Source organism: Lycium ferocissimum, chromosome 8 (assembly GCF_029784015.1).
Source record: "Lycium ferocissimum isolate CSIRO_LF1 chromosome 8, AGI_CSIRO_Lferr_CH_V1, whole genome shotgun sequence".
NCBI classification, from domain to species: domain Eukaryota; kingdom Viridiplantae; phylum Streptophyta; class Magnoliopsida; order Solanales; family Solanaceae; genus Lycium; species Lycium ferocissimum.
This window is the reverse complement of record NC_081349.1, coordinates 39,523,388-39,590,124: the sequence shown is the minus strand read 5'-3', so window position 1 is coordinate 39,590,124 and position 66,737 is coordinate 39,523,388. Positions and strand designations below refer to the sequence as shown.

At 34.6% G+C, this 66,737-nt stretch overlaps 3 protein-coding genes across 3 annotated transcripts; 1 reads left to right on the top strand and 2 right to left on the bottom strand.

Annotated features, from left to right (window-relative positions):
- Window positions 1-15,189: 15,189 nt before the first annotated feature.
- Window positions 15,190-16,243, top strand: LOC132066922 (zinc finger CCCH domain-containing protein 66-like). The gene has a single exon (XM_059460111.1). It carries the CDS (start codon window positions 15,387-15,389, stop codon window positions 16,236-16,238), a length of 852 nt encoding a protein of 283 aa, XP_059316094.1. The 5' UTR covers window positions 15,190-15,386; the 3' UTR covers window positions 16,239-16,243.
- Window positions 16,244-23,866: 7,623 nt separating this feature from the next.
- Window positions 23,867-28,554, bottom strand: LOC132068424 (ras-related protein RABD2a-like). The gene is made up of 8 exons (XM_059461999.1): window positions 28,385-28,554; window positions 27,016-27,088; window positions 26,013-26,060; window positions 25,889-25,936; window positions 25,484-25,555; window positions 25,223-25,378; window positions 25,022-25,125; window positions 23,867-24,309 (listed from the first exon to the last, which is right to left on the bottom strand). The coding sequence occupies exons 1-8, from the start codon at window positions 28,396-28,398 to the stop codon at window positions 24,213-24,215; spliced, it is 612 nt and encodes a 203-aa protein (XP_059317982.1). The 5' UTR covers window positions 28,399-28,554; the 3' UTR covers window positions 23,867-24,212.
- A 330-nt stretch (window positions 28,555-28,884) lies between these two features.
- LOC132066921 (uncharacterized) lies at window positions 28,885-30,271 on the bottom strand. The gene has a single exon (XM_059460110.1). The coding sequence runs from the start codon at window positions 29,802-29,804 to the stop codon at window positions 29,001-29,003; it is 804 nt and encodes a 267-aa protein (XP_059316093.1). The 5' UTR covers window positions 29,805-30,271; the 3' UTR covers window positions 28,885-29,000.
- Between the last annotated feature and the right edge of the window lie 36,466 nt (window positions 30,272-66,737).

The window sequence follows — 66,737 nt, the reverse complement described above, 5'->3', positions numbered from 1 at the left end:
ACTTTCTCTTTGAGGAGTGAATTTGGACATTATCATTGGTGCATGTTAACCCTAGATACATAGAAGTATTTATAGAATATGAAATCATTGCTATTTAAAAGGGAATTGTATTCCTAAAAGAAAAAATGAAGAGAGAGAGTTCGCGCTTAGCTGAATTGCAACGATCCGTTTGGTCGTTTATGTATTTTGATCCTTTTACTCCTGTTGACCCTTCCCCTATCTCCATTAGAGCGTGTTTGAGTTGTGGGGATGGGTGGAATGGTTCCCGAGTTAGTCGGGTGAGGTTTCGTCAAAATTCAGGAATTTAGACGCTTAAAGTGAAAAATGATTGACCAAAGGTTGACTTTTGTGTCTATGAACCTTTTTGGAAATTTCGTTGATTCCATGAGGTCCGGAGGGTCGATTATAACTTGGTAGAGGGGTTGGTTCGGTTCTCGAGGCACTCGGGAGCATTTTGGTCCTTTGGTTGGAATCTTATTTTTGGGGCTTAGGGGGTTCATCGGGTCAAGATGGCCTCTGTTGGGAATTTCGAGGGTACGGGTGAGTTCGTTGCGTATTTTTACATTGGTATGCATATTTGGTATATATCCGGGAGGTCTCGGATGAGTGTCGAGTTTTGGGTTGAAGTTAGCGAAAAACCAAATTTTTATTAGTTACGTGTGCCGCACATGCCGACAATTGGTCGCACCGGGATCGCTGAAAATCATGAACTTAAATTTTCCATTTCGAAGCCATTTCTTTCATTCACAAAATGAAACCTAGAGAGAGATTGTGGGTGATTTTGTGGAGCTTTTCAGGAATACTTCTTGGGGGTAAATTCCTTATACTCTCTTTGTGATTTTAATATGTTTAAGTATGGAATCTTTGGCAAATATCATGAACTAGTTGGAAAAATCGGGTCATAAACCCTAAGATGATTTTTATGAATCTTATTCAATCCAAATGAGTTTTGTTGGGAAATTTCTTGATTTCTAACCATCTAATCAATCGGTAATTGGTCTCTAAGCTTGAATCTTCCTTTTATCTCAAGAATCTTGGTTATGGAAATTGAGGGTTTTCTCTTAAGTTGGGAATTTCCGATTAATGATGAAATTATTGCTAAATTGAGACTAGTTTGTGATGATAATTAGTGTTTGTACTTCTTAAGTTTTGGGTTAACCGTTTCCAACTTGAATTTCCAAATTTCGCCCTTGTGGGCCTGGATTCCCTTTTTAAAGGTAGTATTATAGCAATATGGGTATCGTTACTCTGATAGACTTAAACCGTTCGGAGGTGATTCGTAAAGGGAAAGCTCAAGTTGGATAGTTCATGGCATCTGTGACGAGCGCAAAACACAGTATAAATTAAGCGCTTCGCTAGTCAAAGATAGTATAGTTTAAGATCGTCTCCACAGGGATTAGTACAAATAATTACTCCAATGGAACCTTGCTCAGTATTATTCAGGAAATAAAAACTTGAGTTTGTTGTGGTTATAAACCACGATTATCGGCTACAACGTAATTAAACACAATTGACAACGAAAGCAAAGGTTACTATTAATATGAGAAGTAAGGGTAGTAGACAAGACAGATGCAAGATTTTAGCAATTAGCTTCGATTCGTTTTATCATTCTCCTCTAAATTTTATTGAGTCTCTCGAATTCAATAAGTAATTAGTTTACTCAAGAGTCTAATAAACATCTTTCGATTATTCATACAGATTTCACAAATTAAACTAATGCAAGCCCTCAGAATGTTAAAAAGTTATGGATAGAAACAGATCTTCGGACGACTTCTCACGAATAGCGTCAGCTTATAAACCCAAGATAAATTATACAAGAGTCTCTTCCGATTACTCAACAAAATTATTTAATCATGAGCTAAATCAGATTTATATTAAGATAATTTATAGAACACTTCTTCTTCCGATTAAAGCATTCAAAAATATCTCAATAATCAAATAAAACTACTATCCATGAGTTCAAGACTGATGAAAAGCTTGTGAACATATGCAAGAAAACATTAAGGGTTTAGTCTCAAGGAAAACGTCTCTCGAATATTTCCCTCTCTTGGTTCAACCAATAATTCAATAAGCTCTTTCGATTACTTAGAAGAATCACCAATTAAAACCAAACAAAATAATGCAAAGATATTCACCAAACTACTCCTCTTTCGATTAAATAAAATTGTAAATAACTCTGCAATTCAATTCAAAACCCTGTTAACGAATTCAAGCAATAAAACAAGAATCGAATCTAAAACGTCAATCAATACATCATGTCTGTCAAAACCCTATAAGAAACTACTCCATAATAGAATAAAAGAACATAGAAGAAATAGAACTAGAAAACATTACAACCGACAAATGACCCAACCTTCCGTATTAAATCGAATCGTGATGGAAAGTAATGAATTTGGCCGTCAAATCCTCTTCCACGCGCCTCCAATGCCTCCTAGGTCAAAAGTCCCCTCAAAACGTGTTTAGAAACTATTTATCAGTGTAGAAAACTTAACACTGGACTAAAATACCCTTAATGAGACAGCGGGAAAAATTGGCCAAATATGCTCACTGCGGTCTGCATGCCTGTGTTATCAACTTTTCCTTGCTTCTGTTTCTTGCGAGTGTCCACTGTTACGTCCATTTTTGCTCTTTCAATCTTTGCAACTTTCTCCAAAATTCCACCATAATTTCCTAATGATTAAGCCACATCATCATCTAATCAATTCCCCATCATTAGCTAATAATGAACTATTTTGAATAGCCATCTTCAACGTGAAGGCTGTGAAGCCTTTGGTTTATTTAAGTCCTTTTCCCGTTTTGCAACTTCAACACATTTTTCTTAATTGTGCTTTAACTCTTTTCATCTTCACACCGCTTTATTTATTTTTGGCCGAACATCAACTCTTACTCAGACTTCAGAGTATCAAAATGTAGTTTTAGCTCCAAAAATGCTCGTTAGCTCGGAATCAAGTCCTACACAGTAAAACTCATTTCATTAGTATGAAATACTCATATTATAGCTCAAACACGATTAAAATTTAGTAAATAAAAGGTGAAGTATAGCTAAAAATTCGTATTTCTAGACTACCATCAACACCTCGGCACTGAGGTAGGTTACGACTTACCTTTTGGTTAGACTCCGGTTAGCGAAGCGTATGTAAATATTAGTTATTGACGGGGAAAGCATGATAGACCTTGGGGCATGGTGTGGATGTAAAATCCAAGTAGGTTGGTATTGTTAGATGTCATGTGGGCTTGTCATCATGTGTTTGCATTCATCTCTCTCTTGATATCTCATTTATCATCCGGAAGTTAAGGAATATGAAAATGACATGATTTGTGATGTGTACTTATTTTGAAACATGATGTATACACGACTGTATATTGGGGCATATCATGTATATCGCATGCTAGGTGGAGTCGATTAGGAGTTAGTTATAAGCTAGCTTGAGTAGTTAGTGGAGCAAATGATTAGATGCCAGCTGTAGACAGCTGGCCAATGCAGTTCACACTACATATACATACAAAATTGTAATCACAAGTCAGTTGAATCATAATCAAAAGATATTTTGCATTTCTCTTCCAATACGAATGCTCTCTCCTGTTCTTCCTCCATGATTGAGCTTGAAGCTCAGTTCATGATTCCATCTCAATAATTTCACATGGTATCAGAGCAAAGATCCTAAGATCAATATCTGCGTAAACAAACTCGATTAGAGAAAGCAAATTGAAATAAAAAATGAAGAAAAATGACAGAGGAATCATCAGTTTAAACAGTTACAGTTGATCACCATCATCCTTTGTATTTGCAAGCATCAGATGTACCTAGTTTGGTTTTATTTCCAACTAAACTTACAGGTCCAGAAAACTGCACATTGTGGAGCAGATCGATGAGGTTAGCCTTAAGAGGAAAAGGTAAACTCGGCTTCATAAATGGAACTTGTACTAAAGGCAAATATAAGGGAAAGTTAGAAGAATTATGGGAAAAATGTGATGCAATTGTACTTTTAGGGATTGGAAGTACTGTTTCTAGTGATCTAATACTTAGCATTATGTATGCTGCTAGTGCGAAACAAATTTGGGACGAATTCAAGGAGATCAAACCTCACAAGGATCTATCACTTGTGTTCAGAAATTGTAAATCTGAAACAAGAAAATGATTTAGTCACTTGTTACTACTCTAAGATGAAGGTGTTGTGGGATGAGTTGGATGTAATGGTTCGATTACCATCTTGTTGTGCTGAGTCAAAGCAATACACAGATCATCTCAAATCTCAAAGGCTGATACAGTTTCTCATGGGACTTAATGAGAGTTACAACAGCATTAGAAGTAATTTGTTGGCAAAAGGTTCAAGCGTTACAGTTAATGAAGCATATGTAATAACTATACAAGAGGAAAGTCATAGATCTCTAGGAGTTTTTGATGCACAAAGAGAAGCACTGACCATGCTAGCAGGAAAAACGCAAGGATACAGATTCCAAAAACTAGTAATGGGACCAGCTTGTGGAGAATATGGTTACAAAGGACACAGGACTGTAGATTGCTATAGACTTGTAGGGTATCCTGCTGATTTTAAAAGCAAGAAAAAGAGTGGACAAGCTGCAAAACAATCTCAGTCTTTTCCTAACTCAATTACAACAACAGATGAAGGAGAATCAAGTGAGATGAAACACTCTAGTGGAGGACTGTTTACACCTCAGCAGTACCAGGATGTGTTGAACAAGCTGGATGAGTCAGCTCCCACCAAATATATAGCCAATATGGCAGGTATGACCTCTCTATTATCCAAAATTATAGAATGTGAATGGATAGTAGATTCAGGTGCATCACATCACATTACATCTTGCAAAGAACTTTTGCCAACACTTAGAAGTTTAGAAGCACAACAAAGTAGTAAAGTATAGATTTCAAATGGTGAAAGATCACACATAGCACATATAGGAGAAGCCACGGTGTTAGGTGGTCATGCAATTAATAATGTCTTGCATGTGCCAGAATTCAAGTTCAACCTCTTATTAGTCTCTAAACTTACCAAGGAACTGTGTTTTGTAGTGTTCTTTTTACCTGATTTCTGTGTGTTTCAGGGTCTCTTCAATGGCAAGGTAATGGGGATTGGTAGAGAAAGAGATGGATCGTACATTTTGCAGGATACTGGACAAGTCGAATTACCCTCAGTAAGCAACTATTTAGTTATAAGCAATAAAGAAGGCCAACTTTTGCACATGAGGCTAGGCCATCCCTCAGGAGGAGCAATGCATCAGATACTATCTCTCAAACTCAAGGTGGATAATAACATTCAAGAACTCTGTGAAATATGTCCTTTAGCTAAACATCACAGACTGAAATTCCCCATCAGTGAGAGTAAGACTGACACTTGCTTTCAACTGGTGCACATAGACCTGTGGGGACCTTACAAGAGGACTACCTATAATAAGAAGCAATTTTTTTGTTACTATAGTAGATGATTTCAGTAGATATACTTGGATATGCCTTATTCATTCTAAGTCTGATGTATTTCCTGTACTGAATGATTTCTTATGCTTAATAAAGAATCAGTTTGGGTGCAGTGTTAAAGTGATAAGATCTGACAATGGTTCAAATTTTTTTAACTCAAAATGTGTTGATCTACTTGCCTCTCATGGCATCATTCATCAAAGTAGTTGTCCTTATACTCCTCAGCAGAATAGTCTAGTTGAAAGGAAACACAGACACATACTTGAGGTAGCTAGAGCTCTAAGGTTTCAAAGTGCCATTCCTATTTGTTTTTGGGGTGATTGTGTAAGAACAACTGCTTATCTCATTAATAAATTTCCTTCCCAAGTCCTAGGAGGAAAAAGTCGTTATGAGTTTTTGTTTGGAAAGTCTCCAAGCCTAGATAATCTGAGAGTGTTTGGTTGCTTTTGCTATGCTAGCAATTTGCCTAGAAAGGATAAGTTTGCAGAAAGAGCAAGGAAAATTGTCTTGATTGGATACTCAGAGACTCAGAAGGGATATAGGCTCTATGACTTAGTTTCCAAGGTGGTATTTATCAGCAGGGATGTGACCTTTAGAGAAGCTATTTTTTCTTTCAAAAATGATAGCTCAAATCTGCAGGTTGATGATATGTTCCTATGTGTTACTTCTACTCCAGCACTTGGAGAACCAGTTGCTAACTTTGATGCTTCCCTTTCAACTCTTGCTACTGAAGTCTTGCCATGGTGTTTCCAACTGAAGCTGAACCTATTGCACCTGATGGTGCTACATACACTGAAGTTGAGTCACATGAAGTTGATCATGGAGAAGCTGAACCACATGAACCAGATGTTACAGATACTGCTGCAGACATAGATGTTACTGATACTGATGTTGCAGACATGTCTAATGCATCAGATACAGCTGACACACATGCAGCTGCTTCTACAGCTGATCATCACTTGCAGCTGCCTTCACTACATGCTCATGAAGCAGTTGATGAATATATGCCAGTTCTTCTTGAGGAACCACACTCTAGGCCTAGCAGAACAGTCAAGCCACCCATCTGGCATAGTGACTATGTCATGGCTCCTAAACTTGATGGCACCTGTTCATATCCTATATCCAACCAAATATTATAGTCCCACCTGTCATCCACTTATCAGGATTATTTGAAGTGCTTCTCAGCAGCATTTGAGCCTAAATATTTTAAGAAAGCTTTTACTGATGTCCTTTGGATAGAAGCTATGCAGAAAGAAGTTGATGCACTGGAGGAGAACCACACTTGGGACCTGGTTCCTCTTCTACCAGGCAAGCAAACCATTGGTTCCAAATGGGTGTATAAAATTAAATTGAAAGCTAATGGGGATGTGGATAAGTATAAGGCCAGGCTGGTTGCCAAATGGTACACACAAAGAGAGGGACTAGATTATCATAAAACCTTCTCCCGCTTGCAAAGATGGTCACAGTTAGAACTGTGATCAGTCTCGCAGCTGCTCATGATTGGGAGTTGTTTCAAATGGATGTTAACAGTACTTTCCTCCAAGGTGATCTTGATGAGGAGATGTATATGGCTCTTCCACAAGGTTTCCATAAGCAAGGGGAGTCTAGAGTTTGCAAGCTCCTTAAGTCACTATATGGCCTCAAACAAGCATCAAGGCAGTCGGACATCAAGCTGACCACTGCCTTGGTGAATGCAGGCTATTGCAAAGTACTTATGATCATTCCTTGTTCACTAAGAGAGATAAAGGGAAGCTGGTAATTGTCTTAGTCTATGTAGATGACCTCCTAATAACAGGAAACAGTGCAGACCTCATTGATGAGACAAAGAGTTACCTACACAGTCAATTCAAGGTGAAGGACTTAGGGATTCTGAAGTACTTTCTGGGCATAGAGGTGTTGAGATCTAGGGATGGCATACTACTTAACCAAAGGAAATACACTCTTGAACTAATTACTAAGTTGGGTCTTTGTGGTTCTAAACCAAAGATCTACCCCATTAGAGGCAAATGTCAAGCTAACATCTGTGGAGTATGATACAATAGTAGAAAAAACTGATGATCCAATTCTAGAAGATGTAGCAGGCTATCAGAAACTGGTTGGCAAGCTGATATACTTAACCATAACTAGACTAGATATATGCTTTGCTGTTCAGTTGTTGAGTCAATTCATGCAACTTCCTAAGAAGTCACATTGAGAGGCTGCTCTAAGAGTGGTAAAATATGTGAAGAAAGCTCCAGGATTAGGTTGTTATATCCCGTATTTTGAACAACGGGACAATCCGAGTTGATTACGAGAAGTTAGGGACAAGACTATTCCGGGATATGAAGTGGAGATTTTTATTTGTTTGAAAAGCATAAGTTGTGTATGATTTTATTGGCATGGAAATATTAAGGAAACATTGGGGTCAAATTCTATTTTTGGAAAGTGTTTTATTTCATGAAGAACAAAAAAAAAAAAAAAGGGGACCATGTGGCCGGCCACCTTGGTGTGGGCCATGGCCACATGGATGGCCAATATATGAAATTAAAAATATGACTTAGTCATCTTATTCACCATTTACACTTCTAGAAAAATCAAAAAAACTTGGAGAAGAGAAGAGAGGGTTTCGGCCATAGAGCAAGAATTTGAAGACCAAGAATTGATCAAGAAAAAAATTATTTCTTCAAGCAAACCTACTAATTGGAGGGTGCTTATTAACGTGGAGTTGTTGTTGGAAGCGATAGACTACTCGTTTTCATTATTCACCACCTTAGGCAAGTTGTGAAGTTGTGAAGAAATGTGAGTTTTAATCTTGTTTTTATGTGTTATGGATGGTTTATATGTGTTGTAGTATGCTAAAATGGATGAAACTCCTGAAAGAAGTCGTGTTGAAGTTGAGCCGTGGCATGGTGTTTGGCCGTGTGTGTGTGTGTGTGTTGTGTTAAAAGTAATGAGTTAATTCTAGTTAGCATGTTTTGATTGTTGTAGTGTGAAGAAAAGAATGAAAACCATCTATATGTGTGTGTGTATGGTGTGGGCGAATAGAGTTCCCCTTGGGTGGTGGAGAATGAGCAAATTTTAGTTAGTATTTTAGTTGTCGTCGTTATAGATTCTATGATGAAAATGCAAGTTTAATGATTCAAATTGATGTTGTAATGGTTACGGGCTGATTTGGAAGTTAATGTGCTTTTAATGTAATTTTTGCATTTATGAGAATGACATTGTTAAAGTGTGGATTGTTAGTGTAATTCATGAATTTGGGAGAGAAGGATGTGGATTATGTTGTTCTCGGGTTTGGGGAGGAATTCGGGTGAGTTGGAGTGTTGTTTGGGTTGTTTGGAAAGTTGTGTGAATTGTTTAAAGTGTTCTTTAATATTGTTTGAATGGTTTCGAATTAGTAATCGAATGTATGAACGTTGATATTGGTTTGACTGTAAGTAGTTGAAGTGAGTATATTGGAATATTATGAATGTTGTTGAAATTATGTAAAAAGAGCTACTAATGTTAAAATGCATTTTGAATTGATTATTGATGTTGTAGTTTGGTTGTTGGTATGGTTGTTGATGAATTTGGCCGAGTTGAATTCTCGGGGTTGTTGTATTTATAAGGGAAATGCTGCCCAAATTTCTGTAGAGTTTGACGTTCGTTTGGAATTGAATGCCTAAATGCTTATAGCTAATGTTTGATATATTGGCGTTATGTAGACCTTGGAGTGCCCGAGACTTGAGGTTTGACTTAGCTTGAGAGCGGACGAGGTATGTAAAGCCCTATCTTTCTTTCTTTTGGCATGTCCTAGTGTTAAGTAGGCTATGACGCGAGCCTCGGGGTAACTCCGCTCTTGAGATCCGAGCTTATATACGTATCTTATTCGCTTCTAAAGATTTACTCTCTTAATGTAGCCTAACTAAGTCACTTATGGTTTCATTTGGTTGGATTTCAAAAGTTATGTAAAGAATTTTATTCCTAAAAGACTCCGTAACTACGAACTTCCGTAACTTCCGTAGACGAGCTCGGATCGCCCCGAAACGTTCATAGGAGATTCCATAAGGCATAACATTCCCCAACTTCCATAGGCGGGCTCGGATGGGGTTGGTACAGACGCTTAGCTTGGTGATCCACCCGCCTAGGACACCTATTCTGCTATCTGGGAGCGCTCCTTCGTCCGGAGCCTATATTTTGGTATATATACTTTTCCGTTGCATATGTATATATTCATTCATTCACGACGGGCCCCGTCCCGTCATTTGATTGTTGTTCCGTTTAGGTCCGTAGACATGTATATGGGTTATGGTTGTTCTGTACGTATATGTTCGTACGTTTTATGTTTGGACGGTCCCTGTCCGCCGTGGCGACCTCGTCGAGTCGCATATGCGTATTTTGATATGCTATGTACATTACGGCGACCTCGCCGGCTTTTGTGACATATGTTGGCTATTATGCGTTAATCCGAGCCTATACGTGATCATTTATATTTATGCAAGTTTAGTATGCTAATTCCGAGTGTCAGGTGCGTATGAGTGTCCAATTCGGACACTAGTCATGGCCTACGGGGTTGGGTCGTGACATAGGTGTCCTATTAAGAAGGAGTGCAATCACAGAAATGTCTGTGTTTTGTGACTCAGACTAGGCTTCTTGTCCCAATACAAGAAGATCAGTGACAGGCTTTGCTATACAGCTAGGTGGATCATTGATCTCATGCAAATCAAAAAAGCAACATACATTGAGCAAGAGCTCAGCAGAAGTTGAGTACAGATCAATGGCTGCAGCAGTTTCAGAAGTAGTATGGTTGACAAGATTGCTTAAAGACTTGATGGTAGAAGTTAGATTGCCCATTAAGGTCTTTTGTGATAGCAAAGCAGCAATCCAAATAGCTGCTAATCCCATTTTCCATGAACGAACAAAACATATTGAGATAGACTATCATTTTGTAAGGGAAAAGTTCAAGGCAGGACTGATTCATCCTACATACATTAACACTAAATTGCAGCTTGCAGATTTGATAACCAAAGGCTTAGGAGTAGCACAGCATAATTTTCTCTTGTCCAAGCTGGGGGTTCTTGATGTTTTTCACCCACCAGCTTGAGGAGGAGTATTGAAATATGATGTATACGCGACTGTATATTAGGGTATATCATGTATATCGCAAGCTAAGTGGAGTCGGTTAGGAGTTAGTTATAAGCTAGCTTGAGTAGTTAGTGGAGAAAATGATTAGGTGCTAGCTGTAGACAGCTGGCCAATGCAGTTAGCACTACATATACATACAAGATTGTAATCACAAGTCAATTGAATCATAATCAAAAGATATTTTGCATTTTTCTTCCAATACAAATGCTCTCTCCTGCTCTTCCTCCATGACTGAGCTTGAAGCTTAGTTCATGATTCCATCTCAATAATTTCACAACTTATGGCAAGTATCTATGAGTTTTGATATGAATTATTGTTGATGTTGATATCATGCATGGCATGCACTCTTATTTCATATGCTGATTTGATATGAACTGTGATTGGAAATTATGATAAGTGAGAGAGAGTAGCCTCTAAGGTGTTTGTCGGAGAGCGTCAAAGAGAGACGAGAGTATGTGATCCGAGGTTGTTACAGGAGTGGAAATGAGTGCTCGTGATCCGAGGTCATTTACCGAAGCGAGAAAGTGCTCGTGTCCGAGGTTACTTATCGGAACGAGGTGTCCATGGATTTTGTGGGTCCCCCATGGGTCATGGCTATGAGGCATCGCCCTTAGCATGTGTGTACTGATTGGAAAGTTAGTCAGTGCATTGCATACACATTCACTCATTTATCCTTGACTGTGTACATGGCATCTTATACATTTGGCTGGTCTTATACATTGACTGATATTGCACTTTTGAATGAGCTTATACTTGAGACTGTTCACTGACTGTACTTGATTGCTTATTTGTCTACCTGTTAGGTTCATTCCTTTATATATGTGAACTAATTATTGCCGGCTTATGATGCTTACCAGTACTAGTGTTGTACTAATACTACTCTTGCTGCACTTTTTTTCTTGAGTGTAGAATTCGTCGCTGGTTCTACCTCTCAGCCTCGCGAGTGATCCCGAGGCCTACTTGCTAGAGTTTTGAGGGTGAGCCACTTGATGGATCCGCAGCCCGAGACTCCTCTTGCATACTTGTCTTTTCTTTACTCATGAGATAGTAGTTCTAGCCTTTAAGGCTTGTCGTACTCTATTCAGACTATGTTCTATTTTAGCAGCTCTAGTACTAGTATCCAGACTAGATTCCTTGGATTGTAGTATTCTTACTTCCGCACTTACTTATCATTTATTATCTATCAAGACTTAGTTTATTTCCGTGTTTACTTCTGCATTTTATTTAATGGCTTGTTATAAGGGAAGAGTTCGCCCACCAGGAGATTAGTGTGGATGCCCGCACTATTCACGAGTTGGGTCGTGACACGATAAGTCTTAGACTTAACATAGATCTAGTAAGTCGTGACGACGTGTGGAACTAGAAAAAAGAGATTTGGAACCAAACTTTCTATATATTCTTAAATTTTTAGCAGCAATTCACTTACACTATTTGCAAAGCAATAAACGGTCATAAAAAAAAAAAAAACTTCTCGGCCCTCGATGTTCAGGGTTTTTTGTTCTTTTTTTCGTTAAAGATATATTCTCTCCACTCTGCAAAATTAAAATTCCCGAACTCAAAAATCAATATCAAATTCTCTGATATTTAACTTCTTTCTAAATATTCCATGATATTGATTTCTTCGATTTGTTGAATTAGTTAAATTCTCCTTTCTGTAAGTGTGTTTCTTTAGGATTTGAAGATGTGCATAGTTTGACACCGGATCGAGGTGAATTTTAAGGTTGAACATTATATTTAAGGATCAGAAAACAGATGAACAAATTCACATATGTATATGATAGATTTGAAGGTCTTAAGCGCTGGTGGACGGAGATCCAACCTGATAATTCCCTTTGCGAGTCTGCAGGTCTCATGTGCGGAAAATGCCATTGATATAATGCTTACGAGCAACTATCTAGTTATTCCTGAAACTCCATCAATCGAAGGTGAGATTCTGCTTTTTAATCTTATTTTGCTATCTTGGTAAAATATAACTGTATATATTAACTATAGATATAGAAGAAATTGTAAGAACTATTTTTTCTTGGGAATTCAATAATTTTGATTATATTGTTTTAACCTACCGATTCACTTTTTGTTTGCTCTAATTAAGTCCTTGATATATCTCTTAGTTTAGCATTCTATAGCTCATGAGCTAATCACTTTTTCTTGTTGCCATAATAATAATATAATCGATCACACATTTTTTTTTTTTTTTTTTTGTTCACCACAACATATATGACTTTAACTACAAATTAATATTCAAATACCGCCAAACAAATTGGTATAGGAGGAAATGATGACTGCACCAATCTTGATCAATTTACTTCGTTTTGCTTTCTTTATCTTTTTTCTGAAATTAATTATACATTTGTTTTTCTATTCATATATATCATGTTGTGTTTATTAAAGGTATAATATTTATTACTTTAAGAAGGAAACTTGTAGGAAATCAGATAAAATAAGCATCCACCTTCTTTTTATATTTATTTTTTAAAGTTGAGTCTTCCGCAATAAAAAAAATATTTTCTGATAGTATTCAAGTTTTATTTCTCAGATTTTTCAGATGTTCGGTATTCAAAACGCAGTTGCCCGAGTAATACAGATTCAGGCTTGATAGGTCCATTAACAGGGATAAAGTGGACCTATCATGAAGTTCTGTATCCCCATGGTTCAAACTCAAGATCTCTAGTTAATAGTGAAAGAGATTTTAACGATCCCTCCACACCCCTCTTGGTAAGTTTTAGTGTCTCAATTCATTTATGTTTCATCGAGTCGGTATCTATCCTTCCAATTTTTCCTTAAATATTTGTTTAATTAGTTTTCCTGTGATGTTACTTGAAAATAAATAAAGTGGAGATATATTTTTTACAAATTATGCAAATAACTATTTTATCTCTTTTATAAAGAACGAATTGGCTTATTGATTTGGGCCCCTTAAAAAGTCTGGTGTTAAGATTGGGCCAGTTCTAACCCTTTAGTTCTGGCCGTTGTCAAGTTATTTCGCCCCACAAATCCAATTTTCAAACTTATGGATTTCGTTGGAATACAATTATATTCACGATAAAAACTTATAACCAAAAGTTACTCTTATCAAATGAAATTTTGCTATCAAGTGCTTTTGAAAACTACTATTGTATAATTATAATCTTGATTCTTCGGTAAATTTTGATTTTGATTCTTGTGAAATTTCACTAAACATTTTTACCTTAAATTAAATAAAACGCGTGGTTATGATCACTTTATATAGGAAATATGTTATATTTATATTACTATTATTAGAACTATATATTACCCTCAAATAAAGAGTAATAATAAAAACATTAACATAACACGTGCATAATAGAATTATTTAAATAATTAATAGTTCTTTAAATTTGTGAAGATTCACAATCAGTTGAAGGATTAAAAGTGCATATTTCATTAATTAAAACTATGTACTGATCTGGATATCACAAGGACCAAAATTAATATTTTTTATATTTCAGGGACTGAAAACAAATTTCCTTTCGTTTTTCTTTCTCTAAATCTAGAATTGCTTCTACCTAACCAAGACTTTAATACTCGCAATCTCGCATACGATAATCCATGCAGATACATATTTTGATCATAAATTTTAATTATATACACCTCTATGGAAAAAAGTACTTATATTATTAGTGATTTAATTTGCTATAACCAATAATCTATTTATTTGTCTAATTATTGATTCCGCTTATCATGAATACGTTACGACCTATAAGCATCTTTTAGTTAACCCGTGGTATCAAAATTCTTCTACAGTATTAAGTAAACTCTTTGATGTTTGTGTTTCCTCTTCTTCTACTTTTTTTATGGCTTTCTTAATAAAGTGTATAAAAGGAACAAATGTCAAATTTACTTGTTGAGATGCCTTTTGAGTTTTGCTTCCTTCCTTCCTTTACAACATGGCTATTTCCTATTCCCAATCAAAATATGACAGAATTTTGACGTGGTGTTAAAAATTGTCATTTTATAACTCAATTACTTATCCTCATTTAAGGCAATTTGATGACTTCTTTTTGTCATAAACCCAAAACATAACCGATAAAAAATTGTGCTCACCCAAATTGGTTTATATCTTTGTCGGTCTAGGGTCCACATAAGAAGATGTTATCACTCCCGTCTACAGTTCCTTGTGGGCTACCATTTAATTGGGGAAGAAATTTAAGAAAAAGAAGAAGAACACGGAAATATGTGCACGACTAAGAAAAAAGCGAATTTACGACTGAATCTGTCACAAAATTGGCTCATCGGAAACGTTTCCAATAGAAGTCATTAGAAATTGGCTCATTGGGAACGTTTCCGACGAACTTTTCATTGGAAATCTCTTAATGACAAGCCAATTTGTGCCGGGACATCCATTAGAAATTGACATTTTTTAATAGTGTTGTACTAAAACAAGTCATAGTTATTGGTATTACTATAAATCATCTCATTACGGTTAAAAAAAGAATTTTAAAATTAAACAATTTTCAAATATAAAAAAGTGACATTCTCTCTGAGACATAGCTATTTTCAAATATAAAAAAAGTGACATTCTCTCTGAGACATAACTATATCTTGAGTAAATAAATTCGGATGGAGGAAATACTAGTTAAACATAACTTTATCCTTACAGTAAATAACTTCAAGCTATAAATAGCATCCATTCTTCATTTTCCAATTCAACTCACACTCCTATTCCACTAGAATTGCCTACTTTCAGTTTTGGAACAAATTCCAAAGTTTCTGTTTCAGCTTAAAGAGTCTTTTTGCTACTTTCTAGCAGTATCCATTTACAAAAATATTTTTCTTTGTTTGCATTTTCATCCTATATTTCTTCAATTATATTATCCCTAAATACTAATAAATGGCTTACGGAAATGATCGTTATTTCAGCTACTATTCATCATCTTCCCCATTTCGAAATCAACTTGGGGTGCAAGAGGCAAGTCACGGCAATTTGAACGAATTCATCAATCAAGCTCTATACGAGTCGGATGATTTTCACATGTATGCTTTCAAAATACAAAAATGCACAAACGTTTACGGTCATGACTGGACCTCTTGCCCTTTTACACATGAAGGGGAAAAAGCATGTCGACGTGACCCAAGAATATACAACTATTTGCCAATCCCTTGCCCCGGTTACAAATTCTCGTCTTGCATTAAAGGAGATAATTGCGAATTGTGCCACGGAGTTTTTGAGGAGTGGCTACATCCCGTGAAGTACAAGACCCAACTGTGCTATGCTGGCACGTCATGTGACAGACGAGTATGTTTCTTCGCTCATACACTAGAAGAGCTTCGTCCTGAGATGAAGTACAACTGGTGCCAAGTGTACCGATACCCTTCAGACATCCAACCATATCCGGACATTTACATTCAAAACGGACCAAATGGTAATTGGACGGTTATTCCCAGTAATCCCCAGCTGCCGCCGCCTCTGACACCACCATCACAAGATCAGTACTATGGTATTACTGCTCCTAAACATGGAAATTCGTCGACTCCTCATCAAATTCCTCAAAACAACACATCAACTTTTGAGTTTGTTCCTCCTTCTTCTCAATCTCCACCAAGAATTGATCAGAGGACTCAGAGTGAGAGTGATTTTTCGCTTTTTTCGGTTAGCCCTGAAAAATTAGCTAAGGAGCTGAAAAACCTTGACATTGGGAGTACTTCTCATGCTAAGGTGAATAACTTGCATGATGAAAATTAAGGGGATAAGGCCTTTGGAATTTGAGTCACAACCTTTGGAATTTGAGCCACAGGATCAAGAATTTTCAAACATCAATTGGGTTTCTGATTTGTTGGTGGATAAATTTGAGGGTATAAGATTGTAAATATTTTTATATATGATGCATATATGATAGTAATTGATAATTAATTACTCGGAGATCATTTTTCTAACGACTTCTAATCTTTTTTCCTATTTATCATTTCTGCCTTTGTATGTATTTGGCGTTAATCTTGTTGTTTCAACTTTCAATTGTTGTTTATTGGTCATTTCTACCTTTGTGTGTATTCATTGGAAGTTCTATAGAAATGTATGTTTGCGTTATTTCCGTTTCAGTTTTGTGTCACTCATACATACTCTTCCTTCTTTATCCTGGATGTCTAAATAGATCACTCAACTTTTTTTTTTTCCAGAACCATCTGTGTTCGAAATTCAATGGTTTTAGTAATTTAGATTTGAGCCGCATAAAGTCCATAAAAGTTGGAGGGTTCTCATCTATTTCAGTGACGAAGTTAATAATTTACCATTTTCTACCTGAAACTTCTGAAATTAGGGCCAAGGGATTTCATCCATAGATCCCACCACACTCCTTGGTGGTGATCATTAGTTACACCCTTTGAATCTTCTCGAAATTTTAATATTTTATTCTTCTTCTTTACTGTTTTTTTTCATCTTGAAAGACTATATCATATAAACTTTTGATAAAATATGAAGGTAGACTGTTATGTAAATATTGATTATTTTACTATTAAGGTAGTTGAACAGGTGTTATAACTAATAATTTACTCTTTTCCAAGCTGTTAGATCAAATTCCTATAAACATCGACCTATGGTAGCAAATCAACTTAACATAATGATACCAACAACGATTGCGGTGGAGTGGTCTCCTTCATTCTTAACCAGATTTTTCAAGCTTGATCCCTGGCTACGAAATTGCCTTTGTTTGAAAGCGCTTTACTCCCAATGTTAGCTTCCCAGCACGAATTCTGATTTAGTCGGGCGTCAAGACAAATACCGAACACCGGATGAAAAACAAAAAGATAACATTTAATATGATGATGTAGAGAACTGTATAGTGAAAAAACACAGAAGTTTGTCTCTAAATATACAGTTCAGTTATAGGACTCGTGGGGATATTGACTAGATAGAAAATTTCCTTTTCGCTATTAATTAAATCAGGGCTTAATCGACAAACATAAGTTTTACAGGAGAGAAAAATAAATCATTGCCAAAAGCTTCGCGTCAATTCTCTATTCATGATCAGTCACTAGAGACGGACCCAAAATTTAGATTTTATGAGTTCAACTATGGGTTCGGACAGACTATTCATCACAATCTTGGTGAGTATTTACACATAATTTATACTCCGCATCGAAAGTACTTATTTCAGATGAATCCGGTGCTATAAGGCTAAATCCGCCTCTGCCGTCAATCCGTCAAGTTATTCGAATTCGAACTCAGTGTTTATATCAGCCAAAAATAGTGAGAACTTAGTCTCATTTTGAACCATCTCAATTCTTGATTGAGATTGAGAAAAATGAACAAACAACTCAAAGTTGTTGTTGCCTATTTGGTCAAGTTGTCAATATTAGCTTAGTTTGAGAGGTACTCCTTATCAGAAGTGCTTTTCGAAACTAGGACAAGGGGATTAGAAAGTAGTTATGTGTTTGTGGGTCGCGACGACGAGCTTATTCCCCTCGTTTGTGTAAAGGGGCAAGAAGTCCTCATGGCTACGAAGTTTTGGGCATTTTTTGATCTTGCAAGCGTACATATTCTACGAAGTTGGTGTAATCATCACTATTCACTAATGATGGCTTATAGGAATATCGTCATTTCATCAGCTAATATACTCATCATCTTCTCCATTTCGCAAACAATTTGGGGGGCAAGAGGCAAGGTCATGAAAATTTCACGAACTCATCGTTCAAGCTCTTTATGAATCCGATGACTTTCGTATGTTTATTTTTATGACCAAAACAATGTACATATGAAAGTCATCGGATTCATAAAAAAATTATTCGTATTGATGATGATATATAACTGAAACTCTTTCCCTTTAAGATTTTATCGGAGGCAGCCAGTTTTACTTTTTAGAAGTTCATTAAGCTTTTTATTATTAATTGCCTATAGTTATTCTTAAGTAACGTAATTCTTCTATACTGTCGGTACATAAAGGTTTATTAAGCTCTAATCGTAAGGGCAAAGAAAAAGAGGTGTCATGATTATTTACTCCGTCCCAATTTATGTGTTATAGTTCAAATTTCGAGAATTAAAATTTTAAATTTTGATTGTAAATGCGACATAGCATTTTAAAGTTTTTTGAAATAAAATTTGCATAGCTGAAAATTATGTAAGAAAATACTATACGTCATAATAATTAACAATTTATAGTATTTAAAAGACATGCAAAAATTATGGTAGAATAAACTCCATTATTTTTTCTTGTATCTACTTAACTAATGCTTGCATGCAATCCTACAAGTGTTTATATGATATCATATATAAAAAAAAAAAAAAAGGAAGAGAAGAAAATTTTGGTGAGGTGATAACTTTTAATGATCGGTTAAGTTTGGGTTTATATGCCAAATTACATGCAATCCTAAGTGTTTGTATGATATCGGTAAAAACGAAAAAGGAAGAGAAGAAAACTTTCTACTACTTGCACGCAATCCTACAAGTGTTTGTATGATATCAGTAAAAAATAAAAAATAAAAAATTAAAAATTAAAAATTAAAAAAAAAAAAGGACAAAAAAAGAAGAGAAGAAACATTTTATGTGGTGATAACTTTTAATCGGTTAAGTTTGAGTTTATATGGCAAGAAAGTCATCAAAAGCCTTAAATCATGAGGATTAAAAACAATTAGGTCACAAATGACAATTCTTAACAGTGTTATAAGAATTTTCAATATTTACAAAATGGCTTTTTGCATTGAATAGCCACGTTGAAAAAAAAGAAGCGAAACTGAAAGGCATCCCAACAATAAAATTGGCCATTTGTTCCATTTTGTACACTTGATAACAAAGGGGAAGGAAAAAAAAAAAAAAAAAGGCTAAGAAATGCAAATGTGGCTCTTTTTGAAAAAGAGAATAGCAAGAGCTCTCTGTACGTATCATCATTATTTTTTTTTTTTTTTTTAATTTTTTTTTTTTTTTTAATTTAGGCCATCACCATGGTTATGATCCCAATGGTGTGGAGGGTTAGGCTAGACCCCTACCATGTCAATTGATCAGAAAAAAATTACATGTTAGAGGGGGACATGGACCAATACCTCTAACCAATATCATATACATGTTATGTTACAACAAGAGAGGAAGGGTTAAGCCTATACATTATCCTTCTCTAGCAAAAATATATACTCTCAACTAACAAAAAAATTACATTTGTCATATCTCCTTCTCATTGAGGGGAACCTCCATTTGTCTAGTTGATTTAAACCTTTAACTTCCTTTGGCAGAAGTTGAAAGGAGGTATACAAGGTTTCATTTCCACTAGTTGATGCAAGTTTTGCCAAGTAATCTGCAATGGTATTAGCTTCTCTGTACGTATCATCAATTTTTAAATTCTTATATACAATTATATAAAACATTTTTCACATTATCCACCTAACAAATACTTCAAGTAACTATTCGTAGTAAGTGAAATTACGCTTTTTTTTTTTTTTTTTTTTTTTAAAAAAAAAAACAAACAAAACAAGAAAATAATCTATTGCAATGTTTATTACCAGTTGTCTCTATTTTTATCCGTAACAATTTAGTCCTTAGATCAAAGAGTCTTAATTATATACTCCTTCCGTTTTATTTTGTGTCTTATTTTGATTGTGCTTAGAATTTAAGAAAGCAAAGATTTTTTTTTAAAATCTTTTGATCTTGAATTAAAGATGTGTATAGTGAATATGCAATGTGAGATGTGTAACGTCTTTTTTAAATAGACTAAAAAGAAAATCATGACACATAAATTGAAACAAATGGATTACTTATAACAAGTACTACAAGTCATAATAATTAACAATTTACAAAATTTAAAAGACATGAAAAAATTGTAGTACAAGAAAATTTTATTTGACTCTTGAAATCGGAACACCGCCATATAAATTGAGAAAGTTGGAGTATAAATCATTCTTGGTTAAACATAAGACTATTATAGCCAATATTTTTTCACATCATTTGAGTATGTGTCTTGTATTCAAAGGACTTCGTCGCCAAAGGTAGAATAAACTCCATTATTTTTTCTATTAATCTACTTAACTACTACATGCATACAATCCTACAAGTGTTTGTATGATATCAGAAATAACGAAAAAGGAAGAGAAGAAAACTTTAGTGAGGTGATAATTTTTTATCAGTTAAGTTTGGGTTTATATGACAAACAGCTACTTTGCATGCAATCCGACAAGTGTTTGTATGATATGAGAAAAAACAAAAAAGGAAGAGAAGAAAACTTTCTACAACTTGCATGCAATCCAACAAGTGTTTGTATGATATGAGAAAAAACGAAAAGGAAGAGAAGAAAACTTTCTACTACTTGCATGCAATCCTACAAGTGTTTGTATGATATCAGAAAAAACAAAAATGGAAGAGAAGAAAACTTTAGTGAGGTGATAACTTTTAATCGATTTATATGAAAAACTACTACTTTGCATGCAATCCTACAAGTGTTTGTATGATATGAGAGAAAACGAAAAAGGAAGAGAAGAAAACTTTCTACCACTTGCATGCAATCCTACAAGTGTTTGTATGATATGAGAAAAAACAAAAAGGAAGAGAAGAAACCTTTCTACTACTTGCATGCAATCCTACAAGTGTTTGTATGAAATCAGGAAAAAACGAAAAAAGAAGAGAAGAAAACTTTCTACTACTTGCATGCAATCCTACAAGTGTTAGTATGATATGAGAGAACGAAAAGGAAGAGAAGAAAACTTTCTACTACTTGCATGCAATCCTACAAGTGTTTGTATGAAGTCAGGAAAAAAACGAAAAAGGAAGAGAAGAAAACTTTCTACTACTTGCATGCAATCCTACAAGTGTTAGTATGATATGAGAAAAAACGAAAAGGAAGAGAAGAAAACTTTCTACTACTTGCATGCAATCCAACAAGTGTTTGTATGATATGAGAAAAAACAAAAAAGGAAGAGAAGAAAATTTTCTACTACTTGCATGCAATCCTACAAGTGTTAGTATGGTATGAGAATGCAATCCTACAAGTGTTTGTATGAAATCAGGAAAAACGAAAAACGAAGAGAAGAAAACTTTAGTGAGGTGATAACTTTTAATCGGTTAAATTTGAGTTCACATGACAAACTACTACTTTGCATGCATGCAATCCTACAAGTGTTTGTATGATGTGAGAAAAAACAAAAACGGAAGAGAAGAAAACTTTCTACTACTTGCATGCAATCCTACAAGTGTTTGTAAGATATGAGAAAAAATGAAAAAAGGAAGAGAAGAAAACTTTCTACTACTTGCATGCAATCTTACAAGTGTTTGTATGATATCAGAAAAAAATGAAAATGGAAGAGAAGAAAACTTTAGTGAGGTGATAACTTTTAGTCAGCTAATTAGTTTTAAATGAAAAACTACTACTTTGCATGCAATGCTACAAGTGTCTGTATGACATGAGAAAAAACGAAAAAAGAAAGAGACGAAAACTTTCTATTACTTGCATGCAATCCTACATGTGTTTGTATGATATGAGAAAAAACGAAAGAGGAAGAGAAGAAAATTTTCTACCACTTGCATGCAATCCTACAAGTGTTTGTATGATATCAGGAAAAAAATGAAAAAGAGAAGAAAATTTTCGTGAGGTGACCACTTTTAATCAGTTAAGTTTGGATTTATATGACAAGAAGTCATCAAAGAGCTTTAAATGAGGATAAAAAGTTAGCTAATAAAATGACAATTCTTGATGGCGTCAAGAATTTTCAATATTTACAAATTGGCTTTCTGTATGAAAATAGCCACGCTGTAAAGGAAGAATCGAAACTCAAAGCCAAAGGGATCCCAACAACCAAATTGAGCATTTGTTCCATTTTGTACACTTGATAATAAAGAGGGAGAAAAACAAAAAAGACGAAAGAAATGCAAATGTGGCTCTTTTTAAAAAAAGACTAGCAAGAGTATGTATAATAAATTTTTTTAACTTTTATCAAAACGATAATATAAAATAATTTTTTAAATTATCCACCTATCAAATACTGCAAGTAACTATTCATGGTGAGTGAAATGACACTTTCCTTAAAGAAAAATCTATTGCAATGTTAATTACCAATTGTCCCCATTTTTATCTATAACAATTTAGTCCTTAACTCAAATAGTCTTAATTATATACTCATTCCGTTATTTTGTGTCTTAGTTTGATTGTGCATAGAGCACAAGAAAATAAAGATTTTTTTTTTTAATCTTTTGATCTTAAATTAGAGATGATCGTATAAAGTACCAAAATATTCTTTGAATCTTGTGATTTTTCGCAAGCCATGTGAGATGTTGATTTCAAAAGTATGCTAATTATCAAAAAATAACAATTTTTTAGACAGACTAAAAAGGAAATTAAGACACATATATAATTGAAACAAATGAAGTATCTGTAAACAGAGGATGGTAATGTTATAGGCGGAACCCAGAAGAGGTAAAGTCTACTTAACACTTAAATTTATTATTAAAATTTGAGACCCCTCAAATGAAAATTAATTTTTATTAACTCCAAAATTCTTGAGTTAATACCATGTAAATCAGTAAAGAATGAACGGCATTTGCACCCCTCCATCGTTTGATATTAGGAAGAGTAACATCCTTTGATTTGTTAATTTAAGAAGTCATTTAACTATGAATTACAGGTCAAAATGGTTAAGTTATGATATGTAATACTACTAATAATAGCTCTTACATAAAATATTTGTCCTCATTTATCTGTGGCAATTCTTCTGACTTATATCAATTTTGTCAAAAAAAAAAAAAAAAAACTCTGTGCTCCATATATTTGTTTACACGAACATTTTAGATAGTTCACTGAGACCACTTTTTTAGGGGGCCACGACTTGAAAGATTACATTATTGTTATTAGAGAAAGGTTTAAAACTCTAACTACTTTTTTCTAGGTTATGGTCTCTCTGAAAAGCTGAATTCACTAGTCATAAGGAGTGTTGTCGACTACTCAACTAATTAATTTTTTTTTTTTTCTCGTTACTCCAGGGATTCACTTGTTGTCTTCTTATATTGTCTTAGCAAATCCTCGTGTCATAAGCTAACTTTTGAGATGAGTAAAATCCACTTATACATTTTTTTTTTGTATGGTATCATAGTCAGATGGTCAAAGCCATCTCTATTCTTAGTAACAAATGTTTGACCCCCATATTATGTTGTTCATCCTCTAAATGTCCAGTGATATCTGTATTATGTTCACACTCTAAATATCCAGCACTATCACTATAGATTAAAAGTTAGGCGATTTTTGTGTTGATACAAGCTTGCTTAGCTACTTTTTCCTTTGATTCACACTTTTCTGAGGTAAAGAGGCGAACAAAATCTGCAGCTTTTGTATTAGAGAACTTGTAACAATTTGGTCATTATGCAGTTCATATTACCAGAATCAGACCACAAGAAAAAAACATTAGAAATCAATATCAAATGGTTGAGATTTGTTAAGTTAAACATCTCACAAGAACATTTTCGCAGAGCATTTTATTTGATAGTCAGGTACAACAGCATTACAGCTCTATCACTATCCCCATCTGATAAAATCAACTTCTGCAACATATATTGCCTGAAACTGCAGAAACAAACACTGCAAATTTGACATGGAAACCCAATGAAGTGAAAATATCAAAGGGGGGAATTCTGTGATTTGTACAGGGCACTTGAATACCGGTAGATGAAAAGAATGAACTGCCACAGCTTCAAAAACAAGGCATTGTGATTGGAATGGTGAATCTGAAAGCAATTCTAGCTAGCGGAACCCGACATCTAAGAAGAACAGCAGCCACTCTTTTGGTTAACAGGTTGTCCTCGTATCTGAACCGTGGGTGGCTTTGAATTGTTTGATGCTGGCTGGCTTGCCATCCTATATTATGTAAACAAAAGTCAAACCAAAAATATACTGGCTGGATTACCTTGTTTGGCTTGATGGTCAAGTGTATCATCTTGCGTAGCCGAGGTCAGGGGTTCGTTTTAGACATGTTAGGCTCTCACACTATACTGTCGATTTAGGGCACACTAAAAGCTCTAAATTGATACTAGTGTTCATTAATTTTCCAAGTGCCTATTGTTTTCCATACTGTAAGGGACAACTTTGATAACTAGCCATCAGGTACACTGCCTAGCGATATATTAGCTTAAAGAAATATTGGCAAAATATATATGGATTACTTACCTGTTTGCTTTGAACCTTTTTTACCTAATTTAGCCAAAGCTTTAGTTAGAGTCTATCATAACTAAAATGTGTGTTTGCACATTAGTGAAAAATACCACTTTTTAGCAAATCAAAATGTATCATCTTAGTGGGACTAATCAGTTTCAAACAATTACTCCATAAAAGTTTTGAAAATAGTTTCATAGTCAAACTCAACTGCGTGAATGCAAGTTCTAAGTAAAAAATAAGGAGGGTGATATCAACTCAATTCAGCTTTATAGGATGAATATACACTACTCCACGGTGCACAATCCCCAACCCCCCCCCCCCCCCCCCCACACCACACGACACACAAAACCACCCCAAGAAGGAGGTAGCTCTGACAGATAAAAGCAACAAAACCAGAACAATGAATAGAAAATACCTGTTCTTTATGTCAGCTGACATTGCCATGAAAGCTTGCTCAACATTAGTGGCACTCTTTGCACTTGCCTCCATAAATGGAATGCCAATTTCATCAGCAAACGCCTGGTATGTTAATCAAAAACTATTTCAGTCAATCAAGAAGCATTGTACTAGAAGGATAAACCCAAAAAGGAAAATGAACAAAATGCTTGATCTTAACCTTTGCTGTATCATATGACACCGCTCGGTTATCATTCAAGTCGCACTTATTTCCAACCAAAAGCTTGTTTACATTTTCACTTGCATAGCGATCAATTTCACTCAACCATTGCTTAACATTGTTGAAGCTTTCTTGATCAGTTATATCATAAACTATCTGCCAGAATATTTTTAAAAAAAGGTAGAAGAAAAAAGATTTTATCAAGCGAAAAAGAAAACATCAGCTGGTTGATTGCTTTAGAAAGGAATCAGGGAAACATACTATAATGCCATGTGCCCCGCGGTAGTAACTACTTGTGATTGTCCTGAAACGTTCTTGTCCGGCAGTGTCCCACTGGCAAATGTAAAACAGATAAGGACTTTGAAAATACATAATGACAGGAACAATAGCTAGGACATTAATCCAGATCATGTACACTTGTAAAAGAACACAGCTCAATCATAGAACACCTGATCTCTGCATGACAGAATCTTAAAATATATTGCACATAACGTTCATAAATTCATGGTGAACAACAGAGAATATTTTAACAGAAATATTAGAAGTTGTGTTCATCACCTAGCTAATTTTTTACGCTAAAGCTACTTGACCTTTCCAAAACAAAATGACATGAATAAATAATGTCAGCTCTCAAAGATAAAAGAAAGAAGACAAGAAAAACCATACAATTTGAAGTTTAATAGTCTTCCCATCTTGCTCCACTGTACGTATTTTCTGCAACATAAAATAGGAACATCATCGGCTGTAAGTATGTTATATATGAAATTCACTACTATTAAGTTTGCCTTACAAAGTCAACACCAATTGTGCTGATGTAGCTGTCCAAATAAGAATCATCCTGCATCAGAAGATATGAAACAGTTAATTAACTTATAGACCATCAAATTCTGAAAATGCAACATGGTTTGCCGGACACAAAGCAAGAAATGTATTAAACAATTAAATCCAATGCCCATCACCAATGCTAAACTTCAAAAAATGATAATATGTCTGCCTAAACTATCAAAACAATCTAACATTACCATTTAAAGTTAACAACACAGCAGAGGATATCCTTCATTCCTTAGGTTAGGCTGTCTACATCACACCCCTTGGGGTGCGGCCCTTCCCCGGATGCTTTATGCACCGGGCTGCCCATTTTACCATCTTTGTGATGATGTAAGAAATTTCATATAAAACTGCACCAACAAGGTCCCAAAAACTTTCCTCCTCCCTCTCTTTGAACTTGCAGGGAATGTATGAAATCTGTAATAGAGTTGATGTTTTACAACAGGATTTTAACAACTACGGACATCTACATTTGAAACAAAAAATTGGCTGTTTTTTTTTGGATGAAGCAAAAAACTGGCTGTACTTTTATCCTTAAGGCCTCTATCATTTCTTTCTTCCCAGTTCCCACACAGCCCAAGAAATGCAGGTAGGCTCAGTTCTCCATGTTGTTCTCTTGCTTTTCTCTATTCTATGCCCTTGCCAACAATCAATTGCTGCTTTAATTTCACTCAATGCTTATGTATTTGACAGAAATGTCAGACCTTGACATTAAGTAAAAGCTAAATGAACTACAATTGTAGCTAAACACAGTACTAAAACGCTTAGGTAGAATACAGAGTACATTAGGAGCAACATGGGCAACTTTCACATCTGCTGGTAAATACACTACCACTTATCAATGTGTGCAATTTCCAAGTTTCATTGCCTATATCAGTCAATATATGAATCATGCAGGTAAAATTCAGCTCATATGCAAGAATAACTAAAAGTAAGACAAAATTGAGTGAGATGAAAATACTTACGGCAAATCTCAGGAGAAGACATGACTTTCCAACACCTGAATCTCCTATTAACAAAAGTTTGAACAAGTAGTCACTGCAGAAAGCATAAAATGAGACAGCATTAAGTTCCATTTGAGCTGACAATATCAACAAACTTCTAGCCAGATAGATTGAAATCACCGCAACAAAAAAATAGAAGGTCCCATCTAGCAAACCTTCAGGCATTTTGTGTTAACGTGCAAACAAGTAATCAGCAAGAATCAAGTGAAACATTGATAGAATCCAGGAACCTGATCGTTATGAATCAAATCAAGCAAAAGTTCTCTACGAGCACCTCGACTAAGTCAATAAAGTGATCAAGCCAGTTATTTTTTTATAACCGTGGTGTCAGGACCAACTTGCCTGCACCTCGAGTCCTCGACTAATTCCGCGGGGTACCTGCTACCTCCCACCAAAGAAAGGTACCGGGTAAATCAATCCACTTCATTGACCACTACACCACACCATTGGGAAGACAGTTTTTTTATTTTTATCTTTTCATTATGTTAGTGTCGGGCCAACTTGTGTGTACCTAGACTAATCCATGGTGCAGTCTCCTGCAGCCAATTGTTGGATGTTGCATACAGTTTTCTAGAATAATTAGTTTTTTAGTCGTAGGAGGAGTCTAATAGTTCATTTAGTAGAATATTCAGTTACTTTGTTTTAGTAAGAATCTAATATTGTAAGAATCTACTGCTTTGTTTGTGCCCTATATAAACGCTTATGATTAATGGCATTTATATTAGACAATTTTACATTCATATTTTCTACCTTGCTGTTTGCATCTCACGCAAAAAAAAACTCCTAACACCAACAAACACACGTGACGGATAAACCAATGCACATAGAAAGCTTACATTCTTCCCCTTTTCTAGATTGAATTGTATATTAGGACACCCAAAATGGCATCAACCAATCTCGTAAATCATCAAATAAGAATCAAAGTAAATGGTCAATTGTTTGTCTGGTTTTGACTTGGCACGGTATTTAAGAAAGTATAGAACACTTTTGAGTATTGTGTTCTTAAACTAAAGATACATACCAAAATAACATTTAATGTCTTAAACATGCCACGTGAAAAGTTGAAATTAATGAATTGTAAAAAAAAAAAAAAAAAAAAAAAAAAAACAGACTAAAAAAAAAAGTAAGACAAACAAATTGAAACATAGTAAATTTCATGGATCTGAAGGGCACAGCATGAAATACAAAATTCAATTGCACAATCAACAAACTCAGCAACAACATCACCGCAATCCAAACAGAAATCAACATTTCAATCACATTTATACACACAAAACAAATGCTAGAAATGTAATTAAAAAAGAAAAAGTATATATTTAGGAAAACTAACTATTCGGGATTCATGATTTATCCAAAGGCGAAGGGAACCGTTATAATGTTTATGTTCCCTGTCAGCCGGAAAATCGGATCTTCGCCGGCGCGTGTTGACAGCGCGTGAGAGAGAGAGAGATCAAATGTGTGGCAGTATTGGAGTATATATATGCGCACCGACAAATACGATGAACGGTTTTAAGGAAAACTAAACTAAACTAAACTACACTAAACTGCTTTTCTTAATTGAAACAAAATATTTGGACCCCACATCTTACAAACTCATTTTACTTGGAGTAGTTGTTAAGGTTGCTGAGAAAAATAATAAAATTGGTCACTTATATTGGGGTATGTTCAAACAACTCCCTCTGTCCCAAAGTATTTTTCTTTCACGCCCATTAAGAAAAAATAATAAATATAAGGTGTAGTTATTAAGTTGCCTCTATTTGTCACTGTAACAAATTTATCATAATAATTAACCGTTTCACAAGTTTCCGTTGTTAATTCAAAAAAATCATCTTCAATTAATTAATTATCAATTACTATCATACATCATAACTATCTTCTAAAAAATCGTCTTCAATTAATTAATTATCAATTACTATCATACGTCACATACAAAAAAAAATAAAAAATTACAAGCTCGTGCCCTCAAATTCATCGACCAACAAGTCAGAAACCCAATTGATGTTTGGAAATTCTTGATCCTGTGACTCAAACTCCACATGCCTTTTCCCCTTTTCATCATGTATTTTATTCACTTTAGCATGAGAAGTACTCCCAATCCCAAGATTCTTCAGCTCCTCAGCTAACTTTGCATGACTAGCCGGAAAAAGCGAAAAATCACTCTCATTTTGAATCCTCTGATCAATTCTTGGTTGAGATTGAGAAGAAGAAAGAGGAACGAACAACTCAAAAGTTGATGTATTTTCTTGAGGAATTTGCTGAGGAGTCGACGAATTTTCAAATCCAGAAGTATTAGTACCATAGTAGAGATCATGTGGTGGTGACGGTGGCTGAGGATCACAAGAAATAACCATCCAATTACCATTTGGTTCATTTTCAATTAAAACGTCTGGATATGGCTGGATGTGTAAAGGGTATCGGTACACATAACACCAATTGTACTTCGTCTCAGGACGAAGCCCTTCTTGTGCATGCGCGAAGAAACATACTCGTCTGTTACACGACGTGCCAGCATGGCACGGATGTGTCCTGTACTTCGCGGGGTGTAGCCAGTACTCAAAAACTCCATGGCACAATTCACAATTATCTCCTTTAATGCAAGACGCGAATTTGTAACCCGGGCAAGGGATTGGGAAGTAGTTGTATCTTCTCGGGTCACGTCGACGTGCTTTTTCCCCTTGGTGTGTAAAGGGGCAAGAGGTCCAGTCGTGACTACGAAGTTTTGGACATTTTTGTACTTTGTAAGTGTACATACGAAAATCATCCGACTCATATAGAGCTGGATTGATGAATTCTTGGAAATTATCGTGACTTGCCTCTTGCCCCCAAATTGATTACGGAATGGGGAAGGTGATGAATAGTAGTTGAAACGGCGATTATTTCTATAAGCCATTTATTAGTGTATAGGGATAATACAATTGAAGAAATACAGGATGAAAATGTAACAAAGAAAAATATACTCGTAAATGTATGATTTTACCCAAACAGAAAATCAACTGTTAGAAAGAAGGAAAAAACTCTTTAGAACAGCAGAAGTAGAAACTTTAGATTTTTCCCTGAAACAGAAGGAGGCAATTTCTAGTGAAACAGGAAAGTGATTGTGGAGTTAGTGGATGGCAGAGTAGGAAAGTGATTGTGGAGTTGGTGGATGACCAATGGCACACTTTATTTTTTATCAGATCGTCACCGGAAAATGCCGAGCATTGGTTGAAAGTGCGTGTGCGAGAGAGAGAGAGAGAGAGAGAGAGAGTTGGAGTAATCAAGGTTGCAAAGGAAATAAAAAAAAAATTGGTCCCCTTATATAGGGGGTATGCTCAAACTAGTTCTTTAACGGGTTAATAACACTTTTGATTCGACATTTATTGATAATTTTTATTTTAGTCCTTGTAATATATGATTAAGCACATTTAACATTTAATTAATTGAAATGTGTACTTTTGACCTATTTGCGCGTGAATATTAACAAATTTACCATGACTATTAACCATTCCACTACTTAATTACTTATGTAATATGAGTAAGTTTGTGTTGCTATTTCAAATTTGACGGTAGTATAGTTCTAAAATAGTACAAATATAATATATTTCCTGCATAAAAGGGGCCAAAACAAATTAATTAACCATTAAATGTGCATATGGACCAAAATCTGAACCCTTTGATCAATTCTTGGTTGAGATTTAGAAGATGAAGGTGGAACAAATAACTCAAAAGTTGATTTTTTTTTTTTGAGGGATTTGCTGAGGAGTAGACGAATGTCCAAGTCTAGAAGCAGTCGTACCATAGTACTGAACTTGTGGTGGCGCTGTGGCGGCAGCCGGTGACGATTACAAGGAATAACCATCAAATTACCATTTGGTCCATTTTCAATTAAAATGTCCAGATATGGCAGATTGGTCCCCTTATATAGGGGGTATGCTCAAACTAGTTCTTTAAAGGGTTAATAACACTTTTGATTCGACATTTATTGATAATTTTTATTTTAGTCCTTGTAATATATGATTGTGGAATTGGGGGATGAACAACGGGGGTTATCTATAGCTTGAAGAACCAAGTGCTATTTACTTGAGCCATTTGTTAATGTTTAACTAGTGTTTTCTCCGTCCGGATGTACGTGGCATAGCATCCAAGGGTGTGGCCTAGTAGTCAATGATGTGGGTAGAGCAGCATGAGGTCTGAGGTTCAAATTCCAACAAAGACAGAACACTAGTGTCGGTGATTTCTTCCCATCCTAACCTAGCCTTGGTGGACAGAGTTACCTGGTACCTGTTGTTGGTGGTAGGTGGCAAGTATCCCGCGGAATTAGTCGAAATGCGCACGAACTGCGCACAAGCCGGCCCAAACACCACGGTTATAAAAAATTAAAAAAAATGTATGTTTCATTTTTTTTTTTTTTGTCTATCTCAAAGAGAATGGCATGTTTCTATATTTAGAAATAATTTACATGTAAAATACTCGAGGTGCGCATGAAGTGTGCCCGGACACCACGGTTATAAAAAAAATGTAGTTGGCATACTTTTTTTTGTCTATTTCAAAGAGAATGTCATTTTTCTATATTTAGAAACAATTTACATGTAAAATTCTTGAGGTGCCCACGAGGTACGTACAAACTGGCCCAGACACCACGATTATAAAAAAGAAAAGAAAATTGTATTTGTAAATATATAATTTTACACAAACGGAAAATCAACTGCTAGAAAGAAGGAAAAAAAACTCTTTATGACGGCAGAAATAGAAACATTAGATTTTTCCCTCAAACAGAAGGAGGCAATTTCTAGTAGAGTAGGAGTATGATTGTGGAATTGGTGGATGAACAATGGGTTATTTATAGCTTGAAGAACCAAGTGTTATTTACTCTAAGAATATATTTTCATTTAACTATTTTTTCCCATCCGGATGTACATGGCATACTTCATTTTTGATTAGATTGTCACCGGAAAGGGTCGAGCACATGTTGACAGTGCGCGCACGGGAGAGAGAGAGAGAGAGAGAGAGAGAGAGAGAGAGAGAGAGTTTGCGTAATATATATATATATATATATATATATATATATGCGCACCGACGAAGAGGATGAATGGTTTTAGGGAAATGAAACTAAACTAAATTGCTTGTCTTAATTGAACCAAATTATATTCACCACATATCTTCCAAAATCATTTATATCCTTTTAAGCCAAATTTTCAAAATCGGCTTATTTTGAAAAGCATTTTTAAAAAGAAAAAAATTGTTTTCGGTGAGAAAATATCGATGTTTTGCGAATCAATTAAAATCACTTTTGAGCAGCAATTAGTATTTGTTCAACTTTTAAAAAGCGTTTTTAAATGTATTTTTATCAAAAGTGTTTTTAAAAAAGGTGTTTTACGGGAAAAACTCCTCGGTTTAGCTTATAAAAACTAGTTTCTGCTACACTCTAAAAAACACATATTTTCGCCTAAAAATTTAGGGAAACAGGCTATTAAGTTGGAATAGTTGTTAAGGTTGTAGAGGAAATAACAAAATTGGTCCCCTTATATTGGGGGTAAGCTCAAACTAGTTCTTTAAAGGGTTAATAACACTTCTGATTCGACATTTATTGATAATTTTAATTTTAGTCCTTGTAATATCCAATTAAGCACATTTAACCTTTAATTAGTTGACATGTGTACTTTCGAACTATTTGTTGGTAAACATTAACAAAATTACAATAACTATCAACCATTCCACTACTTAATTACTCATTTAATATGTGTAAGTTTGTGTTGGTAATTCAAATTTGACGGTGTTATAGTTCTAAAATAGTGTAAATATAATATATTTCATGCATAAAGGGGCCAAAACAAACTAATTAAAATTAAATGTGCATATGGACAAAAATCTGAACCCTCTGATGAATTCTTTATTGAGAATGAGAAGAAGAAGGAACAAATAACTCAAAAGTTTATATATTTGTTTGAGGAATTTGCTGAGGAGTCGACGAATTTCAAAGTCCAAAAGTAGTGTACCATAGTACTGATCTTGTGGTGGTGGCGGCGGCCGAGGATTACAAGAAATAACCATCCAATTACCATTTGGTCCAGTTTCAATTAAAATGTCCGGATATGTAAAGGTTATTGGTACACATAACACCAATTGTATTTCATCTCAGGACGAAGCTATTCCAGTGTATGCACAAAGAAACATAATTGTCTATTACATGACATTCCAGCATGACAGGAATGGGTTTTATACTTCGCGAGGTGTAGCAAGCAAAATGTCCATGACACAATTCGAAATGATCTACTTTAATGCAAGATGCGAATTTGTAACCAGGGCAAGGGATTGGGAAGTAGTTGTATCTTCTCGGGTCACGACGACGTTCTTTTTCCCCTTGGTGTGTAAAGGGGCAAGAGGTCCAGTCGTGACTACGAATTTTTGGATATTTTTTTACTTTGTAAGTGTACATACGAAAATCATCCGACTCATATAGAGCTGGATTGATGAATTCGTGGAAATTATCGTGACTTGTCTCTTGCCCCCCAAATTGATTGTGGAATGGGGAAGGTGATGAGTAGTAGTTCAAACAAAGATCATTTCTGTAAGCCATTTATTAGTGTATAGGGATAATACAATTGAAGAAATACAGGATGAAAATGTAAACAAAGAAAATTATACTCGTAAATGTATGATTTTACACAAACAAAAAATCAACTGCTAGAAAGAAGGAAAAAAAACACTTTAGAACAGCAGAAGTAAAAACTTTAGATTTTTCCCTGACATAGAAGGAGGCAATTTCTAGTGAAATAGGAAAGTGATTGAGGAGTTAGTGGATAGCGGATTAGGAAAGTGATTGTGGAGTTGGTGGATGACCAATGGCACACTTTATTTTTTATCAGATCGTCACCGGAAAATGCCGAGCACGGGTTGACAATGCGCTCGAGCGAGAGATAGAGATAGATAGATAGATTAGAGAGATAGAGAGATAGAGATAGAGAGAGAGTTGGTGTAATTTTTAAGGTTGCAGAGGAAATAACAAAATTGGTCCCCTTATATTGGGGGTATGCTCAAACTAGTTTTTTAAAGGGTTAATAACAATTTTGATTCGATATTTATTGATAATTTTTATTTTAGTCCTTGTAATATATGATTAAGCACATTTAACCTTTAATTAATTGAAATGTGTACTTTTGACCTATTTGTGCGTGAATATTAACAAATTTACCATGACTATTAACCATTCCACTACTTAATTACTCATGTAATATGAGTAAGTTTGTGTTGTTATTTCAAATTTGACGGTAGTATAGTTATAAAATAGTACAAATAATATATATTTCCTGTATAAAAAGGGTCAAAACAAATTAATTAATCATTAAATGTGCATATGGACCAAAATCTTAACCCTTTGATCAATTCTTGGTTGAGATTTAGAAGAAGAAGGTGGAACAAATAACTCAAAAGTTGATTTTTTTTTTTTTTTTGAGGAATTTGCTAAGGAGTAGATGAATGTCCAAGTCCAGAAGCAGTAGTACCATAGTACTGAACTTGTGGTGGTGGCAGTGGCTGACGCTTACAAGGAATAACTATCAAATTACCATTTGGTCCATTTTCAATTAAAATGTCGGGATATGGCTGGATATGTAAAGGGTACAGGTACACATAACACCAATTGTACTTCCTCTTAGGATGAAGCTCTTCCAGGGTATGCACAAAGAAACATACTCATCAGTTACACAATGTTCCCGCATGACAGGAATGGGTTCTATACATCTCAAGGTGTAACAAGTACTTAAAAACTTCGTGACACAATTATCTCCTTTAATGCAAGATGCGAATTTAAACCCGAGCAAAGGATTGGCAAGTAGTTGTATCTTCTTGGATCACGTCGACATGCTTTTTCCCCTCGGTGTGTAAAGAAGAAAGAGGTCCAGTGGTGACTATGAAGTTTAGGCCATTTTTGTAATTTGTACGTGTACATACGAAAATCGTCCGACTCGTATAGAGCTGGATTGGTGAATTCATGAAAATTGTCGTGATTTGCCTCTTGCCTCCTAAATTGATTGCGAAATGGGGAAGATGATGCATTGTAGCTTAAATGGCGATCATTCCTCTAAGCCATTTATTAATGTATAGGGATGATACAATTGAAGAAATAAAGGATGAAAATGTAAACAAAGAAAAATGTACTTGTAAATGTATTATATTACAGAAATGGAAAATCAAGCACTAGAGAGAAGAGAAAAAACTCTTTAGAACAACAAAAATATAAACTTTCAATTTTTCCCTAAAACAGAAGGAGGCAATTTCTATTTGAGTAGGAGTATGATTGTGGAATTGGGGGAGGAACAATGGGGTTATCTATAGTTTGAAGAACCAAGTGCTATTTAATTGAACCATTTATTAATGTTTAACTATTGTTTTCTCCATCCGGATGTACGTGGCATAGCATCGAAGGGTGTGGCCTAGTAGTCAATGATGTGGGTAGAGCAGCATGAGGTCTCAGGTTCAAATTCCAACAAAGATAGAACACTAGATGATTTCTTTCCATCTGTCCTAACCTTGGTGGACAGAGTTACTTGGAACCTGTTGCTGGTTGGAGATGGCAAATATCCAGCGAAATTAGTCAAGGTACTCATAAGCCGGCCAGGACACCACAATTAATTAAAAAAAATAAAAGAATGTATGTGGCATACTTTTTTTTTTTCTATTTCAAAGAGAATATCATTTTTTTCTATATTTAGAAATAATTTACATGTAAAATTCTCGAGGTGCGCATGAAGTACGCACAAACTGGCTCGGACACCACGGTTATAAAAAAAAATGTAGTTGACTACATTTTTGTCTATTTCAAAGAAAATGTCATTTTTCTATATTTAGAAACAATTTACATGTAAATTTCTCGAGGTGCGCACAAACTAGCCTGGACATCACGATTATAAAAAAGAAAAGAAAAAAGTATCTGTAAATGTATGATTTTACACAAATGGAAAATCAACTGCTAGAAAGAAGGAAAAAAACTCTTTATAACGACAGAAATAGAAACTTTAGATTTTTCCCTCAAACAGAAGGAGGCAATTCTAGTAGAGTAGGAGTATGATTGTGGAATTGGTGGATGAACAATGGGGTTATTTATAGTTTGAAGAACCAAGTGTTCTATACTCTAGGGACAAATTTTCATTTAACTATTGTTTTGGCATCCGGATGTACGTGGCATACTTCATTTTTGATCGGATCGTCACCGAAAAAGGTCGAGCACGTGTTGACAGTGCACGCGAGAGAGAGAGAGAGAGAGAGAGAGAGAGAGAGAGAGAGAGAGAGAGAGAGCAAATGTATGGAAATGTTTGGTGTAATATATATATATATATGCGCACCGACGAAGAGGATGAATGGTTTTGGGGAAATGAAACTGAACTAAACTGCTTGTCTTAATTGAACCAAATTATATTCACCACATATCTTCCAAAATCATTTATATCCTTTTAAGCCAAATTTTTAAAATCGGCTTGTTTTGAAAAGCATTTTTTAAAAAAAAAATGGTTTTTGGGGAGAAAATATCGATGCTTGGTGAATCAATTAAAATCACTTTTGAGCACTAGTTAGTGTTTTGTTCAACTTTTAAAAAGTGTTTTTAAATGTATTTTTGTCAAAAGTATTTTTAAAAAAGGTGTTTTAAGGGAAAAACTACTTGTTTTAACTTATAAAAACTAGTTTCATCTACACTTATTTTCTCCTAAAAGTTTGGTCAAACACCTCATTTTTTAAAAATAAGCACTTTTGGACTCCCAAAAATTTAGGGAAACAGGCTATTAAGTTGGAATAGTTGTTAAGGTTGCAGAGGAAATAACAAAATTGGTCCCCTTACATTGGGGGTGTGCTTAAACTAGTTCTTTAAAGGGTTAATAACACTTTTGATTCGACATTTATTGATAATTTTGATTTTAGTCCTTGTAATATCCAATTAAGCACATTTAACCTTTAATTAGTTGACATGTGTACTTTCGAACTATTTGCTGGTGAACATTAACAAATTTACCATAACTATTAACCATTCCACTACTTAATTACTCATTTAATATGAGTAAGTTTGTATTTTTAATTCAAATTTGACGATAGTATAGTTCTAAAATAGTATAAATATAATATATTTCTTGCATAAAGGGACCAAAAAAAAATTAATTAAAGATTAAATGTGCATATGGACCAAAATCTAAACCCTCTGATCAATTCTTGGTTGAGAATGAGAAGAAGGAGGAAAAAATAACTCAAAAGTTGATATATTGTTTTGAGGAATTTGCTGAGGAGTCGACGAATTTCAAAGTCCAAAAATAGTAGTACCATAGTACTGATCTTGTGGTGGTGGCAACAACCGAGATTACAAGAAATGACCATCCAATTACCATTTGGTCGAGTTTCAATTAAAATGTCCGGATATGGCTGGATATGTAAAGGGTACTTGTACACATAACACCAATTGTATTTCATCTCAGGACGAAGCTCTTCCAGTGTATGCACAAAGAAACATAATTGTCTATTACACGACGTTCCAGCATGACAGGAATGGGTTCTTTACTCCGCGAGGTGTAGCAAGTACTCAAAAAGTCCATGACACAATTCACAATTATCTCCTTTAATGCAAGACGCGAATTTGTATCCGGACAAGGGATTGGCAAGTACTTGTATCTTCTTGGGTCACGTCGATGTGCTTTTTCCCCTCGGTGTGTAAAGGGGCAATAGGTCAAGTGGTGAATATGAAGTTTTGGGCATTTTTGTATTTTGTAAGTGTACATACGAAAATCATCCAACTCGTATAGAGCTAGATTGATGAATTCGTGAAAATTGTCGTGATTTGCTTGTTGCCCCCCAAATTGATTGCGAAATGTGAAAGATGATGAATAGTTGCTGAAATGACGGTCATTCCTGTAAGTCATTTATTAATGTATTGGGATGATACAATTGAAGAAATAAAGGATGAAAATGTAAACAAAGAAAAATGTAATTGTAAATGTATTATATTACGTAAAATGGAAAATCAAGCACTAGAGAGAAGGGAAAAAACTCTTTAGAACAACAGAAATATAAACTTTCGATTTTTCCCTAAAACAGAAGGAGGCAATTTCTATTTGAGTAGGAGTATGATTGTGGAATTGGGGGATGAAAAATGGTGTTATCTATAGCTTGAAGAACCAAGTACTATTTACTTGAGCCATTTGTTAATGTTTAACTATTTTTTTCTCTGTCCGAATGTAAAGGGCATAGCATCCAAGAGTGTGGTCTAGTGGTCAATGATGTGGGTAGAGCACCATGAGGTCTCATGTTCACATTCCAATAGAGACAAAACACTAGGTGATTTCTTCCCATCTGTCCTAGCCTTGGTGGGCAAAGTTACCTGGTACCTATTGCTGGTGGGAGGTGGCAGGTATCTCGTGGAATTAGTCGAGGTGCGCACAAGCTGGACCAGACACCATGTTTATCATAAAAAAATGTACGTGGCATACTTTTTTTTTCTATTTCAAAGAGAATGTCATTTTTCTATATTTAGAAATAATTTTACTTGTAAAATTCTCGATGTGCGCACGAGATGCGCACAAACTGGCCCTGACACCATGGTTATCAAAAAATAATGTAGGTGCCATAACTTTTTTTTGTCTATTTCAAAGAGAATGTCATTTTTCTATATTTAGACACAATTTACATGTAAAATTCTCGAGGTGCGCCTAAACTGGCCTGGACACCATGGTTATAAAAAAATGTATTTGTAAATGTATGATTTTACACAAATGGAAAATCAACTGCTAGAATGAAAAAACTCTTCACAATAACAAAAAAACTTTAGATTTTTCCCTGAAAGGGAAAGAGGCAACTCTAGCAGAGTAGGAGTATGATCGTGGAACAGGTGGATAAACAATGGGGTTATTTATAACTTGAAGAACCAAGTGTTATTTACTCTAAGGATATATTTTTATTTAACTATTGTTTTTCCCGTCCGGATGTACGTGGCGTACGTTGTCTATTCCAAAGTGAATGTGATTTTTCTATATTTAGAAATAAGTAAACTGTAAAATTCTCAATTCATCATTACTGGATGATTTATAATAATATGAATACCTATGACAAACGACAATTTCTGGTGAATGTCCTAAGACAAATTGGCTTGTCGCTAGGGGATTTTCGGCAATAAATCCATTAGAAACTTTTCCGACAAGTCAATTTCTAACGTACTCCGTTGGAAATTTGCTTCTTTTGGTAGTACATAGGTTTCAAAAATCTTTCTTTTTTCTTAAACTCTTTCCCAATCAAATAGTGCCACATAAAATAGGATGGGCGAATTTAGGTTTAAAAAATGGGGCGCGTGAAACCATGGTTATTCCTAGAAGTTAATTATTTTATGTACATATTTTTTGGAATTGATCGAATATTATCGCCTTGCACCCATGATCTAAATGGACTAAATGTTACACTTGGTTGAATGCTGAGTTATTTAGCTAAATGATCTGGGATCAATTCCCATTTAATACTTTATTTTTAATCCCATTTAAATGGTGCACTCATATCCTAGAAATCCTAGATTCACAAAGGAGTATGAGTTACTGACTCCATATCAATAGAGTAGACCCTTTATTATGTAGTAACAAAGTTATGTAGTAATAAATTATTCTACAAAAAAAATTGTACATTTATGTAATCTGAATTCACGCAATTAATACTGATTCTGAGATTTAACTTTCTTTTAATCATGAGTTAATGACTAAAAAAAATTGTACCTTTTGTATCCGTCTGATAATAAAAGGATCAGTGATTCTTTAATGTCAATTTGATTATCCACATTTACTTAAAATTTCAACTATTAAAAGAATTATAATTCTTAGCTACCAAAAAGAAAACCACCCAAAGCAAAAATAAATAGAGATATTTATGTACTAATTCTTTAAGTTTTCAGAAGAAGAGGTGAAATTCATAATTTAGGAAATGACGATATACAGTTAAGAATGCTTTGTAAATATTGATAAGTTTGAAGTAGCTGAATGTGCATTTTTAGATTTGCTGCTTTCAGCAAAAAGTTTCCATATAGTTAGACAAAAAACAAGAACAAATAAAATTGGAGATCAAAATTAACTTAAATGAAACTGTTGGAGTTGAATTTTATACTCAAATATTCACCTTTTTTTTACATACACTTATATGTTTTTGTTTTTATTTATTTCCTTTTCGCCTCTCGTCTAACTTAAATTATGCTTTCATTCTATCAGTGTTTGACATATACATAATTGTAAGGATTTACTTAAATACACTATCAGTGTAATTTAATTTGTTGTAATAGATTATTATTATTTTTTTCAAAAAACTATTTATAGGTTTTATATAGTTAATTTTTAATTATCTTATATTGTGAAATATTTGTATTCTATTTGTATACGGAAGACTCCGAAGTTAAAATCCAATATTAAAGTCAAACAAAAAGATGTAGTATCAATTGCATGGAACTAGAAGTGGTCATGACTACAAAAACATTAGAAGTGGTCATGACTACAAACAGGGGCGGAGGCAGAACATTTAATAAGGGGTTCAAGAAAAAGGGACTGGATGAAAAAGGGTTGTTACAGAGAATTGAACCCACAACCATGGGCTCAATAATAAGCATCTCAGCCGTTAGGCGGAGTTCTCCAATATGTTAAGGGGATGCAACATTAATATTTATACATGAATCAAAAATTGACCCCATATATATAGTGCAATTTTCCGACGAAGGGGGTTCGATTGACACCCCTTGCACCCCTATAATTCCGCCCCTGACTACAAAAACATTCTTGGTTAACGTACGTAAGACTACTATTTTCCGTTTTTCACATTAATATTTGTCTGCTAATTCAAAATGCTTCTGTTGCCAATGGTAGGAAAAAAATAAACTACTCCCTCCGTCTTAATTTATGTTGCATTGTTTACTTCCGGAGAGTGTACCTGACTAATCTCTGAAGCTAAGCGGATTAGAACAACATAATATTTCAATTTAAATATTCAAAACCACATGGAACACATTATATATAAGTTTCAATTATTTGCGTGTCAATACGATGAATTATTACATTTTGAAATATAAACTTTATATAATTTGAATCTCAAAAAGCAAAAAGTGTCATATAAATTGAGACGGAAGGAATACTGAACACTAATAAAATAAATAAACTCCATTAATATTTCTTATAGTCTATTTATAACTACCATCTACATGCAAAACTCCAAGTGTTTGTATTGTATCAGGAAAAAACGAAAAAGAAGAGATAAAAAGCTAACTTCAATTCTTCTGTTAACTTGGACCGACAAGGGTATAAAAACAAATTTGGGTGAGGTTACAACTTTTTATCGGTTAAGTTTGGGTTTATATGAGCAAAAAGTCATCAAAAAGCCTTAATTGAGAATAAGAATTAGGTCATAAAATGACAATTTTTACACTACATCAAAATTTCGTCATATTTTGCATGAAAATAGCCACATTTTAAATGAAGGAAGGAAAATCTAATGTATAGGGATGATACAATTGAAGAAATACAAGATGAAAATGTAAACAAAGAAAAATGTACTCGTAAATGCGTGATTTTATACAAATAGAAAATCAACTGCTAGATAGAAAGAAAAAAACTCTTTAGAACAGCAGAAGTAGAAAGTTCAGATTTTTCCCTGAAACAGGAGGCAATTTCCAGTAGAGTAGAAAAGTGATTGTGGAACTTGTGAATGAACAATGGGGTTATTTATAGCTTGAACAATCAAGTGCTATTTACTCTAAGGATATCTTTTTACTTAACTATTTCCCCGTCCGGATGTACGGGCATACTTTTTTTTATCGGAACGTCAACCCGAAAATTTTCAAGTGCTTAGAATTACTTCCTTATTTGTAGAGTATTTAATTTTAACGAGTTTCATAGCGGAGCGTGTACTAATTATACCCATATAACATGTATGTATAAATTAGCTGTTGAATATTATTTACATGATATAATATTAGTTGGTGAATTGGTTAAGAGTAAATTAGTGGGCCAGGCCCACTACTTCAGCTATTGGTCAGTTTTTAGATGAAAGCGGAGGGACAAAAAAATCATTATTCTATTCCTAGACTAAAAAAAAAAATAAAAAAAATAAAAAGGAAAGGAGAACCGCATAGGGCAGTTGGTGCTACTGCGTTCAAGAACCATTACAGAGAAAGATTTCTCTCGGTTAAGAAAGACAAAAAAATTCCAGGTACATAGTATGTTATTATTTTAGTTTTTAAAAAGAAAAGCATGTTGCAGAGTGATTTTGGATATTAACAAGAATGGTAGGATTTGTAGAGGGGGTTTCAAATTGCAAAAGTTGCCATTCTTTTGCTGCAATTCACGTGCAACTATATAGTACCCATTTTGTTTCTTTTGCCCATTTTTGTTTCTTTCCCTCCCTTCGTCTTTTCTCTGTACACTCTATAATATTAGAATTTATTTTGGGATGTTTATTTTCCTTCTTTCACCCTTTCTCTGTACACTATAAATATTAGTATTCATTTTGGGATGTTGGGGTTATATAAAAATATTGTAGAATTGTTTGGTAAGGGTATATATGGAGATACAAGTCCTACTTTTTAAAAGAATTATGGATGGTATAGAAGGTTGAGATTTAGTTCTAAACCTAAAATTATAGGATTAGTTTTCCTAGACTAATTTAGACCATTTATTTATGTTATTGGATAGATTGAGGCTATTGGAGATTGTTGAAGAGAATTTGGCATTTCAAGAGAGGTTGTGTTCCGGTTATAAGGCAAGTGAGGTTTAAACTCTTAGTTTACTTGCTTTTCATAAAAAACATATGAATTGTATTGTACGTATGCATTTAAACCATTTAGTTCGTATGAGTGGGTAAGCATGATCTAAATTGGATAATTTCCAAGAGTCTGAAGCAACGACCATACGAGTCCTTTAGCGTAAATTCGCTTAAATAGATATTTGCTATACATATATACTCTTGACTTGGTATTGATTGGATGTTTATTTCGATGTATCATATCCTCGAAGGAAACGTACTCCTCGGCAAGCCCTATTGGGTTCGATCGAAGGTGATGCCGCATTATAAGTGATGGGGTAAGATGTGGGTAAATAATCCCGCTCACTCCCAAGACGGGGTAAGACATGGACAAATACGTACCGTGTCCGTGAGAATAGATTCGGATTCGGTGTATTTCATGTATTGCTCGTCGGTAAGATGGGGGTAAACAATGCCTCTCGGAAGACGGGGGGTAAGACATGACAAATACGTACTATGTCCCGTGAGCATAGATTCAGATTCAGTGTATTGCATCTATTGCTTGTTCGGGTAAGATGGGGGTAGATAATGCCCTCTCCGGAAAATGGAGCAAGACATAGATAAATATGTACTATGTCCCGTGAGCATAGATTTAGATTTAGAATATTTCATGTTTTGCTTGTTTATGCTTCATGATTTCAGCTTTAGCTTCAGTGTTTGTATATATTTAATATACTTGTACTGTGTAATTGCTTTTATGCATTATCGTGGATTTCAAAGACTTACCCCCGGGGGTAAGTCGAGAGTGTCGATGATTTCTTTGGTCTTTTAGACTCACGCCGTTAATGTTGTATGTGTGCGAGTGTGGTTAACGGTGACAGTGTGGCAGACACTTGATTCATTCCGCTTCGTCCGGTCCGGTTCGGTCGAGGTGAGCCACCATTAGATCATGGAGGCCTCTTCTTCTTTAGTTGACTTAGTAGTATTCTGAGCTACGTCTCGTACTTTTGTATTCAGACTAGTAGTTCCATGACTTAGTATTTTTATGGGGTTTATGGGCAGACTCAGTATTTGTATTTCGCTTCCGCACTTTTCTTTATATTATGAGACTTTGCGTATTACTCATTTTATTCGTTAATTTTTTGCATGATTAGCTTAGAGGGTTCGCCTTATGGGTAGAAGCTCGACAGGTGCCCGATCACGACCTGAGTGTCAGATTTGGGTCGGGACAACATCACCGGAAAATGCCAAGCACGTGTTGACAACGTGAGTGAGTGCGTGTGTGTGTGTGTGTGAGAGAGAGAGAGAGCAAATGTATGGCAGTGTTTGGTGTAATATATAAGTGCACCGAAGAAGAGGATGAACGGTTTTGGGGAAACTAAACTGCTTTTCTTAATTGAACCAAATTATATTCACTACATATCTTCCAAACTCAGTTATAGCCATTTTAGCCAAATTTTTAAAATCAGCTTTTTTTGAAAAGCATTTTTTTAAAAAGAAAAACAAGTGTTTTGGAGAGAAAATATCTATGTTTGGTGAATCAATTTAAAAGTACTTTTGAGCAGCAAATAGTGTTTTATTTAGCTTTTAAAAAGAGTTTTTAAATGTATCTTTATCAAAAATATTTTTTAAAAAGGTGTTTGACAGGAAAAGCGATTTGTTTTAGCTGATAAAATCCAGTTTCTGCTACACTATAAAAACACAATCTTCTAAGAACAACAAAAATAGAAACTTTAGATTTTTCCCTAAAATAGAATGAGGCAATTTCTAGCAGAGTAGGTCTATAATCGTGGAATTGTTGGAGGAACAATGGAGATATCTATAGCTTGAAGAACAAGTGCTATTTACTTGAGCCATTTATTAATGTTTAACTATTGTTTTCTCCGTCCGGATGTACATGGCATAGCATCCAAGGGTGTGGCCTAATGGTGGTCAATGATGTGTGTGGAGCACTATAAGGTCTCAGGTTCAAATTCTAACAAAGATAAAACACTACGTGATTTCTTCCCATCTATCCTAACTTTGGTGGACAGAGTTACCTGGTACATGTTGTTGGCGGGAGGTAGTAGGTATCTTGTGGAATTAGTCGAGGTGAGCACGAAGTGCGCACAAGCTGGTCCTGACATCGCGGTTATTAAAAAAAAAAAAAATGTAGGTGGCATACATTTTTTGTCTATTTCAAAGAGAATCTCATTTTTCTATATTTAAAAACAATTTACATGTAAAATTCTCGAGGTTCGCACGAGGTTAGCACAAACTGGCCCGAACACCACAGTTATTAAAAAATGTAGGTGGCATACATTTTTTGTCTATTTCAAAGAGAATGTCATTTTTCTGTATTCAGAAACACTTTACACGTAAAATTCTCGAGGTGCACACAAACTGGCCTGGATACTACGGTTATAAAAAAAAATGTATTTGTAAATGTATGATTTTACACAAAAGAAAAATCTACCACTAGAAAGAAGGAAAAAGCCTCTTTACAACAGCAGAAATAGAAACGCTAGATTTTTCCCTTGAAACAGAAGGGGGCAATTTCTAGAAGAGTAGGAATTGGTGGATGATCAACAGGTTATTTATAGCTTGAAGACCCAAGTACAAAACTATTGTTTTATTTGTCCGGATGAACGTGCTCTACTTTTTTTGTCTATTCCAAAAAGAATGTGATTTTTCTATATTTAAAAACAATATAACTGTCAAATTCGCTATCCTTACTGAGATGATTTATAATAATACAAAATACCTATGGTAAAATGACAATTTACGCGAACATCCTAAGACAAACTGGTTTGTCGCTAGGGGATTTCCGATAGTGAATCTGTCAGAAACGTTTTCGACAAGTCAATTTCTAACATATTCCGTCAGAAACTTGCTTCTTTTGGCAGTACATAGGTTTCAAAAATCTTTTTTTTTCTTAAATTCTTGCCCAATCAAATATTGCCACATAAACTTGGATGGAAGAAGGGGCGAATTTAGGTTAAAAAAATGGGGCACGTGAATCAATGATTATTCCTAAAATTAGTTAAGTAGTTTGTGTACATATTTTTTAGAATTGATCAAATATTATCGCCTGACACCCATGCTCCAAAAGGATTGAATGATGCACTTGTTGAATGCTGAGTTATTTAGTTAAAGGATCAGGGATCGATTCTCACTTAACACTTTTTTTTAATCCCATTTTAGTGGTGCACCCATATTTTAGGAAGTCTAGATCCGCGAAGGAGTATGAGTTACCGACTTCATATCTATAGACCCTTTATAATGAAGTAACAGATTTATGTAGTAATAGATTATTCTACTAAAAAAATAAAAATTGTACATTTATCTGTACTGATTCTGTGGTTTAACTTTCTTTTAATCATGAGTTAATGACTAAAACAAATTGTACCTTTTTGTATCCATCTGATAATAAAAGGATTAGTGATTCTTTTATAACAATTTGATTATCCACATTTACTTAAAAGTTCAAATATTAAAAGAATAATAATTCTTAGCTACCAAAAAGAAAAACACAATAACCAAAAACTAAATAGTGGTATATATGTACTCATTCTTTAAGTTTTCAGAAGAAGAGGTGAAATTCATAATTTAGGAAATGACGATATACAATTAAGAATGCTTTGTAAATATTGATGAAGTTTGAAGTAGCTGAGTATGCATTTTTAGATTTGCTGGTTTCAGCAAAAAGTTTCCATATAGTTAGACAAAAGACAAGAACAAATAAAATTGGAGATCAAAATTAACTTAAATGAAACTGTTGGAGTTTAATTTTATCCTCAAATATTCACCTTTTTTATTTACACATATTTTTTTGTTTTTATTTATTTTCTTTTCGCCAGCAAATAAAGGTCTCATCTAACTTTGATAACGTCCAATCCTACACCTCTCTATGAAGTATAGTATGGTCGTAGCAATAATAAACACAACAAAGGTTGGGGTCGATCACATGAGGAGTATGTGTGCTAAGATGTCAAAATGTGTGAGAATTTAGAAATTTCCTAAAGTATTCTTCAAATAAGAGAATGGCTGATCACTTACTTCTAAAACTAGACTATTAGACTAAGCTAGGACTTTTATCAAACACTTGAATGCAAAATATTTTGGTTGTTTTCGAATATTGAGAAGGACCGGGGTTGTGACCTCAATGTGACATAGTTAGTTCATGGACATAAATATCTTGCTTAACTACTTTGAATTAGTGATTATGATCTATTAATTACTACTCCTTAGAATTTCCAACTCTAGCAAGCTTTTTCCCAAGAATTTTTCCAAACCCAAAGGAATATATTAAACCCAATTGCATATGATCCAAGTAGAAATCTCCCTATTCCTAGTTTAATTTCATTAATCAAGCTTCATTAATTCCTTAATAAGCTCAATTTCTTGCTACTTGTTCAATACCCAAATCAATTTTTACCTTTCCAAGTAAGAAATGGACATTTTTCTTTTGGTAACTATGAAATTTTATTTACCAACCAGCAATTACAATCAACAAAGAAAAAAAAAAAAGGAGCAGACAAGGATGAAGCAACAAGCTCATCCTGCAAAGCCTCATGTCAACACAACCTCATCTAGCTACTGCTACAGTGCTACTAACCAAAAAAATCAGCATCTAAAATAAGAGCTAAGGGTAGAAATTTAGGCTTTCCAATTGCTTTGCTAGTCTTGGCCTGATAGTGCCTCTGCATTGCACCTCCAGTTTGATATGTCTTGTGATTCCTGTTGCATCTCTCGTTTTGCTTTGAAAGAGTCTTGCATTCCTTTCCCGCCAGATGAAATAAACAGAGCTGGCCATAGTCATCCTGGAGATCTCTGCCTTAGAGCTATGACCTTTGTAGTGCATCGTGGCCCATCTCAGCTCATTTTGCCAATCCGTTGCACTCCTAACTATGCCTTGACACTGAAGCAACTTGTCCCATATTGAGGCAGAGAAATCACACCTAAAAAATAGATGGTCGATGCTTTCATCTGCATTGTTGCATAGCGGACAGTCTGTGTTATCCACCACACCCCACTTGTTAAGTCTGTCTTTCGTATAAAGTCGACCATGGGCTGCCAATCTTAGTATGAAAATCCATCTAGGTGCCCCCAAGTTATTACAGACCAATTTTCTCCATTGTACCTTCTGGTAGTCTCCTCTCATCGTGTTGTACATCTTCTTGATAGAGTATTCCTCTAGATTCATGAACTCCCTTTCTTCATAGCCAGCATCTTCTACATACTTCTTTGCTTTAAGAAGCCTGCCCTGCCGTAGTTTGCCATATGCCACTGCCCTTTTCATAATACATGTTTATCCATTGGACCCAGAGCTTGTCCTCCTTTTTGCAAAGATTCCACAGGAGATTTGTGATTGCTGCCCTATTCCAGGTCATAATATCAAGGATGTTAAGTCCTCCAGCTGCTTTAGGAAGACAGAGTTTATCCCATGCTATAAGTGCTTTATGTGATAGTTCAATTCCTCCTGTCCAGAGGAATCTCCTGCCAGTTGATTCAATCATCTGCACCCCTTTCTTTGGCAGAACAAATATCTGAGACCAGAAGGTCTGTATTGAAAATAAAGCACTTTTAACAAGTTGTTCCCTGCCTCAATAGGAAAGAAATTTTGAAGTCCATGTAGTTATTCTACCCAACAGCTTATCAATCAAGGGTTTACATTGAATAATAGATAATCTTTTGACACTGAGTGGCACTCCCAAATATCTAAAGGGAAGTTCACCCTTTGAGAAACCTAGAGCTTCCAGAATGTCATAAGATCACAACCCCAGCTATGGAGTTAAACTCCTCATACTAGAAATAGAAAATACAAGATAAAGGGAAATTAAAGACATAATTAAAGAGTAATTAAGTCAGAAAATTCAAACTCTGATGAAATCTCTCTAAACATGCCAAAAGTAGCTATGGAGGCTCTCCTAAGCTCAAAGGTGTCAAGATCCTCTATGAAAATGCCCTAAAATTCTATTTAAAGTCATCCAAAAAATGTGGCACAAATACCCTTCTCGCCTAGCTACGTGAGTGAGATATGTGGGTAAGCTTCCCACCCACATAGCTCACCTGGGTACTTCCAGAAGCAATTTTGTCTTCCCCTTAGCTATGTGGGTGGCTACGTGAGTGAGCTATGTGGCCCACACAATTTTTTCCTTTTGCTCTTTTAGCCATTTTCCTTCAAATTTTGGCTTCCATGTCCAATTTTCTCAAGTATTTGAAGCTATTTCAATCCTCATACTCTTCAAAAGCTCTCCAAACCTAAATCTATTAATCTCGCAAAATGAACGTGAATCTATCATTAAAAGTAGCATAAGTTGGCGAAAATGCCTACTTATCAAACTTAAATTATGCTTTCATTTTATTAGTGTTTGACATATATATAATTGTAAGGATTTACTTATATACACTATCGGTGTAATTTAATTTATTGTAGTAGATTATTTTTTTTTTAAAAAAAACTTTTTATATGTTTTATATAGTTATTTTTTAATGATCTGATATTGTAAAATATTTGTATACAGAAGTTAAACTCCAATATTTAAGTCAAAGAAAAAGATGTAGTATCAATTACACGGAACTAGAAGTGTCATGACTACAAAAATATACTTGGTTAACATAAGTAAGACTAGAGCTGTCAGCATGGGTTTGGCCCTTGAGGCGTGCCAATCCAAATGCATTGGGTAATTTTGGTCTGAGGCATTTGTTGATGATTTTTAAACCCATTTAAAATTGAGGCTTACAAGCCCAACCCAGGGATTAGCCAGCTTGGCCCCGAGGCCTAATCGAGGGCCAAGCCTATACCTTGGGCCAAAATGCTATTTAGATTAATTTAAAATTTAAAAGAAGATTGTGAAAAAAGAAGTAAAAACTAGGAATACTGATTACCAAATATGTCTTAGTATCTTACACAATACTTTACACATTTAACGTTAAATCCTAATCACCAAGTATAGAACTTGTAGTCATGATTGCAATTTAATTTTAACTTGAAATTTAAAAGAAAATTGTGAAAAAAGAAGTAAAAAATAAGAATAGTGATTACCGAATTAGTCTTAGTATCTTCCACAATACTTTTCTCATTTAACGTTAAATCCTTAATATTAAGTTCCTAATCGCCAAGTCCAAGTACGCCCTAGTACTAAAAATTCTAATCACCAAGCATAAAAATTGCATCCATCACGAAATTGTCAAAAACTTGCAGTTACTCGAAATTAATTGCAGAGCTTTACCAAATTCAAAGTGGTAATATATTAAGTGAATTTAAATATTAAGCATTAGTTTCTAAAATTTAGTTATTTGATAATGCTTAACTAATTAAAGTTGCATATGAATGTAGATGAAGATGTTAATTAAGACACCTTTATCACAAACAGATTCAAATATATTTGACGATGTATAGGTGTTTATTCTATATAAGTTGTAAAATTATGTACTTCCATATAATTTTATGTCATAAATATTAGCAAATTGGTACACTTAGAGGCTCAAAATTAGATTGAAAACAAATTTTCTTATAAAAATATAATGAAAAAAATGAAGGGTTGGACCGCCCCAGTCCACGACCGTTGTAGGGCTGGCCATTTTAAGGCCGTTACAAATTAAGGGCCGACCCCAGCCCATCAAAATCCTTGGCCCGCGAGGCATGGGCTGACCCATTTTGACCGCTTATGTAAGACTACTATGTTCCATTTTTCACATTATTTGAATATTTGTCCGCTAATTCAAAATACTTATGTTGCCAATGGTAGGAAAAAAAAAATAATACTCCTTTCGTCTTAATTTATGTTACATTTTTTACTTCCGGAGAGTACCTGACTAATCTTTGAATCTAAGCTGATTAGAACAACTTAATATTTCAAAATTAAATTTTAACATTCAAAAACCATATAAAACACATTATATATAAGTTTCAATTCTTCTCGTGTCAATATCTACGATGAATTATTACATTTTGAAATATAAAGTTTATATAATTTGAATCTCAAAAAGCAAAAAGTGTCATATAAATTCAGACGGAAGCAATACTTAACACTCATAAAATAAATAAACTCCATTAATATTTCTTGTATTCTACTTATAACTACTATCTACATGCAAAACTCTAGATGTTTGTATTGTATCAGGAAAAAAAAGAAAAAGAAGAGATAAAAAGTTTAACTTCTTCTGTGAATCTGGACCGATAAGGGTATAAAAACAAATTTGTGAGAGGTTACAACTTTTTATCGGTTAAGTTTGGGTTTATATGTGCAAAAGTCATCCAAAAGCCTTAAATGAGAATAAGAATTAGGTCATAAAATGACAATTTTTACACTACATCAAAATTTCGTCATATTTTGCATGAGAATAGCCATATCTTACATGAAAGAAGGAAAATCTAAAAGGCATCCTAACTACCAAATTGGCCATGTGTTCTTCAAATCTAAAAGGCATCCTAGCTACCACATTTCGTCATATTTTGCAAGAGAGCAGGAAAGTGATTGTGGAATTGCTGGATGAAAAATGGGGCTACTTAATATAGCTTGAAGAACCAAGTGTTATTGACTCTAAAGATATATTTTTATCTAACTATAGTTTTTCCCCTCCGGATGTATGTGGCATTTTTTAAAATAGGATCGTCACTGATAAATGCCGAGCACGTGTTGATAGCGTGCGGGAAAGTGCGTGTGTGTGTGAGAGAGAGAGAGCAAGAGAGACCACGCAAATGTGTGTCAGTGTTTGGTGTAATATATATGCGCACCGACGAAGAGGATGAATGGTTTTGGGGAAACTAAACTAAACTAAATTGCTTTTCTTAATTGAACAAATTATATTCACCACATATCTTCCAAACTCATTTATAGCCTTTTTACCCAAAATTTTAAAATCGGCTTATTTTGAAAAGCATTTAAAAAAAAAAGTGTTTTTGGTGAGAAAATATCTGTGTTTGGCGAATCAATTTAAAAGCACTTTTGAGCAGCAATTAGTATTTTGTTCAGCTTTTAAAAAGTGTTTTTAAATGTATTTTTTTTAATCAAAAGTGTTGTTTAAAAAGGTGTTTTACGGAAAAGCTGCTTGTTTTAGCTTATAAAAACTAGTTTCTGCTACACTCTAAAAACACTTATTTTCTCCTAAGAACAACAGAAATAGAAACTTTAGATTTTTCTCTGAAACAGAAGGAGGCAATTTCTAGCGGAGTAGGAGTATAATTGTGGAATTGGTGGATGAACAACAGGATTATCTATAGCTTGAAAAACCAAGTGTTATTAACTTGAGCCATTTATTAATGGTTAACTATTGTTTTCTCCGTCCGGATGTATGTGGCATAACATCCAAGGGTGTGGTCAATGATGTGGGCAGAGCACCATGAGATCTCAGGTTCAAATTCCAACAGAAACAAGACACCAGGTGATTTCGTCCCATCTGTCCTAACCTTAGTAGACAGAGTTACCTGGTACTTGTTGCTGGTGGGAGGTGGTATGTATCCCGTGGAATTAGTCGAAATGCGCACGAAGTGCGCACAAGTTGGCCCCGACATCACGGGTATACAAAAAAAAAAAAGAATGTAGGTGGCGTACTCTCTTTTGTCTATTTCAAAGAGAATGTCATTTTTTCTATATTTAGCAACTATTTACATGTAAAATTCTCGAGGTGCGCAAAAACTGGCCCCGGCACCACGGCTATTTAAAAAAATGTAGGTGGCATACATTTTTTGTCTATTTCAAAGAGAATGTCATTTTTCTACTTTTAGAAACAATTTACACGTAAAGTTCTCGAGGTGCGCAATTTCGGCCCGAACACCACGGTTATTAAAAAAGAAAAGGAAAAATTGATTTGTAAATGTATGATTTTGCACAAACGGAATATCAACTGCTTGAAAGAAGGAAAAAAAGTCTTTACAACAACGGAAATATAAACTATTGATTTTTTCCTGAAACGGAAGGAGGTAATTTCTAGCAGAGTAGGAGTATGATTGTGGAATTAGTGGATGAACAATAGGGTTATTTATAGCTTGAAGAACCAAGTTCTATTTACTTTAAAGTTTAGGTTTAGCTATTGTTTTCTCCGTCCGAATATTTACTCAAATAACTCCATTAATATTTTTTGTATAACACTTGCAACTACTACCTACATGCAAAACTCCAGGTGTTTGTATTGGAGTCCGGAGCCTATAGGGTATAAAAATACACGGTTTTTACCAAAAGGGAACGTCTAAAAATTATTATACCAAAAGGGGATATCGTGGGCTGATCCACGATATACCCCAAAATTCTTTGTCAGACGATTGAAGCAAAAACAAAAAACAAAAAAAAATTTACTTGTATAACGTGGGCTGATCCACGTTATACAATTTATATTGTATAACGTGGATCAGCCCACGTTATACAAGTAAAAGAATATTCATTTGACTCATATTAGGTTATATTTTTAATAAAAGAAATTTATTAATTTTTTTAATTTTTAAAGCATGATTAACTCAAAAAAATATTTTAACACATGCAAATAATTAAATGTGTTATATATACGAACGAAATAAAAAATTAAATATAAGTTAAATAAACGTCACACATTAAGCGAGTAATAAATGTTAAATTACATACTAACTATTAAACTGCACAAGACATGTTATATATTCTTGGAAGAGTACATAAGGAAATAACAATTGTACAAGTTAAGAAAAAATATAAAAACCAACAAATAACAACAACTACTGATTTCTATCGGGGCAGCGATTCTTGTTATGACCTGTTTGCTTGCACGTACTACACTTTCTAGCCATGCGAGCAGGAGCTATATCCATTTCATTCCTCCTTCTAGTTGTACTCCGCGTCCGAAGTTCGCTCGTATTCGGTGTTTGCAATTAAGGCGAAGGGCGAAAGGTGGCCAATATGCCTCATCACCCACGGTGAAAAATTTCCTTTGTACGTTTGCTTGTAAAACACGCAATCGTAGTACTTGCTAATATAGTCCTTTGGTTGAATTCCGCGGATATCACAAAATTTTATTGCATGTGAACATGGCATATGGTAGTTTCTCCATTTCCCACACGAACACTTTTTCCTTCGGCAGAGACTTTATGGATATTTCCGCCCTTACCGTCGTGTGCAAATGTCGAATCTCAAAGACCCCTTCGATTCATTGTATTGTTGCATGTCAGTATGCTTTAGGGACCTCTCCCAGTATTCATCAAACTTCTTTTCAACAGCGCGCGGCCAAAACTTTTTATCCGCAATCAACAAATCAGCAAGGGTGCTTCTCTCAACAAACCGATCAACAAAATTTTTAAACGTATAACGGACCATGGCAGTGTGGGCGTCCACGAGCTTTCTTCAATAAACCGTTGTAAGACTCGGAGACATTCGTTGTCATAGCCCCCCACCTATGACCGTTGTCCTTATGCAATGTCCATTTCTCCTCCGGAATAGCTTTTAACCACAGATACTTTGGAGGTGACATTGTTTTGATTTGTTCCATCCTCATTTTATATTTCTTCTTCTGGTGCTCTGTAGCCGCCAACCACATTAGGTTCTCAAGGTCACTGTTGAGGAACTTTTTATTGAAGTTGCTTTTCAAATGCCGAACGCAAAACCTATGGTGTGTGGATGGTGGTTGTAACCAATCATGTGTTTGGACACATTGCAAGATGCCACCCGATGACGGTCAGAAATAAGTCCAATTCCTTGTCTCTCACGAACAATATGTCTCCACAATAACACAAGGAACCACGTCCAAGACTCAAAGCTCTCACGTGCAACAATAGCATATGCAAGTGGAAAAATGTTATTGTTCGCATCAATTCCAACGACAATTAGCGGTTTCATCTCATACTTACAGTACGGATGAGTACGAATATTGAGATGACGGGGCACACAACTTTTGAATCCATCGATGCTTGGTCTATTGATGATGGCCTCTGAATAAGGCTGCCACACAAACTACGATAGAAAGAACATAAAATTACATGATAATAAAATAAATAAATTACACATAAGCGTAGCTATTATATCAAAACGCCATTAACAACCATAATTATGATAAAATACACCGGCCATCTATTAGGTTGTCCAATACATCCCTACATATGGGTAAAACATCACGTGCCTCATTTTCGTGGGATTTACGATGAGTCCACCTTCGTGCAAGAGCCGTGTGTGGCGGAAGGGCCACAGGTGGTGGGTGCATCGGTATAATGCGCTCCCAAGCCCAAACCTATATTAAAAAATTAAAATAAATACATAAAAACCTTATAACTATCAAATAGGACAACCAAATAAAATTATATAATTTTAAAGGTCACGTACACGCAATAAGGAAATGAATCCACACACATCCTTGGCTTTCCTCGACGAAGCGCGGCATAAACAAGTATATAAATATGACGGTGCGACGCTCCCTGCTTGTCCACTCATTGCTCTAAGGTCACGCATGTCACAAATAATCTAAATTAAGTAAGTCACCGGACTTATCCGGAAATATCGTGCCGCCACAAAGCCATAGCAAGTATAACCTAACCGTGTTGCACATCAAATTTACGGGTCGATGCCGTAATGTCATCTAAGCCTCTAATATATTCAATTAATTTATGTACTTCTAACCTACTAACACCATTAAAACAATCCGGACGGTGCCCAACCGCAAAGCTCATGGATCAATTACAAGTTGCCACCCACCAATATCTATATATCTAGCATTAAGATTATTCAAGGGATAACCATCAACAACCAAGCCAAACATGACCTCGATATCTTGTAATGTGATGGTCGCCTCACCTGTACACAGATGAAAGGTGTGCGTCTCAGGACGCCATCTCTCTATAAGTGCAGTGATGATTGCCCAATCATATGATACACATCCTACCTCTATTACTCCCCTAAATCCACACAGGCCAAAGTAGTCAAGGATGCGAGGATGAAAAGGATGACGCCTCACATGCTTCCAAAATTCAGTATCCGCGCGCCGAGGAAACAGGCATCCGGTCGGTTCTCTCAAGGAACCATCCCACATGACCTACGATCGATGCTTCTCTGGGAGTGTTAACACATCGTACACTTAAGCCCCCGGATGTACGCATACCCGTGGAAACTCCATACCTTATATATAAAAAAAAAAAATGAAGTCCAGATCAAGCTATTTGGAGTAACTCACTATTAAAAAAAATATATTATTCCAATTTTAGCAGAACAAATATACTGCACCGGCTAGATAAAGCCAACTTCCATACGCCTTATTTAGAAACCACCGATAGTGGACCACATTAATACCTATAAGGTATAGACAAAATAATTGTCTACCCACTTAGACTTAGGTCCCATATAATAAAGCATTATCATGACATTTTAAGTTTTTTTTTTGGCCTACCGAGGCATCAATTAAGTTTCACTTTTACGGCTATATAAATATCACATTAAAGGTACAATGAAATATATTGTATAACAATCCATAACAAAATATATTGTATAACAATCCATAACAAAATATATTGAATAACGTGGAACATCCACGTTTCACAATTATACCAAACTTAGAGCATAGGGAAGAAATTACGAGTTAATGATTATAAATTACTATGGTAATGCATAAATACATCAAACAAAGCAACATTCACAAAATGGGAGGAGAAAAAAATTCGATCCTTTATGACACATTTCACAATTCTTTTCTCCTGTACCGAAAATGTCATCATCGGTCCATTATTGGCAATATCCACAGTTCCACAATGTTTTAAGATAGTGATCTATACTTGTAAAACGTGGATTGATCCACGTTATACAAAATATATTGTATAACGTGGATCAGTCCACGTTTTACAAACATCCACAAAACTAACAAAAATAACAGCAACATAACAATCCATAGATCTTTTATAAAAGAATCCACAAAAATAACAGCAACATAACAACAAATTTTATTCAGATATTTTATATAACAATTCACAAAAATAACAGGAACATAACAATAAATTTCTTCAAAAGTGCTACTAAACAAATCGGACCTTTTATAATAATGCTTCTAACAATCATATTTTAAGTTCAAATTAAAATAACACAAATAACACAAACATATTAAAATAACACAAATAAAAAATAACAATTAAGATATATAAGACAAACGGATCTACATCTACTATAAATATATAATATTATATGAGTTAGAAAAAATACCTTAATTTAAATAACAATAATAGATAAAGATGAAGAAGTTGCTCCAAAAAATTAGTATGTATTGCGGGGTTTAAAAAAAATAGAGGAGAAGAAAAAGGAGAAGGAGATGGAGGTTCTGCAAAATATTTGCAATGGAGGAGAATGGAAGAGAACGAAAGAGAATGGAATGAAGCGGCGGAAGAAATATTTTAGGGCAGAACGGATCAGTCCAAGTTAACAAATATAAATTGTATAACGTGGACTGATCCACGTTATACAATTTATATTGTATAACGTGGATCAGCCCACGTTATACAAGTAAATTTTTTTTTTTTTTTTTTTTTTTTTTGCTTCAATCGTCGACAAAGAATTTTGGGGTATATCGTGGATCGACGATATACCCCTTTTGGTATAATAATTTTTAGACGTTCCCTTTTGGTAAAAACCGTGTATTTTTATACCCTTTAGGCTCCGGACCCGTTTGTATTGTATCAGGAAAAAACAAAAAAGAAGAGGTAAAAGGTTATCTTCTTCTATGAATCTGGACCGATAAGGATATCAAAACAAATTTGTGTGAGGTTAGAACTTTTTATTGGTTAAGTTTGTGTTTATATGAAGAAAAAGTCATCAAAGAGCTTTAACGAGGATAAGAAATTAGGTGATAAAATGACAATTTTTACACTACATCAAAATTCTGCCATATTTTGCTCGATAATAATAGCCACATTGTAAATGAATGAAGCGAAACTCCAAAAGGCATCCTAACGACCAAATTGGTCATGTGTTCTTTTAATTAACATTTAATAACAAAGGAAAAAAGGAAAAAAGAAAAAGAAGAAATAAAAACATCAAAAAGTTCAGGTAATACCATAGAGAATTTTTAGACTATCAAGTCATTTAATGAAAGTCTGAAGGTCATAAAATTTCATAATAAGTGAAATAGGTAACCAAATAAATAAAATAGACAACATGTTACGACAAATTAAATTTACACTATTAATATATATAAGTTAAATCGATCAAAATATTCATATGTCAATCTGCTTATGTATATGTAGTATGGTATAAGTGTGTATATGGAACTAGGACTTAAGGTGTTAACTATGATAGATGCAATTCTAGATATAGAGAAAGAAAAAAGAAAGGGAATTTTTGCTTTTCATCCCTGAAAATCGACAAGAACTTGCTTTGATCTTTGTGATATATATATATATTTTTTTTGTGAAAATTTGTAATATATGATTAAATGCATTTAACCTATAATTAATTGAAATATGCATTTTTTATTCATCAACTTGTAAATCCTCATAAATTTAATAAAATATTAATTATTAAATCATTTATTTATCCATGTATTAGGTTAAAGTTTTACCGTCACTTTCTAGTTGAGGATATCTCTAATAGTAATAAATCTAAATTTAACACTTCCTATGTATATACGAACCATAAATTTATTGATCAAAGTCAGAATTTACCATAACTAACGGATCATAAGTGTAGTATCCTAAAAAGGAATAATGGTTTTCAAATCATTTGATAGCAAAATTCTGTTCGATAAGAGTAGCTTTTAGTGATAAGTTTATTTTTACTATATTAGAAGAGCCAGTCAATTCTGTGGATCGACACGGCTGCTTCTTGGCACAAACTTTCATATTAAGGACGTAAATGACTTTAATAGCACCTATCGAATGTGTTTGAAAATGAAACAACAACACATTATCGTTTAGTTTTTACCTTCCTTTCTACTTGGTTCTAAATTTTTCTAGATCTTCTTTTCACTATTTTTTCAATAAAAAACCGTGTAAATAAATATTTAAAAAGATTTATATCTATTAATAAAAACACAAATAAATTACATGTTTAAAGTGTAGGAATTATTATTAATAGTCGGTATATTTTATTAAGTTAAATTGTGTTCATTTTTTATTATTAAGTTCCGAAATATACATGTTTCAAAAAATATTTTATCCTCTATTTTAATCAAATGTGTGAATAAAGATATTCAAAAATATATATATATCTTCTTTATTAAATTTCATAAAGATAATTACATAATAGCTTCTTATAATAATTTTAACATGATAGCTGCTTATTATAATTTTAATTTACTTTTTATTAATTAATATTCTAATATACTTAGTTACAGATATACCTCTTAGGAGGTGCAAACTTAGAATTTTCATTGTATAGGGAGTATAATTGTTTGATTTTAAAATATAAAGGGTGTAGCCAAAACTGAGTCATAATGAGTTCATAAAATAGCAAAACTAAACTTAAAGAAAATTAATAGAAGAAATTAAAAGAAGAATGAGGATTTAGATTGAACCAAAAAATACACTAAGGTGTGTAATATAACAAATGCTATTAGAATTATAATTATATATGGTTAAGTAATAATACTTTCATATTTCATTACTAAATGACTCATTTTCTTTGCAGGGCCGTGCTTGCATGGGCTTGACATCATCTAGTTTTTACTATTATAGAAACATGTGTTTGGAGGAGGATCGTCGTCCGTCCTCCAACTCAAAAAATAAATAAATAAATAGACCCCACCATTTTCAAACTCATGTAAAAAAAAAAAAAGGACCACATATTAAAATAACAAGCAATACATAAAAAATAAAAAAAATAAAAAACATGGACCCCATATTAAAAAATCAAAATATATTTATGTAATTTCCAAAGTATCCCCAATAAGTTAATAATGGTTGATTAGATTTCTTGGCATGTGTTAATCGATCAATTAGTGGGACCAAATAAAATCATTATACAACAAAGCGTGGACCATTATTGCTTTTAACCCGGAGAAGGTTAAGTAATGCCAAATCATCCTGATTTTTTTCTTTTCTTAGGCCCCGTTTGGACATGGTTTGAAACCATGTTTGGACATGGTTTGAAACTATGTTTGGACATACAATTTGAATATTTTAAGGAGTATTTTCTCTTATAACGCAAAAAACTCCACAAGTTGTGAAAACTATCAAAGCATTCTCAATTCTTATACAATCTTACCAAATGAGCAAGTTATAGTTCATAACAAAATTAATACGCTAATTCATAACAACCGGCTCAAAATTAATACTAGAAGACCTTTCTAAAAATACAACATCAATTAATCAAATTTTAGTTCAATAAATAAAATTAAAAAATTTGTGGGTCTTTTTTACAAAATTAAAAGGTTGGTAGACATAAATAAAATTTGGTAGAAGTTAATGAGATTGGTAAATGATTGATGGGAATTAATTGTTAAAAATATCTACCAACTTATGGGTCTTTTTTTATAAAATATATTTATGGGTTAAATTTTATATTTTAAAAGTTAATACCATGGTTTCGAACCTTGGTTTCAAACTCGTGTCCAATTTTGGTTTGAAACCATGGTTTGAAAATTCATATTAGCATACTTTATATTAAATTTTGAGATCTAATCTAGATATTTATTCATTGTATTTGTTATTCCGCCATATCATTTATATTTTAAAATAAGATAGAATTTAATTAGTTTTTTATTTTTATTCTTACTCTAATAAAGGTGAAAAGAGATTAATGTCGTAAAAGAAAAAATAATATTAAATGGAGACCATATAATAAATAAGGTAAATTAGTCAAATTCTAATTCTAATTGACGTTTCCTTAAAAAAACATGCAAAAGACAACACGACAAGTAAAATGAGCTAAACCAAGAATATTCACCAAAAATTAAAAAATAGCAGTTCTTCGTTTAAATAGAAAATCAAATTTCTACTTTGTTTCGTTTTAAACATGTAAAATTAATTTAATAATTTGAATTAGAATTATCCAAATAAAAAATTGATAAAAAATAATAAGTATTGTTTAGTTCCAATCTACATACATTAACAATAGAATATTTTACACCTTTAAATTAATCGAATTAAAATTCAAACTATCAACTGATGCTTAAATATTGCTATTGTTTTGTCTCAAAGAGAGGAAAATAGTTTCCTTTTAAATAAGTCTTCTATTTTAAAAAGTATTAATAAATTTTTGCAAACTTTGTATTCGTAGCAAACATTAATATAATAAATTTTTGGATACGGAACACAAATTACAATATTATATTAATCGTGTTTTGAATATAGTATATATATGCATAAAAACAGTGCAAACTTATATATGTTTATTAGCAATATAAAATATATATATTATTACTACCCAAACACAACTATATACATATAGATACACTACAATCTAAAGTATTGGGCGCACGGGCATACGCCATCTAGTTTATAAAGAATTGTGAGTTTTCTCCTTTAAAAGTAAATTTGACAACTGGGTTGGGCCGGAAAAACTCGACAAGAGCCAGGACTAAAGAGTTGTGGGCCTAGGTTTGTGGGTCAAATTCCTCCTAATTAAGGTTAAAATAGAAGTGGTTCAATCTGAGCTCTGCACTTCAATCCGACCATAAGCCAATCAATTTTTCACAAAAGAGAAGTAAAAAAAAAAATCCATAATACGCCGTTTAATTTTTTTTACCTCAATTTTTTTCTGGTAAATTAAATAATTACTCATTTCTATGCAACACATTGGGTACTTTTAGTTATTCTTTTTATTTTTTTTGATAAATATATAATAGCTGACTTAATTCAACGTCATTTTTGACGTTTTAACGATTCAACTCAATTTTGACCGTTGATTTTTTATCAAAGGGGTTTATTAGCCATTTAACAAGGATATTTGTAACCAACAAATTTCCGAGTCTTTAAAAAAATAAATAATCAAGACAGGAAAATTGAGTAACAAAATGTAGTGTTTGATTTCAAGTATGTTGAGTGTTACAATCTCTATATAATCCTCTGATTCTCCAACAATAATGTAAACTATGTTGAAACTTGAGTATGATTTAGATTCAAGGGCTTCAGCAGCTTGATCTTGAATCTTCGTATTTGAATTTGGATTTGGTATTTGCCACGAACAAGTTATTTGATCTTGAACGCCTTGATATTTGCCTTCGCTCTTAATCTTGAACTTGAACTTGAGCTTGAGCTTGAACTTGATGGCTTGGATGCTTGAACTTGTAGCTTGTAGAGAAATATGTAGACTTTGATTCACGAGCTCTCTTCTTGCTTCTTGTTCTTAATTCCTCTCCTTTTGAGTTATGAGGACCCCTATTTATAGTTTTTAGGGGAGGTGTAGCCTTGTCATTTGATTGGTCAGAGCATATCATCCGTACACTTGGCATGATTTCATTGGCCCATTAATTTGACTTGGATTGCCACTTCATTTGACACGTGGCGCGGGCTTGCATTTCAAGATGGGCTTGGACCTTGGGCTATTAAGTGAACTCATCATTTGGAGCCCAATCAAATGGAGCCCAGCCCAATATCTTTAAGATTAGATGATTAATCCAACCATATTAGCCACATTATTTGAACTATTTTCTTAAATTTAATATAGTCCAAATTAATATACTAATTTACATCCAATAAAATTTTAAATGACTACAGATGCCCCCTACTTCAAGACTTGTCGTATTTGATTTTTTTTTTTTTAGACTAGGCTTGAAGTACAATAAAAGAGAAAAAACACGTTTAGGGACTTGGGACGTTTATTATTATTTTTTTTTTTAATTATTTATTTTTTTTTCTTTTTTTTTTTTCTTTTGTGTCTAGCAGATTTAGTGGACTGCTGGCCCAATTACTTTAATTTTGGGTCTTGCTAACAAAGGATGTAGCTTCTGTTTTTTTTTTGTGTCTAGCAGATTTAGTGGACTGCAGGCCCAATTACTTTAATTTTGGGTCTTGCTAACAAAGAATGTAGCTTCTGCAAAACTGATCGGTAATTTGAGACGGTGGGTGCCTTTTTTTTTTTTAATCAAAATACACGTTTAAAGAAAGGAGTTTTAGTTCTCTTAGAATTCTTCCATCACTTGGACTCCTTGTCCACCAATAAGATTCTTGCTGCTGCTTCTTTTTTTTTTTTTTTTTTTTTCCGTTGCTTCACCCGTATCCTAAATTTTAGGGATACCAAACCCAATTTCTTTGGGGAGACAGTTACTTGCAGCAACTAGCGGATTAAGAAGCTCTTTTGGACACCTATATAAGATGCCAACTTTCTCAACTCAGAGCATATCACAATTTTTTTTTTTGCAGATTTTTGTTATCACAGTTAGCCTCAAACTTTAGCTCTTCTTCTTCAAGGTTTGTTCCTTCCCCTGTTAGAGCAAAATAGTTTATTAGCTTTGCATCTTTATGTAGGAGAATTCTTGGCTTTATTACAAACTTCATTCCAAACTTGTTTACTCTATGTCACTTTAAGCATAAAGTACAACATCATTTTCTTGATACTATTTACTCCTTCCCTTAAGTGAAAGTAGTAAAACTTAGTTTCCAGCATCTTTTTTTTTCTTCATGCTAATCATTTTGCTTTCTATATGTCACTTTGAGCAAGTACAAGGCGCTTCTTCATGTTTATCATAAATGATTTCTTTCCCTTCTGAGATAGTACTTTGAGCACAGCATGAACCACATTTTTTTTTCTTGATTCAGGCTTCTGTAATTTTTTTTTTTTTTTATAGAAACCAAAAAAAAAAAAAAAAAATGATAGGGCCTCGTATATCTGGGGAGTCATGTCAACATAAATAACTATGTAGCCTTGTATTTGAACTCTTCAATGTAACTTCTTTTTTTGATCAACAAAAGAAAATTGGCGTCTATTTTATTTCAGATAGCTTGTCTTCCTTTTTCTTGTGCCATATTTATCATATATGCAGAGCCATAAATTTAAATAGCTCTATGATAATCCTTTGAAAGATTGATTTCATATTAAAATCTTATCTCGGCTTTACGCGATATTTATATACTTCGCGCCCTATCTCTTCTATATATTTTTTAACAAATGCATGATCAGTGTGATCCTTAGAAGAGACCAATCTTAAGGCGTAGTACAGGGTGAATCTCTTTTTATCAGCGCCTTAAGATATTGGCTATGATTTTATCTGTGATGATCTCTATTATTCACTTCCTTGTCTTTGAGTTGGATGATGATGACTTCTTTTGCCCTTGCGGACTCAACAAGATGGTGAATTTTAGAGCTACCACTTCCTCATCCAAACTTAAGTATCTTATTATTGAGAGTAATGATGGTGGTGCGGCGGTGCAAAAGCGAAATTAGTGGTTCATACTCCTTTAAGCTTTGGATGGTATGCAGGTTCGTGGCCACCCCTTAGGAACTCGCTTCATATGTCAAACTGGACTTCAGAATGCAAATCTACTTCAACTCGAACTTTCCAGATGTGGTCTCTTCAGGCACCCAACCACCGCAATGCAAATATTGCAAGCGCCCTTCCAAGCTTGGGTCGTCGCATAGTCGAAATACGGCGGGGAGAAGACGGTAGTGTTCGAAGGTGAATATTGTCACATTCCGGGGATATTGGGAGTGGGCCGAGGATACACTCAGTAGAAGTCAAGAAGTCTTAAGTGCAGCAGATATCTATGATGCCATTTATGCCTCACTTTTCACGTATGATCGGAATTCAAATATATTGCAAGCCTTTTGTGAGGCTTGGTGCCCCAAGACGAATACACTCCTTACATCCGTCGGGGAACTATCTATTTCTTTGTGGGACTTACATACCCTTGGAGGTTTGCCGATTGGAGGTCATTTTTATGAGGAGGTTATCCCTGAAGCTAAGGAACTCACGAAGAGGTTGACGCGAAAAATCGAGAGATATATTTCACGAGTTTGCGAGTACTTGTTCACCGCTTTTCATTATCTTCAAGAGGGCAGAAGCGATAACCCGAGGGTCTCTTTGAGCAAGTGGATACAATTTTGGTACAAAAGAGCTCTAAAGTACCAACCTGCTCCGCCAAGGAGGGAGAAGAAATCCGCGCGTTTTAAATCAACACACAACCCTACTGGAGCTATACCTGAGGCGTCCCAATGGTCAAGAGAGGAAGAAGCTGTATTTCATAAACTTGGAGTGAGGCCTGCAAAGAGAGATGAAACATATCTTGCAGCATTTTTGTCATGTTGGTTGTGTGCTTTCATGCTTCCTTCCGAAGAGGGTGACTTCATTCGTCCAGGGACTTTTAAGATTGCGACTATGATGGCAGCCAAACGAAAGATTAGCCTTGCAGTGCCGGTTTTAGCAAGTATTTATAGCAATCTTAATAATATTTCACGTTCGTCGCGACTTGATCTTATCAAAGTCCGTTTTCCAATCCATTATATTTATGGTTGGCTTGCTTATTATTTCAAGACTCATTTTGCGCTTGTAAATGGACCGTCTAATCACCGATGGTGGCATATTCGGGAGAGAGTGCGCACGGTACTTGAAAAAAAAGGATGCAAGGAAGCGTATCCATCAAGGAGATAATGTAGCTTGGACTTCAACTATGTTAAATAATTCTGAGCCTTACAGCTACGTTGATAATAATGATGCACAAGGGCTGGAGCTAAATTATTTTATGAGCATCCGCTTTGGATATCTCTCCTTAAGGGATGGAAACTCTGTCATTATCGAGCCATATAGTCCACACCGATTCAGTCGTCAATTTGGATTTTATCAAAAAATCCCAGGTGCTTTGGCCAATGATTATCGCAGTGCCTCATTAGCTGAAGGACTCCAATTTTGGCGGATTTGTGTGTTATCCAGGTCTATGTCCTGTGCGACTTTCCCTCCTATTACACCTAATGTGAAGAAACTCTTTGCCGATGATTATAGGACTTGGTGGTTGAAAACACATGGAAATTTTCTTGATGACTACTTCCAATATTTGGTGGATGCAGCTGGGCCAATCTCTAACACGCTTTTAGAGGGTACACATCAAGGATGCACCATTGCAGCCCCAATGGGTGATGATTCTTTCCTTTCGGAGGTCATATTGACCGAGAAATGCAAAGGCAAGGGGTCTCAGTTACTCATAAAAGCTCCAACAGAATGTTTGGATGATCAAGGCCACCAAGGTGGCAGAAGCTCATTTCTGCTGAGTAAGGCTGCTCAAGCTTCTAACAAGAGATCATCTCGAGGCGAGTGATAGCGATTATGAAGATCGTTGTTGGAGGAAAGTGAGGTCACGTTCAGAAAAATTGGAAGATACCAATTTGGCAGTGATCAAGATTCCTGACAGCGTTGATAGTCCTTCGAGGACCGTGACAACTCTTATTAGAAAGGTATGACTTAAGGTGTCACGAACCAACCCCCTGGGCCGTGACTAGTGCCCGAATTGGGCACCCGAACACAATCACAAATCCGAGATTACAAGCGGATGACTTATAACGACACAAATATCAAACAACTGCCTGTATATATCAAACACATCCACGAATATAACGAAAACAAAGTTTATGTTTCAAATTTATATAATTTTCAGAAAAATTTTGGCAGAGTTTCCTTTGTTTTACGGACTATCCAAAATAACCCTGCACGCAGAAAATACCAACAAAGGCCAAACAGGGCCAACAAACAACACATATACATATGCGGGCCGACAAGGCCGCCACGGCGAATGGGATCGCCCAGACACAACATATACAAACACACACATACGAGAATGGCCATAACCCACAAACATGTCCACGGACCTCACACGGGGCAGACGAGAATCATATGACGGGACGGGGGCCCGCCCGTACCCCCCGAACGAATATATACACATGCAACGAACGAATATATATACCAAAAGTAGGCTCGAATAAGGGGGAGCGCTCCAAATAGCGAGAAGAAGGTGTCCTAAACCGGTGGATCACCAAGGCCGTGCGTCCGTACTACGGGCATGAACGCTGACTCCCGAAAAAGGGGTCGATGCGAAATATGTCTTTGAGTATGCAAAGCAGAAGATACAGAACATAAATATGAGTAATAATTGAAACAGAAGTATGGAAGGTAAATACATATCCAAAAATATC

Coding starts and splice junctions, on each gene's coding strand:
- LOC132066921 (XM_059460110.1), bottom strand. CDS start 29,804: ATGTACACTTACAAAGTACAAAAATGTCCAAAACTTCGTAGTCACGAC.
- LOC132068424 (XM_059461999.1), bottom strand. Junction 26,061..27,015: donor GTCTTCTCCTGAGATTTGCC/GTAAGTATTTTC, acceptor CTTCTGATGCAG/GATGATTCTTATTTGGACAG. Junction 25,379..25,483: donor GCGGGGCACATGGCATTATA/GTATGTTTCCCT, acceptor ATATTCTGGCAG/ATAGTTTATGATATAACTGA.
- LOC132066922 (XM_059460111.1), top strand. CDS start 15,387: ATGGCTTACGGAAATGATCGTTATTTCAGCTACTATTCATCATCTTCC.